The sequence below is a fragment of the Cibotium barometz genome, chromosome 11 (assembly GCF_041138505.1).
Source record: "Cibotium barometz isolate CiBa-2024 chromosome 11, ASM4113850v1, whole genome shotgun sequence".
NCBI lineage: Eukaryota > Viridiplantae > Streptophyta > Polypodiopsida > Cyatheales > Cibotiaceae > Cibotium > Cibotium barometz.
Window position 1 is genome coordinate 50967356 of NC_141056.1, and position 72089 is coordinate 51039444.

The 72089-nt window shown below is 39.9% G+C and overlaps 2 protein-coding genes and 1 long non-coding RNA gene across 3 annotated transcripts; 2 read left to right on the plus strand and 1 right to left on the minus strand.

The window, feature by feature from the left end:
* Positions 1–23109: 23109 nt before the first annotated feature.
* Positions 23110–23957, plus strand: LOC147634300 (major pollen allergen Cor a 1 isoforms 5, 6, 11 and 16-like). Its single transcript, XM_086805441.1, has 2 exons — positions 23110–23414; positions 23547–23957. Exons 1-2 carry the CDS (start codon positions 23210–23212, stop codon positions 23858–23860), a joined length of 519 nt encoding a protein of 172 aa, XP_086661567.1. The 5' UTR covers positions 23110–23209; the 3' UTR covers positions 23861–23957.
* Positions 23958–29001: 5044 nt separating this feature from the next.
* On the plus strand, positions 29002–30328 carry LOC147634301 (uncharacterized). The gene is made up of 2 exons (XR_015266886.1): positions 29002–29118; positions 29224–30328. It is a non-coding gene; the product is annotated as an uncharacterized LOC147634301 (long non-coding RNA).
* Positions 30329–32943: 2615 nt separating this feature from the next.
* On the minus strand, positions 32944–34797 carry LOC147634302 (uncharacterized). The gene is made up of 5 exons (XM_086805659.1): positions 34685–34797; positions 34233–34586; positions 33720–33766; positions 33170–33371; positions 32944–33077 (listed from the first exon to the last, which is right to left on the minus strand). Exons 1-5 carry the CDS (start codon positions 34758–34760, stop codon positions 32944–32946), a joined length of 813 nt encoding a protein of 270 aa, XP_086661785.1. The 5' UTR covers positions 34761–34797.
* Between the last annotated feature and the right edge of the window lie 37292 nt (positions 34798–72089).

Genomic DNA, 72089 nt, shown 5'->3' on the forward strand with positions numbered 1-72089 from the left:
TTGTTCTCCTATCGATCCATGCAAAACATCTATAAGTCCCAGAATACAATCGATGTTTTGCCATGTCTCATACGATGAAGGGTATAAATCTGAAATAAAATAACACAAGAATGTCAATAAGCAAAGAAAGAAAGCTTTGTCTTAAAAATCCATACACCTCATAAAGAACAAAACCACAATAGAAAAATATACAATTAGGCCTGTGTTGCGGAAGATCATTTGGATAGTCTCGCAAGACAAGTTCTTTATGCATGTACACATGCTGAATCAAAACTTCTTTCACCGATATCTTCCCTCTGGTGATTTTAAAATCTCGTACTCTTCCCTTCCATGATGCCAAGAAAATGTTTTTTGTCTGGGGTCTCTTTCTTTTACTAGGTTGCATGAGCACCCATGCTCCTTTCGAAATAGTAAACCTTTCCCAAGTTCCTTCCGTTTTGACTGTACTTGAATTCTCTACCGAAGAAATAGAAGAAGCAGGTCGACGGGGTAAGGATGTGTGGTATAATTCTGCCTTCATAGCATTATCATCCACAGAGCATCTTCCACAAGAACGACCATAGTTTTTATTCACCATGGAGACCTTGTGAATCTGTAACCACAGCAAAGTAATGTAAACAAGATAACAAAGTGAAGTTTCAAGAAAGAGAAAGTGGGCAGACAGATAGTTGACAAGAAACATCTTACTCTAAGCCAAACAGGATCAAGGGAGCAGTTTTGGAAAAGAAGAGGCTGCTGCACAATGAGGCAGTGGTGTAGAATGGTAGACCTTTCGAAGGAAAGGCAGCACAACATTTCAAAGTTCAAAGGAAGGTGGAAGCGGGAAGGCCCTTGTGAGAGAAAATGTCAGACTAGATTCTATCTTCATGTCCAAAGATCTTGTGAGAATAAAAAACCAATCTCCACATTAATGTAGCATGCTTGTACCTACATAAAATATTGTTTCTTTTATCTATTTTCTCTTATTTTTGTGAATTTCCAACGTTACGTTGGCCCTCTGTTCATTGGTTGAGAGCTTATTTTTTCAAACCGTAAAAGGCCCCAAAATGAGTTCTCTTTTTCCCTAATGGTCGTGGAAGATATATATATATATATGTATGATGATGAGAAATTTATTGTAATCTGTTACTGGATCTCGTTGCTGACCTGCTGGTCTCAATGGAGAGTCCAGAGTGATATTGTTTTGTGAGAAACAAGGATTAAATGGAAATTTTGAGTTATGACATCTGTAACCAATAATTGTTTGTCAATGGATTGTTTTATAAATTAAAGTTTAAAGAGGAGTGTGTGCATATCTGTATTCTAAAGCAAAAGTTAAGAAAGGCATTCAATTATGGGTGGGTGAGTACTTGTCTGGTTCTACCAATTCTAGTGGTTGGGCAGTGGCTAACCCATGGGCCGGATGGGGTTAGGTTGGAATCAGTAGAGTTTTAATAATAAAATTGATCAATAGGAATATGCTTAGAACTCGAATACATTAGGAAATTTTTGGACCCAAAAAGGGCCTCCTAAGGATTCCTAATTTTAAGAGATTAGAGCTTAAAAAGCTGGGCTTAAGGGAGACAAAGGCTATGATGACCCCTATTTTTTGCCTTGCCACATCAGTCATACCCCCCCTAGTTTCACTTTTTAAAGGGAATATTCTCACTCTCTCTCTTACTTTTTGACTTTTCTCATACTCTCTCTTACTTTTTGAATTTTTTATCTTCACTCTCTACAAATTGAATCTTTCTTGTTAGTTTGAAATCTCCTTTCTCATTAAATGACATTTTTGATATACAAATATACTAACATGGAGTTTTTCATCAATAAATTACATTTATGAGAATAAATAAAAATAATAATTTTTGGGGTCCCCACAAATTTGGGATCTCATGGATGTAGTGGTTCCTGACAGTTAGTTATGTTTATGGGGTTGTGGGGACCTGACAGTTAGTTATGGATGTACTGGCTCTTGACAGGCTTCTGACGTGACCCTTGAATTACAAGTTTTTTGGAGGGAAAAAATTATTTTCATCATACATATTGGTTGGGTGGTGTTTTTTCCACCTCAAAATGTAAAAAAAATAAAAATAAAAAAAATTCACTTTTTGGTGCCCACCTAAATACGAGAATGTTTTGCTGATGTGTGGAAGGGAGATATGGTAGGACTTAGAAAAACTGATTTATGCAAAGATTTAACAGTTTCTCTCACTCGCTCCCTCTCTCTCTCTCTCTCTCTCTCTCTCTCTCTCTCTCTCTCTCTCTCTCTCTCTCTCTCTCTCTATGAGGATCTCTCTGCTTTTGTGAGGTCCCCGCCCTCTCGCTCTGGGGCTCCTGCTGGTGGCGGAAGCGGCGTCGGCCTCCCGCGCGGGGCGGGGGTCCTGCACACTCGGGGCCTCACTCGCGGATGTCCGAAACAAGAGGCTAGCCCGGGGGACGGGGGCCCGGAAGACTCCCCTCGCTCGAAAAATACGGGCGATTCCGCCAGAAAGGTGAAAAATCTTTTAATTAGGAGATTACTCTAACGAGTCAAGTCTTGACTAAATTAAACTGATCTGACCAAGCCTGAAGTCACATGGTCAGATCAAGAAGAGACTTGCACTTGGTCCATGGAATCACCGCTTTTTTTCTCATTTTCGAGGCACAGCCGATGATCCCTTCCCACAGAACAAGGTCTTCTCAGGATTTAAACTCATTAACGTAACTAATCGTATCTAGTTGTTTCTCAGGAATCCTCCGATCCAGCCTAACCCCATCCAGCCCATGGGTTAGCCAACCACCCGATCACTGAATTGGTGGGATTCCTTTATAAAGATTTGATTGGGTTTTTTCCCGGGTACCGAGGAAAAGAGTTCCCAGGCCCCTTAGCCGACAATTTATACAAAAATCAAATAGGCACAGCACATACATACCCAATATGAAATTGCCATTTATAACATATTTGACTGGCTTTAAGACAATCCTTGAATAAAATCATAATATTTCCGATCATCATTTTCCAAAATTCCAAGTCCATTGTATTACAAAAATGCATCATCTGAACTCTCCGTTGAAGACCAGCTGGCCAACCAACGAGATCCAATATCAAATCTTTGATCCCAAAAACCTTTCCTTTTTGTCCATCAGATATCTTCCTCGACGTACACCTGGGTGTCCTAGCAACCGCGAGCCCATGCATCGCCTGGTCAGAACCCTCTAGGATCCTCCTTAGGTGTCCTAGCACTTCACTCAGGGACCGCTTCGTCGGCCTTCGCCCATCGTACCGGAAGCGCACCATTTTAACCGTACCGAGGCTGGTGAAGACCTCGACAGGCTTTGCCGCGGGCGACGTCCCTTGACGACTCCCTGCAAGTTGTTCCAACGAACCTCCTTTAGAAAAACATAAGCCAAATGCTTCCTCCAACATTCTGGCGTAAAACAGTCCTTTGAATGAAAAACAGAGTTTCCAATGCAAGTGAGATCTAGTTTGAGATTGGTTCCAAAGACCCTTTTTCCAATAATTCCCAGTTTCATAATGAGGATCCTTGATCTCTCATGAGGGTAATCTACTCGGCATTATATCCATTTATCCAACTAGATTCTTGGTAGATTGGTCAGGGAAAAACTAGATTAGTTTCGGTAGTCTATTCTTTGGATTTAGTAACTGGAATTGGTCATGAAGTTTTTGTCTGATTTAGTTCGAGAGAAGGACAATTAGGTTTACTATCCGACCTCACGTAGTCTAACTAAATTCATTCACTTTAGTTCTACCAGGATTCCTTTCAACTAAACATCTAGTTTTTGGGTAAATATCCATTTAGTGATTTTTTCAATTCAATTATCCAAGATTTTCTTTTTCCCACATAAATTCTCAACCTTAATTCATTAGGTAGAATTATGATGGAAATTCATCTTTTGACATTAGAATTTAATTCAAATCCATCTTTTCTCAATTATCATGGAAATTCATCTTTTAACTAAAATATCAATACCTTTTTTTTTAATAAACTTGAAATCCTTCTTTTTCTCATTTCAATGAGTGCAATCCAATTATCATGGGAATTCCTCTTTTTCCTAAATTAAATCTATTAAAATTCTTCTTAAAAATTACATAAAAATAACCATTAATTCCTTTAAGCTAAAAATTCCACTTTTCTCATCTAAACACTTGAATTCCAATATAGTAGGAATTCCTCTTTTATCGTTTAAACTTATCTATGTAAAAAGATAAATTTAATTAAATTTTTCTCTTAAAATTTAACAAAAATCTCCATTAATTACTATGCACTAGGAATTACACTTTCTTCATTTAATTAATTGGATTCCAATATGGTGGGAATTCCTCTTTCATCACATAAAATTTTATCTATACAAAAAGATAAATTTAACCATATTTTCTCTTAAAAATTAAATAAAAATCTTCATTAATTCCTTTGCACTAGGAATTATACTTTCCTTATTTAAATATTTGAATTTTAATATGGTAGAAATTCCTCTTTCATCATAAAAGTTTATCTATACAAAAAGATAAATTTAACTAAAATCTTTCATAAATTATACATTATTTTAGCATTCCAATTTTATTCTCTAAATCATTGGAATACATGGATTTCCAATGTCTTGGGGATTACTCTTTTAACATAAAAATCAATTACCAAAAATTTCTCTTTTTTCTAATTTACTAATTATGCATAATCATAAAAATAAATTTCTTCATGATTACAATGAGAATCATTCAATTAATCTAGGATGATAATTCCTAGAATATGGTAGGAAGTCCTCTTTTCATATTATGAATGAAAATATTTTATGTGTTTATTTTACAGAAATTTTGCCATAGCTCCGCTGCTATTACTGATAATTCTCAATTTAATTGAGAGAATAAAGTTTAATATTATTAATATGATTAGAATGACCACTAATTGGATCATTATCCAATTATGGGTTGATTCATAATTTTTCTATGAAATAAATATCATAAAAGCATTAAAAAGCCATTATTTTGGCCTCCAATTAGACAAGCATAAAAATTACTTTTGGATCAGAGAAATGCTTCATGAGAAGCTTCATTTGGATTGAGAATAGGTCATAGGAATGACCTTTCTTTGGGGGGAGAGAGAGAGAGAGAAATGCTTAAAAACTATTAAAATTAAGCATAAATGGAAATTTATGTGTTTCTTTATTTCAATACATTAAAACATTTCAATAATATTCAAAAGCCATTCAAATTAAAGCTTCTCAAGCTTGAGAGGGGTTGAGAAGAAAGAAACATTTAGAAATTATAGAAAAAAGACCATAATCCACTCTTTACCTCCTAAAATGCTTGATTCTTTAGTCACTGTAGAGGCCCCCAACCAATCAATTGGTTTGGTATGTCGTAGGAGTCACGAAGGAAGATTTAAGAGAGAGAGAAGCTCCAATCTCTTCAATTTTGTAGAGGCTTTTAGAGAATAATAGAAATTAAGCTTAGTTTAGAGTAATACCAGCATAGTTTAGTTCACAGATAATAATACAAAGGAATGAGGGTTTATTTATAGGAGAGGGAGGCAACTAACTGAGTCCAACTGAATTCTAGAATTTTCCAGCTTCAGTTTGGCTGAATTTGGATAAGTTTTGGACTAGTTTGGCTCCCTTTTTGATTTGGTTTGATTTAGGAGAGAGGAGAGATAAAAATATCCTATTATTTTTTAGTTTTAAGCTCAAGCATGTGAAATAGGTGCCTCCTTGAAGGTCTCCCTTTTCCTTACACATGTGTCAAAAATGCATATGCTTAGCTATGGAGCCTTTGCAAGTTGTGTGTGTAGTTGTGTGTGTAGCCCCTTGTGAAGCTAGAAAACGGAAGGTTGACTTATACATTTGTATTCCTGAAGAGTATGGCAACTCTAAAAAAACCCATCCTACTGATGCACAATCTATCCAAGCTCGTAAGATAGCTAAAGAGAAAAATGTAGATCTTTGGGTTGATGGGCATCTCTATCCAGTTGACCCTCCATTAAGAGCAAACCCTCCTTTCCACAATTCATCTTTTATGCAATTTGTTGGTGAAGGAGAGCTTGGCTTGTTAGGATACTACAGAAGATTGACTACAAGTGGAGCTTGGCAAACCCATATTCTCCATGTGGAGTACCCAAGGGATGGAGAAATCACATTATAAAGCAAGAGCGGTTTATTTCAAAAATACAAGACATGGAGGTGGAGCTTTTGCAGGAGGAGCACGTACAAACTATCTATAAGAGATGTTCAATTGGTTTTATCGCACAACCTTTGGAAGGGTATTGGTTAGGGAGCGGGCCCAAAAATCTAAGCTTGCGCAATAGGCATGCAAGGCTGCAAAAAGTCATGCTCGGCTTTAATGGTTGCAGACCAATGCTCCCCATAGGCATGGTGCTTGGCGTGCACGAATGAGGAGACAAGGGGAGGCATTGGGTTGTGCACGCACCAGCATAAATCTAGATGTAATAAGGCTAAGAAAATAAGTTTAGTTAGGTTTTCTTTTTTTACCCTTAAAAAAAACTATTAATAGGTCCTTCTCTCACTTCATTTTCATTTCACTTTTTTAGAGATCTTGAGCTCAAGATCTACGTAGACACCCACGTAAGGATACCAGCACATCACCACGTTAGCATAGTCGTACATGGATATGGCACCCACCAAGAACATTGCACGTGTTACCATGCCTTCACAAAACACAGTGCAAGGCATCCAACGACCACATACTGGTGGCGACACCATGGAAGAGAGTGATCCCTTGGATTCTAGGACACGCCCAATGGGATCACCAGAGTCCAACCCTCCTCCCACAACAACACCAGTGCACACACATGCAGGCCCTTCTAGTGGGAGCAAGCATGTGAAGAAGACCCCACAATGCAGCCACCCTAGAGATCAAGATAGAGAGGCTAATGATGAGCAGTTTGACTGGGTTGGTGAAAATATTCCTACATTGCGTAGCACCATAGGTGGCAAGACCCTACTACCATGACACGGTCCCCTACCTACCTGGGAGGAACTTGATACACTTTTGGGAAAAAATTAAAAATTTTCAATTTTTAGGGTTTTTCATCCGTGCGATTCTAGGTGGGGGGACCTCTAAGTTTGGGCCCAAGAGGTAGGGGGACAAGAGTAGTAATTAGGCCCCATTATTTAGCAAACCAAATCCTAGGCTCCCTAGGGTCAAAAAAGTCAAAAATGTGCACCCACCAACCCTCTTCCTATTGGTCCATTCCTAATCAAAAGTTAATCCAAGAGGCCCTCTTTGGGTCCAAAAAATTCCTAATGAGTTAAATGATAACCTGAAGACTTCTCAAATAAATAGATCAACGGCTATGCCTAATTCAATTAGGAAAAAAGCGTTGATTCCTTCAAGTTAAGTTTGTAATAGTTTCCCTTCTATCTGGTTTATTCAGATGAAGGTTAGTTTAGTATCTTGACCTCATTAGAAAAATTCGTTAAGAAATTCAAAATGGTGGAATCGTCCCGTTTTTCGAGCATGGAAAATTTTCTCGATTTTGGTTTTCGAAATGACCACCAGCTTAGTCGCGTGCTCGGACATTCGAGGGCAAGGCCCCAAGTGGGAAACCCTGCCCCATGCAAGAGGGAGCTGCTCCCGCTTGTAAGCCAGCAATCCGAAATCCGGTGCGCGGAGGGGGCAGTGGGATCCCACAAAATTGGAGCCCCATCATTAATTGTCCACTAAAGAATATTCACTTTTGCACACTTCATGCATTCATGAGAATCTTTGATCGATTGCTTAAGTGCCATATCAATTATGCATTCACAATGCCTACACAGGAAAGTTGCAACCCTTGGTAAATTAGAGCATCTTTTGAATTCTCTGGGCTACCATGGTGGAAACGTGAAAATTGAAGTGAATAAGCAGGCCTCTGGTATGTCATACGAGGTTGATCAAAAGGTCTCCATGACTGGATCAAAGGCAAGGAGATTTTTGGAGAAGTCAGCAAACATAGAGAATTCAAAGAAGACTTGGGGACTCTAGAGAGACCTGTGTGCAATCATCACAAATGTAGATTGTCCAATTCTAGCTCTTGTAAATATGCGCAAACAACTTTGGATAAATTTCAATAACATGGTTCGCATTATGAATCAAAGTAGCACAACTGCCCAAGAACGAGCATCATTCCAACAACATATCATAGAATTCACCAAGTGTGCTAGGTGCTTGGGGAGAGAGTAAAGTAACACACTATATGGTAAGTTGTACAGTAAAAAAATAAACTGGTGTTTTAACCTTGACTTTTTCTAATTAAATTCTATTGTCATGTGTACAGGACATAGTTTATGCGCATAGTGTGTATTTCATGAACAAGTATGGATCGCTCGACATGTAGAGTACCCAAGGGATAGAGAAATCACATTATAAAGCAAGATGGGTTTATTTCAAAAATACAAGACATGGAGGTGGAGCTTCTGCAGGAGGACACGTATAAACTATCTACACAAGAGATGTTCAATTGGTTTTATCGCACAACCTTTGGAAGGGTATTGGTTAGGGAGCGGGCCCAAAAATCTAAGCTTGTGCAAGAGGCACGCAAGGCTGCAAAAAGTCATGCTTGGCTTGAATGGTTACAGACCAATGCTCCCCATAGGCATGGTGCTTGGCGTGCACGAATGAGGAGACAAGGGAGGCGTTGGGTTATGCACGCACCAGCATAGATCTAGATGTAATAAGGCTAAGAAAATAAGTCTAGTTAGGTTTTTTTTTCCCTAAAAAAAAACTAGTAATAGTTCCTTCTCTCACTTCATTTTCATTTCACTTTTTTAGAGAGCTTGAGCTCAAGATCTACGTAGACACCCACGTAAGGACACCAGTACATCACCACGTTAGCATAGTCATACATGGATATGGCATGCACCAAGAACACCACACACGTGTTACGATGCCTTCACAAAACACAGTGCAAGGCACCCAACAACCACATACTAGCAACAGCACGGAAGAGAGTGACCCCTTGGATTCTAGGACACGCCCAATGGGATAACCAGAGTCCAACCCTCCTTCCACAGCAACACCAGCGCACACACATGCAGGCCCTTCTAGTGGGAGCAAGCGTGTGAAGAAGACCCCACAATGCAGCCACCCCAGAGATCAAGACAGAGAGGCTGATGATGAGCAGTTCGACTAGGTTGGTGAAAACATTCCTACATTGCACAGCACCACAGGTGGCAAGACCCTACTACCAGGACACGGTCCCCTACCTACCCGGGAGGAACTTGATGCACAGGTACCACAGCAATAGGAGGAGGAGGATTCAGACTATGAGAGAGACCAAGAGGAGGTTCCTACAAGTGCGCGCAAGCGTAGAAAGGTCAAGCTCTTCAAGCCAAGGAAGTCCCAACCTCGCCAATGCACTAACACAACATAGAGAGCTCCAAGGAGAAGGATGCGCCAAGGGCATAGGGCTCTACAAGAAATCAAGTTTTATCAGAGGAACACTGAGTTGCTGATAAGAAGAGCCCCTTTCGCTTGCACAGTGAAGGAGATTCTCCAACGATATAGAACACTGAGTTGCTGATAAGAAGAGCCCCTTTCGCTCGCACAGTGAAGGAGATTCTCCAACGATATAGAACAGAGTTCCGTGTCGAGGGGATTGCCCTTAAAGCATTGCAAGAAGCCTCTGAGGCTTACCTTGTTGGGCTTTTTAAAGAAACCAATCTCCTTGCAATACATGCAAAGAGGATTACCATAACTGCCAAAAGGACATGCAACTAGCTCTCGGTGCATTCGAGGCGAGCGAGACACGATCTAGAGATCTTAGATGTTAACCTTTTTTTTCAAAGCAACTCTTTTGTTTGAAACCCCCCTTTGTAACAAGCCTATCTGGCTTTCATTTGTAACCTTCTGATAATTAAAATTTTAAGTTTCCCTCACAATGTCTCAGTGTCTCGGTGTCATCATGTTTGTTTAAGTTTCCCTCACAATGTCTCGGTGTCATCATGTTTGTTTAACATGGAGTGTCTATCATGTGCCAGTTTGTCACCCAAGGCATCAGAAATACTCCTAGAGGATTGAGGAGTGTCTATCATGTGCCAGTTTGTCACCCAAGGCATCAGAAATGCTCCTAGAGGACTGAGGAAGCTGTACCGCTAGAACAGTGCGAATTTGGCCTCTTCAACGGCGATGTAGGCTCAAAATTTGCACTGTTCTGACACTTCTCCCCTAGCCACTCAGGATCATTTCTAATGCATTTATAATGAAGTTGAGCACACTGTTTTGTCACTTCTCCCCTAGCCACTCAGGATCATTTCTGATGCATTTATAATGAAGTTGAGCACACTGTTCTGGCACTTCTCCCCTAGCCACTCAGGATCATTTCTGATGCATTTATAATGAAGTTGAGCACACTAATTATGAGAAACAATAGTTTATAAGATAAAAACACCTTTAATCATGTGTAAAAATATAGTGTTTATCATCCAATGCATCAGAATTGCTCCTGGAGGACTGGGGAAGCTATGCCAGAACAGTGCGAATTTAGGCTCTGCACAGCAGTGGCGGCGGTGCGGGCGCAAAATTCACACTTTTCTGGCACTGCTCCCCCAGCCACTCAGGATCATTTCTGATGCATTAATGAAGTTGAGTACACTAATTGTGAGAAACAATAGTTTATAAGATAAAAATAGCTTTAATCATGTGTAAAATTACATTGTTTGTCATCATCCGATGCATCAGAATTGCTCCTAGAGGACTCGGGAAGCTATGCTAGAACGGTGCAAATTTAGGCTCTGCAGAGCGGCGGTGTAGGCTCAAAATTTGCACTGTTCTGGCACTGCTACCCCAGCCACTCAGGATTATTTATGATGCATTTATAATGAAGTTGAGTTTATTAATTATAAAAATAATAATTTATAAAATAAAAATACCTTTAATCATGTATAAAAATACATTATTTATCATCCAATGCATCAGAATTGTTCCTCGAGGGCTGTGGAAGCTATGCTAGAACAGTGTGAATTTGGGCTCTACAACAACGGTGCGGCAGGCTCAAAATTCGCACTGTTCTGGCACTGCTTCCCCAGCCACTCAGAATCATTTTTGATGCATTTATAATTAAGTTGAGTACATTGATTATGAGAAAAAATAATTTACAAGATAAAAATACCTTTAATCATGTGTAAAAATACATTATTTGTCATCCAATGCATCAGAATTGTTCCTGAAGGGCTGGGGAAGCTGTGCCAAAACAGTGAAAATTTAGGCTCTACAACAGCGGTGCAGGCTCAAAATTTGCACTATTCTGGCTCTAATCCCCAGGCTCCCAAGGTCATTTCTGATGCATTCACAAAAAAACATTGATGGTACAAACTAGAAAAAATAATGATATACTTGTTACCATATTATAGTAGTGATGTGTGTGAACACACTTAGGACCGCCGGGGCACTTTTTCCCTCACTAGGAGGTTTTTTCCCCCGTGCATTGTATATACGCCCATTATCTTCTAGGGCTTGTTATCTTTCATTTTTGGCACTCATAATACACTACTGTGTTGTGCTCAAGCTTCCTTATCTTCTTGAAGTTGTGTGTGCATTCCTGCAACCCTAATTCCAACAATTGGTATCAGAGCAGGCTTCCTTCTCCCGGGCAGCATCACCGGCACCTGCCGCTTCATCTCCTCCGATTGCAACGAGGTTTCACGAGCGTCTGCAGGTTAGTATATGCCGTGGGAAAGCCCGTAGGGCTTGGTCGTTTCAGAATTTTGATCTGAAGTCATTTCGCCCTCCGTTTTTGCATTCCAAGTACTGCGCAGGCAAAATCGTCCTACTATGCAGATTTTCTGTCAAGATTAAAATCTGCAGGACAGGTGCCCATTCGTCTGTTTTGGGCTGTGCTATATAGCACAGGTCGATTTTATACAGGTTTACCTCTTGCAGACAGCATTTACATCTAGTAGTACAGTCATTGGCCATGGCTGACAACAATGATGTATTCCGCATGTTGGCTGCTGAGGATAAGTTGGATGGCACCAACTATCCATTGTGGGCATATATGATGCGACATGTATTGGTAGCAAAGGGGTTATGGAATATTGTGCAGGGTATTGATGCACGTCCTATTGTGGCTGGGAATGCTGCAAACACATCAGAAACAGGTACTGTTGATGATGGTGCAGGCACAAGTGCTGTAGCAGCTGTTCGAGAACCACCACTTTCAGCAGAGCAGATTCGTTGGGATGGTAGAGATGCGCAGGCTCATGCCTTGATTGCGCTGTCTGTCAAACGTACCATTATCCCACATATTCGCTCCTGCAGGACTTCTAAGGATGCTTGGGATGTACTTGCCACATTGTATCAGGCAAGAAATGAGGCTCGTGTTGCTTATCTCCGAAAACAGTTGGAGAATGAGCATATGAACGAAGGTGATTCTATGGATAGCTTTTTGACAAAGATCAAGGATTTCAAAGAGCAGCTCATTTCTGCAGATGAAATCCTGTCAGACAGTTCACTTGTGCAGACTGTTTTGAATGGTCTACCAGATTCTTATCAGGGTTTTGCTTCCACTCTTCGCTTGATGATGAAAGGCAATCCCAATGCCTTATCATTTGAGGAGTTAGTTTCTGTTTTGCTGCAAGAAGACCAGTCAAGGCAAAACAGGAATAATATGCGTGTCGCAGATCAAGCTTTCGTTGCTAGTCAGAGAAGCGGGAAAGGTAAAGCTGGCTTTTCTTCTAGTAAGCAGAAATCTGCAAATGCTGCGCAACCAAAGAAGGAAGACAAAGATGAGAAGAAGGGTGACAAACAGAAGACATTTTGCAAGTACTGTAAGGGAAATGATCATGTCATCAAAGCGTGTCCTAAGCTGGCTGCGAAAGAGGCTAAGAAGAAAGAGGCTGGTATGGCTGTTGCAGATGCCTCTCCTTCTAACAATGAATCTGCTAATGTTGTGCTAGATACAGAATGGGCATTCAATGCGCAGTGCAGTTATGACCCATCTTTGCATGACACATGTATGTCTGCAGTAGATTCAGATGTATGGTACTTTGACAGTGGTGCCACTAAGCATATCACCTCGCAGCGCAGTTTATTCACTTTCCTTGAGTCTGCTCCCACAGGGAATACTGTCACTTGTGCCAATAACTCCTCTTATCCCGTTAAAGGAGTTGGACAGATTGTGCTGAATGTTGCAAATGGCAACACCTTTACACTTTTTGATGCATTGTATGTGCCAGGGATCAAAAAGAATCTGCTGTCAGTCTCCGCATTTGCCAAAACAGGTTTGGTTGTAAAATTTGTGGATGACAGATGTACTGTTCATGATCTCTCTTGTGGTGACATCATTGTAGCATCTGGTTCACTATGTCGAGGGCTGTATAAGCTCAATATGGATGGCAAATGTGTAGAGGATTCAGCATGTGCTATTATGGATACGCAGGCTATTTCAAATGCAAAACTGTGGCATGCACGTTTTGGTCATCTGAATTTTGCAAGTTTGCTACGCCTGCAGAAATCTGAAATGGTGTCTTCTTTGCCTAAGCTTGAGGCACCTGTCAAGCATGTTTGTGAGGGCTGCATATTGGGTAAAATGCAGCGTGCTTCCTTTCCCAAAGATGGATCAGTGAGAGCTGAACGCAGATTGCAGCTTGTTCACAGTGATGTTTGTGGACCCATGCAAACTCCATCATTTGGAAACTACCTTTACTTCGTGACTTTCATTGATGATTTTACCAGGCATGCATGGGTATATCCTTTGAAGGCAAAGTCCGAAGTGTTTTTGTGCTTCAAACAGTTTTTGGTTATGGCTGAAAATGTGTCAGAAAGTAAGATGGGCACCCTCCGTTCAGATCGAGGGGGGGAGTATATGTCTTCAGAATTTAATGCATTTCTGGCTGAGCGTGGGATAAAACACCAATGTACAGTGCCGTATACACCACAGCAAAATGGTGTGGCTGAGAGAAAAAACAGGTCTCTCATGGAAATGGCAAGATGTATGGTTAAGAGTCAAAGTCTACCACATGGTTTTTGGCTTGAGGCTGTCATGTGTGCCACTTATGTACTAAACAGGTGTCCCACCAAAGCATTACAGGTTGTCACTCCATATGAGGCTTGGCATGGCCGCAAGCCATCTGTTGGCCATTTACGTGTTTTTGGTTGCCTGGCATATGCATTAGTGCCTGTGCAACATCGCAGAAAATTGGATGACAAAGCTGTCAAATGTATTTTTGTTGGATATAGTGCTGAGAGCAAAGGCTATCGTTTGTATCATCCACAGACAAAGCGCATTTTCGTTAGCCGTGATGTTGTATTTGTGGAAGATGCAGTTCAGCCCTTGGTTTCATGTACTAAGGAGACAGATATCAGCTCACGTGATGTCTATGATACATTGTTGCCTCTTTTCAGTGGTGCACAGTCAAGTGCAATACCTCATGAGGCAGTTTTTCAGCCTATGCAGGTTTTAAATGATGGCACAGATCAGCCTATATCTGATGCAGATGTGCATGATGCACTTGAGGATGAGAGACAAGAGATTGAGGGCTCTAGGAATATGCCTAGATGGCTGGTGCAGACCTTGCGTGACAGCAAGTTGGATGCCCCTTTGTCTAGTCGCACTCGTTCTGGCTCTCATGGTGCCTCTTATGCGTCAGATTGTTATGCATTGGCTGTTTCTAGTATGTGCGATGAAAGTGAGCCTGTTTCATTTGATGAGGCACAAAGTTCAGAAAATTGGATGGCTGCTATGCAAGCAGAATATGATGCTATTATGAAGAATGGTACATGGTCTTTATGTGACTTGCCCCCTGGCAAGAAGGCCATTGGCACTAAGTGGGTATACAAATTGAAGCGTAAGCCTGATGGCACAGTGGATCGCCATAAGGCTAGGCTTGTTGCAAAAGGTTATGCTCAAGAGAAGGGCATTGATTTTGATGAGACTTTTGCTCCCACATGTCGTATGACCACTGTTCGTAGCATCTGTGCATTAGCAGCTCATAATGGTTGGAATGTACATCAGCTGGACATAAAGACTGCGTTCTTAAATGGAGATTTGCATGAGGAGGTGTATGTATCGCAGCCTCGTGGTTTTGTTCAAAGAGGGCAGGAAAACAAAGTGTGCAGGTTAAAAAAGGCTTTATATGGTTTAAAGCAAGCTCCACGAGCTTGGTATGAAAAAATACATGCATATTTGACTGCACATGGGTTTCAGAATAGTCCAACAGAAAGCACTTTGTATGCTAAACGTGTGGATGGTGTACATCTAATCATTGCTCTCTATGTCGATGACATGCTGCTCACAGGACCAAATGAGAGTCATATTGCTGATTTTAAGGCTGATTTGAATGCCTCTTTTGAGATGTCAGATTTGGGGCATTTGCATCATTATTTGGGGATACAATTTAAGCAGTGTGATGGAGGTATTGCTTTGTGTCAGACAAAGTATATTGAAACATTGTTGCGGAGATTTGGCCTTGAAGACTGCAAGCCTATTGCTACTCCAATGGAGACAGGTTTGAAGTTGAGTCTTCATGATGCTGGAGATCACTTTGATGTCACACTCTATCAGACAGCTGTTGGTTGCCTCATTTATGTATGCATTACGAGGCCAGACATTCAGTTTGCAGTCTCACAGGTGAGCAGATTTATGCATAGCCCAGGCATTAAGCATTGGCAGGCAGTGAAGCGTATCTTTCGCTATTTGAGTGGTACTCGGCATCTTGGGTTGTTTTATCCCAAGGGGGGATCATTGCCGCCAGATTTACATGCTTTTTCAGATTCTGACTGGGCTGGTTGTTATGACACACGCGTGTCCACGAGTGGTTTTTGCTTCATGCTTGGAAGCTCATGCATATCATGGTTGAGCAAGAAGCAGCCTACTGTGGCCACTTCTAGTTGTGAAGCTGAGTACAGGGCAGCTTTCACAGCTACGGTTGAGTGTGTGTGGCTCAGACGCCTTATGGCTGATTTGGGTGTTGGGCAGCCATCTGCCACCACCATCTTCACTGACAGTCAGAGCGCATTGGCAGTTGCGCGGAACCCAGTGTTCCATGCTCGTACGAAGCACATTGAGGTGCACTACCATTATGTCAGGGAGAGACTCTCTGCAGGAGAGATCAGTTTGGCTTATGTGCCAACACAGGATAACCTTGCAGACCTTTTCACAAAGGCTCTGCCTCGTGAGAAGTTCGAAGCTTTTCGCAAAGCTTTGGGCTTACTCCCTTTTGTGGATTCGTCCACATAGCTAGACACTTCCCTATACATGAGTGCTAGCTCTTGTTCACCGCATCACTCCAGGGGGGATTTGCTACCATATTATAGTAGTGATGTGTGTGAACACACTTAGGACCGCCGGGGCACTTTTTCCCTCACTAGGAGGTTTTTTCCCCCGTGCATTGTATATACGCCCATTATCTTCTAGGGCTTGTTATCTTTCATTTTTGGCACTCATAATACACTACTGTGTTGTGCTCAAGCTTCCTTATCTTCTTGAAGTTGTGTGTGCATTCCTGCAACCCTAATTCCAACAATACTTGATGAAAATAAGTTTACAAAAATTGTATTGTATTCATAATAAGAAGTGATACATCATCTTTACAAAAGCTTTCTTACAATATTGAGCGTCCTTCTCTTGTTTTTGGGCAGAGTGTGCTCAAGGAGTGATTGGGCTATTTCTTGAGGATCCTCTATGCCTATGCTTTTGGCTATACCTATACAAGTAAGAAGCTTACCCCTAAATCCAGAAACAAAAACATCGAAGGCAAGGGATTTTTTAATCAGAACTATACATTTGGTGCTATGTGCCATAAAGGCTACACAGAGCACCTTAAAGAGGGCTTTCAAAAAGAAGAGAGTGAAGGAAGTTTGAGGGGTGTAGTCCCTATGGATAATGGTGATGCCATCCATAGGAAGTCGACCAAGATAGTGCGCCAACGCAGCATCATGTCCATGGACCTTGGCCTGGTTTTTGCTGTCGCCGCCTCTCCTAGCAAAAGCATCAATTTCAACCACTCTCTGCAATCAAAGGAAAAATCAAAATATTTTTCTATACATAATTACAAATGTTTCTAGGTTGTAAAAGGTTGATTATTACCTCTTGCTCAATGTCTTCTTTTGCCAAAGTGCTAGTGGGGGCGGAGAGGCCAATCGAGGACTTAGCCTCATCCTTTTTTGGTGCTTTGGTCTCCTCCATCACTCCAGCAGCAATGGTATCCTTTTCAGCTTCTAGCTTGTCTTGTAAGGTTGTGAATTCCTCCTCTGGAACTAGGGCTTACTCCGCGGTCTCAACCACAGTTTCCTTGACCAAAGCAATTGTCTGTGCAATAGATTCTCCAAGGGGTAATATAGCACTATCTAGGTGAGGATCGAGGTTGGACATATCAAGGTCCACCTCACATCACATGCATATAATGCCCAAGCATTCATCCATTCTCAAGCCAGCTACCTTTTCAAGGTCATGATGAAGAAATAAGTATTCTTCACCTTCCACCACAATGGTGCTCAAGAGATTGATCTCAAGCTTTGGGAGCACCTTTCTCTCCTCGTGTGGGGAAGATGGCCCCGCATCTTCTACTACAGTGGGCTGTTCAACTGCAGATTGTGCACCCTATGGAAAGTGCTCTGATGCAAGCTGCTCTTCTACACCAGCACTCGTTCCTACTTCCTTCACTTCCTTGTCATCCCTCAAATACCCTGCTAAAAATATTATGCAGGCATCTCTACCTCCTCATCCGAATCCTCATCTCGCTGCTGATGAGGAATGCAAAAGTGGCGAGCCACGAGAGGAACCTAGTTCCTAAATTGCCCTTCCCCAACCTCTTCACCTCCTACTTATTGAAGGTACAGTAAGCTCCTGCGGGGATGTAGATGTTGATGAAGCGTTCAAGGTGCTGGATGTAGGGGCGGGCATATTGTTGAATGTACTTAAGCAGCTGAACAGGCACCCATCGATCATTGGGGCAATGGGAAAAGGAGATGGAATGGGGAGCCAAGTATTGCTCCATGTATGCAATCTGTGTCTCATAATGTTGGGACACAAGGGCAAATGACTTTTCAAAGTCGACTTCATGAGAGAACATGACAAAGAGCTTGCTCTTGCCCGCCCACGGGGTGCTGGAGAGGAACTCACAGAAGTTGTCAAAGTGGGTAGCCATGTGAATGCAAAGAGATAGTGTGAGCTTGTGCTTGGTTTTTATCGCGTGAAAATGAGAAAGAAGGCACCTTTGGCTATTTATAGTTAAAATTTAAAGTTTGGCCTCTTCACACTAGACCGCTAGACAAAAAAATTACAGTTTGTAAAAATATTAAGATTTTAATTAAATAAAGACTGGTTAAAAAAGATCCTGCTAGAAAATTACAAGCATGTCATCTAATGTAAAATTGTTATAATGTCTTCATTTTTTTCCCCTCTTGTGACATTTACTTCATGTTGATCTCCATCTCCTTGATGACTTGAAAGCTTGTCATTGCCTTCACCTCCGATCCTGAAACTCTTGCGCCTCACGTGCATTAAAACAGAGGTATTTTCCCATATACTCAGTTCATCTTCAAGCTCTTCCACATGCCTACTATGTGTTGGTAGGGCTATGCACCTTGTTGCTGAAAATTCAAGGTCCCCCATTTACCATGATTCTGAGACCATGGTTGTCCCCTCCTTACGCTTCCCAATCTATAAAAATATAAAAAGTGGCACAATAACCAAAAAGTGTAAGGGTTAATTCTAGACATGTAGTGGAATCAGATATACCTTTCTTCTCATCAACTTGAAACTTGACTCTTCCACATTGTCAAAGCTCATGATGCTAAAGTGTTAATGCACGTCTGCTAGGTTCCAATGCTTGCTTGTTGCCACTCACTCAATCCATTCATTTTGCATCATCACAGCTACCTCAATACGCATAAGTTCTTCTTCTGAGGCTTGAAGTGGGATCCATGTCCCGTGCTTTTGCATCCATCTTTGGTAGTGCTAATGCATGTACAAAATAGAGCGTGCCTTCAAGAACCTGAAAGACACTGTAGAATCTATTACATTGCACTTGTACACATCACCTTGATGTGACCCCTCTTAACCTCCCAACCCTCTCCTAGTAATCCTTGAATGAGGTCAGACCGTACCTCCTTACAAATATACATTGTTTTTGTTTGGTGCATTGGCATGGAATTGAACATGTGCACAAAAAACATGTAAAGGACAAAACCAATTTAGCCCTACTGACCTAGATGCCTTTGAAAACTTGAGTGATGTCTTGATATCACTTACCATCTTAAACTTTAAGCATAAGATAGTCCAAGCATCAGGTTTGGGCCATTTGGGATTGTTAAGAGGGGGGTTGGGGATCTCTTCTAGCTTGCCAAATAAACCTGGTTTTTTATCTACAAAATATGAGTGAGAAAAGAAAAATATATTATTCTGTACAAGATCACTTGGGCTTTGAGATACAAACATTGCCTCTCCAATGGATGCATGCATAGCATAGAAAACTCCAGTGAGGCTTTGGAGTGGTTGTTCCTCAACATAATTAGAGGGAAAAATATCTGCAGAGAGACATAAGAAAATGGAGAATCACAAGAAAATTTGAAACAAAAAATCCAATGTTAGCATGTTAAAGTTGTGTTTATGTTACATTGACAATTTGAAGGAAACCTTGGTCGTTGGCCTTGAATGTACAGGTCTCCAAGGGTATACACATGTTGCACTATGGCAACCAGTCCTTCCTTCTTAGTATGCTTGAAGCCTTGTAGCCGCCCCTTCCAATGATGTAGCATATTCCCCAGTTGACGCACTCGCTCGATGTGGTTCCTTAGAGCTTGGCTGCATGTAGACCCAAACCCCAACCCTGAATCTTGTTGGAGCCCAAACTCCATTCTCATCTCTTGTGTTAGCAGCACAAGCTCTTCCACCTTCTCCCTAGGTCTTCTCACATAATTGGAAGAGACCATGGTGGTAAGAAAAGAGAAGAAGGGAAAAGAAAAGCTTGTTTTACAACAGAAGAGTAGAGATGAGAGAAAGTTCAGGGTTTTCAGTGCAGCAATAAAAAGCTTAAAAGAGGGTTAGAGTTTGAGAATAGGCTTCCTGAACCTAGAGTAGACTAAAGAGGGATAGAGTTTCTGCAGCAATGGAAAGGGAGGGAGCTTGAGAGAGAGAGAGAGAGGGAGATTGAGAGGGAGGGAGCTTGAGAAGGAGGGAGAGCTTGAGAGGGATGGAGTTTCTGCACAGCAATGGAGAGCTTAGAAAAGGAAGAAAGAGGGAGAGGGAGCTTGAGACTGAGATAGCTTGACAAGGAGGGAGAGCTTGAGAGGTATGGAGTTTTTGCAGCAATGGAGAGCTTAGAAGAGGAAGAAAGAGGTTCAAAATGAGCTTTCCAAACCTAGAGTATGTTGGGGGGAAGTTTGAGAGGGAAAACACACTTTTGGAAAAAAAAAATAAAAATTTTCAATTTTTAGGGTTTTTAATCTGCGTGATTCTAGGTGGGGGGACTTCTAAGTTTGGGCCCAAGAGGTAGGGGATAAGAGTAGTAATTAGGCCCCATTAGCAAACCAAAGCCTAGGCTCCCCTAGGGTCAAAGAAGTCAAAAATGTGCACCCAGCCCTCTTCCTATTGGTCCATTCCTAATCAAAAGTTAATCCAAGAGGTCCTCTTTGGGTCCAAAAAATTCCTAATGGCCAAGGGATCCTTTTTATAGGCACTAATTCCCCTTGTCTCGGATGCCTAGACCCACACAACTAGGCAGCATCCATAATCACATGTCCACCCTCACGAGGTAGAAATCCAATTTCAAGTGGCATAGAAGGGGATTACCCTCAGTCAAAGACTCTAAAAGATAATGATTGGATCTCGGGGGAGAGGGTCACTCATAAATATGTAAGCGTAGCACGTGGGTTCAACCGATGGGATTTTTTTAACCGCTTTTTTACACATTGTTTACATACAGAAGGGTACCATTTAAAGGGGCTATTTACAGATTGAATAGAAAAAGGGTGTATTTTCATGAAAAATTTACAAATAAGGGTTTTTTAAATTAGGCCTTGAACGCACGTAATATAGAGAGTTTACATATAGTGAACCCTCCGAGGATTGGATGAACCAATTATTATGGGAGGGATGGGATGTAAGGAGGAACTCTGTAGAAGATGCCATTCAATGTAAAGTAACAATACCAAATGTTACATTTAGGTGAAATCAAAACATAAAGTTTGTTTATGTTTGTATAAAATTATGTTCGGGTAACATCCATTACTTCTAAGCATTGATTGTTTTGATGACCAGATATTTCATTGGGAGGCAAACATTATGCATGCGATTTCGTTACAAAAGATGACGACTATGGAGAGGTGACTGACAAATCTTGGATTAAGACATGCGTGATGGAGCTCACTCTTCCATCATCGAAATCCAATTACAAGGTCGAGACCCATTAGTGGTCAATCCAGAAAGCCATTGGACATTGGCCTTTCTTAGATAAGAGATCCAATTGATGTGTAGTGATGCACCACCGAGAGATTTCTATTTTAAGTTAGATGGTTGAAAAATCGAAAGCATGAGTGAAGCTTCCAAAACCTGCTCTGTTTGTATCGAACCACATATCCTAGAGGTTGTGGAAACCTTGAGATTGAAACCTTTCCATCTATAATAAAATTTCAAGAGTTATCTTTGGTCTACATGTTGTTGTATAAATGTTACTTCTTTCTTCTTTTTGCATTTTTTTCTTTTTATGGCAACCACATGTCTTGGGCGTCCTTACTCCTCTACCTTGAAAACGTCTAGATTTCGATATTAAGCCATAATAGGCTATTATTTACATACATTACTCAGAATTCTACATATAAGTCCATTTGTTGCATATTAGTGCAATATAGACCTTGTATAGTGTAAGTCAATACAATATTCCCCTCGCCAACGTCCAACGTAAATCGTGTTGTACTAACATGCAATATAGAAGTTCTTTTTAACTCGAATATGGAATCCTATATTCCATATCTCTGTCTCATAGTCGTGTTTGCGAAAATTTTAACAACGCAAACTTAGTACAGTCGGTCACGCACTTTCTCTCTCCTTTGTAAGCAGTCGCTCGACCGCGCACTATGCAAATTGAAGAGAAGTGAAGAGAAAAATGAAAATCCACCTGTACCTGCACTAATCTCGCCGCCATCAAAGCAATTGAATAGTTTTTTTTAAATTACCTTCTTAATAAAAGAAATTACAAACTTAGTATAGCTTGAATTTGGAAACGTGGATAACGAAAGGAAAATTTAATGTAAAGACATTACGGTAAAGCAAGTTCTCTTAGAGATCATCATTGCAACATGGAGATACAGAAATGCCTTGTTAAAATTTGGCATGACAAAATTTTGTACATGTGGAGAGCAGTTAAGACAAAGAATTTACACATTGTCAATATTAATTTACACATTGCATCAAAGGTAAATGGGCTGACGTAGAATATTATCGTTGGGTAGGGGAAGTTTGCTCTTGTTGTGATATCATCCACCTAACGATGCGAGACACAAGGTAACAAAGGAAAGGCAGACAATGACGGAGGGTTGGTAGAAGAGCAATCGTGCTAAGGCGATAGCAACTAGGTGTGAGGCCAGTTGAGCAAGTTACATGATTGGCGAGGTCGCCTCACATGCTCCCACGATGGGAATTGAGTAATTCCTAACCCCACATCTCCTCAGAGACGCTTGCTTCAACCTCGATAGTTAATCATGAGTGCTAATGTCAATATCAACGCAGCATCAAAAGAGTGATGGATTCTTCGTTGGCCGTGTAGTCTTCAAAAGAATCGAATCAACATCATAGCTATGGCACGGCCTATAAAGGAATCAACATCATAGCCATGGCACGGCCTATAAAGGAATCGACATCATAGCGACTATAAAAGGAATCAAAGAAGAATACGTGAAAAACGGAAAGAGGTAAAGAGCATGGATCTGTGTTAGCAACTTAGCATCGAGTCCCGTCCAGCTTTTGTCTCGAAGGCATCTTCTAGACAGTCGAGACGGAGACGTTTCATGTGGGGGAGATCAGGCCGCGTGCGTGCTTGTGATCGCACAAACTGCTAGAGTCATGGCGTGCCATTCTGTCTTTTGCTTTGGAATCATTGGAAAATTTATATCGATTCAAGCAGCAGAGGCATGGACGCGTGTGCTCTCCTGTGAAAGAGACGTCGAAGGTGGAGTCCTGTATAAATTAACGAAGCATGGGTGTGCCGCCTGCAATATCTCGTAGTGACCCAGCCATAATAGAGTCCTCGAGCTTATTTTATAATTAGCTGATCAGCAACCTGCACATTAAAATCAATCGACATGGCAGCTTACGAGGAGTTGAAAGTGGAGCACTTCGAGGTGGTGGTGAAGCACCCAGCAACACGTGTGTGGAAGGCACTGGTGGAGCAGGCCCACGTCAGCATCGTAGCGGCCCTGCCGGAGCATTTGGAAGGCGTGGAGCTGGTGGAAGGAGCAGCGGGTCAAGCAGGCAGCGTTTGGCTGGTGAAGCTAGGCAGCAAATCAAGTAAGTGCCATATATTACTTACTGGAGCTGCATGCATAATACATATTAGAGCTGGTCCGATGCATTTAATTATTATGATACCATTGCGATGTGCGATGATTAATAATAATATTGTGCCGCGATGTTCTGCAGCTCTGGCCCAACTTGGCTTCACGTGGGCTAAGGTGAAGTTGGAGGAAATTGACGACACCGGCCTTGTGGCCAAGCTGAGAGTGGTGGAAGGAGGAGCGCTTGGGAATCTGTGGCACTTGATCACCCACACCATCAAGGTGGTGGCGGACGCCTGTCATCCCCACCACCACGCTGTGGTGCACCACACCTTCCAATTCCAGAGGATCGGAGAGCACCAGCTCCACCAGGCTTACAAAGAGTCCGCCATCCGCACCACCCGCTCCGTGGAAGCCAACCTCACCGCCGACCCCACCTTCGGTTGCGTCGCCAACTAAAACAATCCTAGCAACCATGGCAAAGCAATTAAGGTCACGCGTACTCAATAGTGTGAACCTTATACCTTCAATAAACAATTTCTCGATCACGTTGTAATCATGTGTTTCCATTTCTCGTAGCAAGATGGGACCCTTTGCCATCTCCTAGAGAGAGAGAGAGAAGTGAATCCCAACGTACTAGCGACACTACCCTTTATTATTTCATGTGATAAGTCCATGACGATGAACATGTAGATCTCCAAGTCTATCTCTATGGGCCAGGTCGCATTGTCCTGTGATCCAGCCACACTGCCCACGTATCCCCAGCTCGATGGGCAGGTTTGAAATTTGCACCGCTAATGTAGCGCCAGGTCGCATTGCTATTTCAAAAGCGTATGAGCAAACAAAACTGAGATGTCAAGAGCCACGACAGCATAGATGCAGAACAAAGGAAAAAGCTCTAACGCACAGAAAGGTACATGCTCCACTCTATGTGTATCGCCATGGGTGGTTATTTAGTTCAGGCCGTCGTCAAGGGACCTCCATGGACATATGTGCCTGGATTGGATGCCCTCATTGCACGAAGGAGCCGTGGTTGAGACAGCATCGGTGGCAGCATGTGGTTGTTGTGAGAAAGGATGGGCAGCCCACCACTGTGTGTGAGAGAGAGAGAGAGAGAGAGAGAGAGAGAGAGTAACATGCTCCGCTATGTGTGTGTGTGTGCAGCTCGCCATCCCTCGGATGTCTGCATCGTCCAAGCTCTATGGCCCAGCTAATCAATGTGCCTCTAGTGTGGCTGAGCTCTGGAACCAACTGCTGTAGTGCTTGCTCGTTTGACTGCTCAATCTCTAGTCTAAAGAAGTCTGTGATTTGCCTCTGCAAGTGTCTCTCTCTCTCTCTCTCTGACTGTCTCCCTTAGAACACCCTCTCTATGATGATGTAGCTCAAGAAAGTATAATCCCAAGCATCTCTGGTCCTGATATCTCATGACTCTGACAGTGATCTGAAGCGATACCTAGATGTTTTTGCTAGCTACCTACGAGCTCTTAATGACACCAGACTATTGAAGCACTCTGCATTCTACTCTTGTGTCAATAGTGCTCATATTTTGTGTGGTCCAAAGTATGTGTAGGGTTCTTTCTTCATAAGAGAGTACATTGTTGCTGATGGTTGCTATCCTTTGCTTCCATGGTTGATCAGAGGTTGATCAGACCTTACAGAAGTCCCTCAACTCCAACTGAAAAGCTATTCAATAGTGAATGTTCCTTGCTTGATTTGGATAATGCTTTGCTTGCAAAGTAGATTAATATATTCTATGCTTATGCCTATTTGTGTTGTGTTCATTATATAGGTTGATATCATGGTCTCATTTGATAAATGTGCAATTTCGATGCTACTTTGTATGGTTTCCACAATTTTAGCAGTCTTTCAACACCTCCAGAATCTACATGGCTGGTCCGAGGAGACATGCTTGCGCACTTTACATCTCCGTAGGAGAGTTCGCTACTACAACCAAGCAAGGCAATGTGATCTCTTGATTCCCTTGATTCATGCTTTCATTGGACATTCTTGCATGAAGGCCTTTATTGCACGACGTGCCATCTCGGAGTGGTATGTGAAACCACGAACTCTCCATTAGTGGAATTACTACCTTGGGTTCACTTGTGCTGATGATCAAAGATTCAAGAGCATCTTTAGGCTTCCGTTGCCTCTCTTCCAAAACATTGTGGACCTTTTGAGAGAACAATTACAACAAGGGAATATATCAAAGCCATTTGCACGTATCAAAGGAAGAGTACTCTCTGTTGAAAAACAGGTTGCGATGGGAGTATTTCGGCTTGCAAAACAGGGGCATCCATGCTGGCCATAAGTGAGCTTTTTGGTGTTGGAAAGTCCACGGTTGTGGAAACTATTAATAAGTTTGTCAAGTCCTTGCTAGTGCACCAAAGACAGTTTATTTGCTGGCCAAAAATAGCAAGTGAGATGGAGAAGATTAAGGCAGGCTTCTTTGATAAGCAAGGCTTGCCCAATGTATGTGGAGCTATGGATGCCACACACATTGTAATGGAGAGACCACAAGGTGAGCTGGCCTTAGATTGGTATGATTGGAACAAGAATTACTCAATGCTTGTTCAAGTTGTTGTTGATAGTGAGATGCGCTACCTAGATGTTTTTGCTGGATATCCAGGATTTGTGAATGACACTAGGTTGTTGAAGAACTCTGCATTCTACTCTTGTGCCAATAGTGGTCGTATTTTGTGTGGTCCAAAGTATGTGCAGGGTTCTTTCTCCATAAGAGAGCACATTGTTGCCGATGGTGGCTATCCATTGCTTCCGTGTGGTTGATGACACTACTAGAGCTTGAGGGCATACCGACGTTAAAATACCGATGCAAATGTCGAACGTCGGTATGCTCGTCGTAATGTTGGAGGAGACAAGTCGGGCGGGGTAATTTGAAATTTTCGTATACCGACGCGTATACCGAAGCACATATCGACGCGTATACCGAAGCATATACCGACACATATTTCGAAGCATATAACGACGCATATTCCGAAGCATATACCGACGCTCGTAAGTTTTTTTACAGTCGAGAGCGTATTTTCTCTGTTTTTCGCAGCGTTGCTGCAGAGAAGGTATGCAACGTCTCTTTTCTCTCCTTCTCCTCTTTTCTCCTCTCTCCTCTTTTCTCCTTCTTTCTTCTTTTCTCCTTTTCTCCTTCTCCACTTTTACTAATATGTTCTTGCTTTTGCTTTTTAATTTAGGATATAGGACATTTAGGGTTTTGTGTTTTTTTGGCTCTCTATGCATGTTGAGAGCTCTCTATGTATGTATAGATCTCCTAATGCATGCATAGAGATTTTAGGGTTTTGTATTAGTTCTTATTCTTGTGTTTAATTTACTAATTATTTTGTTTAATATTTTGTTTTGCAGCTCTTTCACCAATCCTCTCCTTCAGCTTCACAAAAAAGAGGTAGATCCTCTTTCGATTTTCCTTGTTTATGCTTTTTTCTACGTATTATTGCGTCCCTGTTTTATGGTTTAGGGTTAGTTTAGGGTTCTTGTAAGCTTATACATAGGATTAATTCAAGATCTATGCATAAAACCTATCATAAGCTTGCAATCTCTATGCATAGCCTTCTTGCAAGCTTTATGCATAAGCTCTATTCATAGAGCTTGCGAGCTTGTGAAATCTCTATGCATAAGCTCTATGCATGCATAGGCTTTATGCATAGAGTTTGCAAGCTTACAAAATCTCTATGCATAGGTTTCTTGAAAGCTTGCATGGACATTGTACATAGAGCTTGCATAGCCTTCTTGTTGAAAGCTCTATGCATAGCCTTCTTGTAAAAGCTCAATGCATATGCTCTATGTATAGGCTTTATACATAGAGGTTGTAAGATTATGAAAGCTCTATACATAGGGCTTGTAAGCTTATGCAAGCTCTATACATAGAGTTTATGCATAGAGCTATATGAATCTAGCTGAATACATGAATTAAGATCGATGCATAAAGCTTAATACATAATGTTTTATGTATAAATCTTATGGATGAGCTTTATGCATAAGGCTTCACATGCGTTATGTTTTTATGCATAAAGCTTTTTTTGATGTAGAGTGCCTTGCATGGATGGAGAGCATAAGCTTTTTGAATGTTTATACTCTCTTATACATATAACATATATTTCTTATGCTCTGTTTTTCTATGCATAAGGTATTCTCTTTATTCATAGAGTTTATATATGTTATCAAGGTAAGATCTCTTATCCATGTAAAACAAGATCATCTTTATTACACCATTGGGTGATGGGATTAAGGGTTAGCATAGTGCATAAGGCTTATAGCATAGAGCTTATGCATAAGACTTATGCATATGGCTTATGCATAGAGCTTATGCATAAGTCTTGCATAGAGCTTATGCATAAGACTTATGCATAGAGCTTATGCATAAGACTTATGCATATGGCTTATGCATAGAGCGCATGCATAAGACTTATGCATAGAGCGTATGCATAAGACTTATGCATATGGCTTATGCATAGAGCTTATGCATAAGACTTATGCATAGAGCTTATGCATAAGACTTATGCAGTTGGCTTATGCATAGAGCTTATGCATAAGTCTTGCAGCCTTATTATGCAAGCTTATACTTAAGGCTTGCAAGCCTTACTATGCATACGATTGCATAAACCTTATTCATAAAGCTTGCATAAGACTTACGTATAGAGCATTACACATAAGCTTATGTATAGATCATTATGCATAGGCTTTATGCGTAAGACTCTATGCGTTCAGCTTTAGGTATAGGCTTCTATGCATAGAGCTCAATGTGTAGGCTCTATTTACAGAATCTATGCATATAGATTTTTGTATAAGGCCTTTATAAATAGCTATTTATGAATAGAGATAGCTTCTCTCTCCATCCTTGTTCTAATTACCTTCTTAATTTTGTATGGAGAGAAGATAAGCTAATGTATAAGTTATTTTTAAAATCTCCCTCAACGTCTGGGAAAAAGAAGCCCGTTTGACGCTTTTTTTAATATTTTTAAAGTCTCTCTCAACGGCTGGGGAAAAGAAGCCCGTTTGATGCTTTAAATGTTATTTTTTAAAATCTCCCTCACGGCTGGGGAAAAGAAGCCCTGTTTTATGGTTTACATAATGCTTTGTGTAATGCATAATGATTTGTATTTAATGAGCTGCGTATACATGTTATCCTGCTAGATGGAGCCTCTCAATCTTGAAGAGAGAATAGCGTGTCCATGCATGCGATGTAAGTATCAAATCTTTCAAAAACGAAGGATTTGCAACCAGCATGTTCATGACGCTGGCATATTTTCAATGGAGCGCTTGCAAAATTTACGGTTTCAATCGTACAACCAAGCAAGTGTGCAGCCGTATCTTGATAACATTGTGCCTGTGAATTCTCATCCCCAACAAAGGATGAGGATATCGCAGGAGGGAGTGACAGATGGAGCTCAATTAACAGCACCCGAGGGAATGAAAGAAGGTCAGGAAATGGAAGAAGGTCCAATGGAAGAAATGTTGGATGCCTTCATCGAGCAACAAGAAGCTCTCTTCGAGGAGCATGAACATGAAGATCATCAACCACGACATTCTCAACAGTCAAATTATGAACTAGAGGAAGAGGCCATGCGTAAACTTGCACGCCTTCCATTATACAATGGTGCCAGCATATCTGTATTGCATGCATCTCTTACGATGCTAAATTTACAGTCAATTTTTGGATGGTCTAATACAAGTGTCATTGAACTATTCAAGTAAGGACTTTTTTTGGAGATTACACCTACTGTTGAAATGATAAATTATCAACTTGTATTTGAGAAAATCTTAATAGTAACGATCAGATATTGCCATACTTGCAGGCTTTTGAAAGACCAGATATTGTCCCCTGGCAACGAGATGCCACCATCTCGTGCAGATGCCAAGAAGTTATTGAAATCCATAGGCATGGATTACAATAATATTCATGCTTGTCGCAATGATTGTTACCTCTTCCGCCATGAATATGAGCATTTGCAAGAATGTCCCCATTGTGGCTCTAACAGATATAGAGAAGATGTTCAGGGGAAGCTGTCCCGGTAAAGGTTCTCAGGTACTTTCCAATCATCCCAAGAATAAAAAGCATGTTCAGGTGCAAATCTATAGCAAGCTTGATGACATGGCATGTCACAACTCGATCCACAGATGAAGTGATGCGTGTGCCTGCTGATTCACCCGCATGGAGACACATTGAAGAGAAATGGCCGGCTTTTAAGGAAGAACCTCGAAACCTCCGTCTTGGCCTAGCAATGGATGGTGTAAACCCTTTTGGTTTAAGGAGCTCTTCATGGAGCACATGGCCTGTTTGCCTTGTGAATTATAATCTTCCGCCATGGTTAGCAATAAAAAAAGGTCATTTGTTGCTCTCATTAATAGTTCGAGGAAAGTACAAGGTGAAGAACATGGATGTATATTTGGCACCACTTATTGATGAGTTACGCACCTTGTGGAACGGAATTGAAGTGAAGGACATGTCAAAGCAGCAGAGTGGCCAAAGACTTACAACTGTGCAAGGTATTCTCATGTGGACAATGCATGATTGGCCTGGCTATGGGGAATGCTCAGGTTTGTCTATATCGGGTTACAATGCATGTCCTGTATGTGGTCCTCGACTTGATTCAAGATACTCAAAAGCATTACGAAAGAATGTCTACCAAGGACATGTTAGGTATCTTCCAGAAAATCATGAATTGCGGGATAGTAATCTAGGAAGACCTCCTCCAAGTGTATTGAAGGCAAGCGATTGGAAGATCAAATGGGAGGAATGTTGCAACTTGGCATGTCCTGGGATGAAGAGGCTCTCTATCTTTCACAACTCCCCTATTGGGGTGATCTCCTTATAAACCATTTGCTTGACTCGATGCATATTTTCAAGAATGTAGCTGACATTCTGTGGAAGACCATGACAGGAAAAAAGGAGACTAAAGGCCAAAGGGATGACTTGGAAGAGATTGGTTGCATGCAAGAGTTGTGGGCTCGCACCAGACCCAATGGAAAGGTGCTACTTCCAAGAGCCCCATGGGTTTTTAGTAAGATGGAGGAACAACAAGTCAAGAGGACAATTTCAGAGTTTCGGACTTCTACAGGTTGTATGCATTGCTTGAAAAGTGCATTTACAAGGGATGATGATCTTAGTGGCCTCAAGAGTCATGATTGGCACAAGTTTCTACATTTTGTGCTACCCATAGCAATAAAAGATTGCCTCACTGAAGACATTAGAGCTACTATCTATAAGATTGGCACATGTATGTATGTATGTGGGCTAAATGTTGATTTCTAACAGTTATAATTGTTAATCGTTTGTGTAGGAGTTGGCCATGAATCGCCCAGCGAGAGGAGAAGTACGCTCACAAACATGGCCTTGTGGCCTTATTTGAGATGCTTGAAGAAGAAGGAGATACCGTCAATTGGGAGGCATTACCATGATGTAAGATGACCTTCAAACTAATGGTATATGATCAAAACATTCTTGAGTATTAATGTTTAATTTAATTTCTTGTTTATCAATTTGGAAAATAAAAAAACGAGCACGGTTGTTTTTGTGCTCTATTTTAGACAGAATGGTGCTGTTTGTTTGCTGTTGTTGATCCTGTTCATTGCAGGCAGCCAGGCAACAGTCAGGCAACACTATTCTGCCCAAAAAAAATTTCTGGTACAGCGTCGGTATATTCCCCGATATGCACACCGGTATATTCATTGGTATATCTGCCGGTACTGGCGTCGGTATAGATGCCGGTGAATGTCGGTATAGGACCCGGTATACACCCCGGTATGCACCCTGGTATACACCCCGGTATACAACCTGGTATAGACGTCGGAATAGCCGTCGGTATTAGCGCCGGTGAGCATCGGTAGACACCGGTATAGGCACCGGTATTGTTACCCGATGCTTATACCGACGTCGTGGTTTCGGTGCGTATACCGGCGTTTATACCGATGACGGGGCTTTTTTAGACCCCATTGAATGACGTCGGTATAAGCACCGGTATTAGGCTAACATGTAGTAGTGTGAGACCTTATAGAACTCCCTCAACTCCAACTGAAAAGCTTTTTAATTATAAGCTTTCATCGACGAGAATTGTGGCAGAACGTGCATTTGGCTACCTTAAAATGAAGTGGAGATATTTGCATGGCAAAGTGAGCAAACCATATCCGTATTACTTGTCAAGGGCCATCATTGTATCATGCATGTTACACAACATGTGTTTGGATTATGCTGAGGAAATGGAAGAGACATCTGGAGGACTTGATGAATGTAATATGCTGATGGATGAGATGGATGAGTTGACAACACTTGAACTAACAATAGATGAACCATTGAAAGATGTAGAAACCATGAGAGATTCCTTAGCAAAGTTTGTGCATCCCTTTTGAAGCTACAAAGGCTATAGATTACGGTGGTCCATGTTTAGTGATGCTTCAAGTGCAATGTATTTATTTTCGAGCATCATGCATGTATACATGTAAGTTTTTTGAGGAGACTAGTCACTTATTTGAGCTGAAAAACTATCCCAAACTCTGATGAGTTCACATATCCATAGCTTTTGCTGGCACAGATTTGTAACTAAATTTCAGGTGTAACAAGTAGGATTCTCGTGATTTTCTGACGTGTTTCTATGTCTATTCCACACTTGGAGGATTCTTCATCCCAACAAAGAAACCATGTGGCTTTGGGAAATGTCTATTGTTTGTGAAATTTAGTTTTCTTTTTCTTGGGTTCTTGACTAGTTACCCAAGCTGGCCCTATTAATCGGATAACTGATCTATCATTTATTAACAACCGATCTCTCATTTCTTTCTGCCATTGCTAACCATATCATTGCTACCGATCTGTCATTGCGAGCCATATCAGATCATGCCCACAACAAGGCCATCATATGCTCCATGTGTGGTAGACAACACATAATGCTTGACTACCTTTGTCAAGCCTAACAGAGCAGTCAGCATCAGACTCAAAAAGACCCTTGGCCCTCATCACAAGTTGTATTCTCTACTCAAAAAGGCCCTTGGACCCTTGGTCCTCATCAGACTAAAAAAGACCCTTGGCCCTCATCCCTTTTCAAGCCAGTTAAGTTTCCAAGGGCATCGGGAAGTGGCCCAAAGAGGTGATTGTGGGTAAAGTTCAGCTTGACCAGGCTAGTAATCATGCCCAGCTCTGAGGGGATTCTATCACTGAGATTGTTGTGACCCAGATTCAGACCTTGCAGTCGGTTGAGTTCTGCGAACCTTGCCGGAATGCTGTCAGATAGAGCATTATTAGACAATTTGCAAGATTTAGCATTAAGGATTATTAAACAAAAAATGCTCTCCCTGGATGAAGCGCTTGAGCAGGTTGCCCACTGCCGATTATGCAACAAGCATTTTACGCAGATAAGGTCATCCATAGCGTGGAGGCAAATGGTTGTACGTGCACAGAAATAGCTCGAGAACATAGCCTCACTCTCAGACCAGCAGGTTCGTTATTGCAACACACGCGAACTAGTAAATACTCACAAAGTTGAAGCCGCTAGTGCGAAGAATGCCTCCTGCTCCCGACGCATAGTTCACTCCTTGCAGCAGTAAAGCCTACCCCTTGTGGTAGGATCGAGGTATGGTGGTGGGAAAGGCAGGTTGATAAGCTCAGCTGCATTAAACACTTCCAAACGGTTTAGTAAAGCCTTCGTTAATTGGGCGCTCTCTGCACCACCCCACACAATGATTTACCCTTCACAAAACAGCGAAACCATACACCAGAACCTCAGAGAAGGGATTGAGTTAACCATGCTATACCGATAACGTCAAGGACCATCTTGCCATTGCAGAATCTCCCAGTTGGTCTTTTGGGGAAATCAATCCCAAAGGGGCGCTGGTTGGCCCGGGCTACAGACACAATGTAGTTGTTGTTGCCAACATCTATGAGGGAGTCCCCAAAGTTGAAGAAGGCAGGGAAAGGCTTAGTAGAAGGGGTCCCGTTCTGCCCTTGCACTCTTGCCTACTGAGAGCAAGCCCACAACTGAGAACAAAACAAAGTTGGTGCTCCAGCAGTCCATTGAGAAAGGGGGAGCCTAACCTAGCACAGCTAAAGTCTGTTTCTCAGAGTGTGCACAGTGCAGTATTAGGCATGTCTATATGGCGGTGGGGAGAGGAGGAGAAGCCAATCACCTACCCTGCTAGCTATATGGCACTACTAAGGAAAATCAGTAGCGTGGAGCCTCTCAGGCAGCTTCTACAGATCATATCTACTCCTCTCATCCTGCTCTCTATTTTTCAGTAACAAATATGACAGCCTCTCCTCCCTTAATTTTTCTTCCTCAGCATGATACTCAGTATGATCAACAACATTTTTGTTGGGATAATCTGCATCGTAGTAGTTATCAGCAACAATAGCTGCATCAATGGGATAAGCGTGCAATATGCTCAGCGGATCAGCATATATATAATCAGCACTATGTAGGGGGCGGATCAGCTGTAGGAGCCCCTTCTAGATGTAGGGCTTTTGAGAGCTGGAGCAGATCATCATTTGCACTTTCATTTAAAGGGAATCAAAAGAAAGCATACAAGACATAAACAAGAAGGTACAAGGGTATGCAGCATAAACTAAACCAGCAAATAGAAAGCACATACACTGCATATATAGTTTAAATATTAAAAATTAGTCATTAAGCCTTAGATATGTAGATACAAATTGTCTGAAATCAAAACATTGCTACTTGGATGATTGCCTATATAGTTTAAAATATCACAAGATCAAGGCCATATGTCGATTTGCACATACAGACTGTTTGTAATTTCAGCTACAAAATGTACCAAAAATATGCCATGTCTAGGAGAGATCGCTACTCCATTTGATTGCCAGCCATGCTTGAGGAAGATACTTGTAGAGCGAAGCATTGAAAAGCATTAGCAATTTGCTTCAAGGATTGATTAGACTCTTCTTCTAAAGCCACGCGCTTGCGGTTGAGAGCCACGATCTCTTCAAACTCTGCTTTTGTCAACTCCATTATGTCATCATCATTCTTTACTCTTTTTGCATCTAGTGCTTCCATGAAAGCAAGAAGCTGCCTTGTCGTGCCTTCCAACTCCCTCTTTAGCACGGACATCTCTCCTCTCCTTTGCTTCTTTCCGGTAGAGCCTTCTTCTTCCATAGCATGTTCATCTTCCTTCTTGCTTGCATTTGTGGCTTTGTTCGGTGAAGACGATCCATCTCCTACAAATTTCATGTAGAGCAAAAATCAATAGTACAAAAATTTTATCTTTGAATGCACATTCACATTTGCTTATAGTGTAAAGTAGATAATTACTTACCCAACAAATCAGCTGAGGTATCATAGACTATGTTTCCCGGATTTATTGACCTTTCATTGCCCATGCGATTTAGCATTGCTGTGTAGACATCTTCGGTAAAGTTACGAGGGAGTTTGAACTCATCTTTTATTTGGATTCATTGTCCAATACCCATCGCAACCGGATGGAATATGCCACTCATAGTCATTAATCTTCTTGAAGGCTGAACTTATTCGATCCCAACGAAACAAACATTGATCAGCCGAGCGTAGTGCTCCATGTTGCACACAATACCGTGATATGAACTCCCATCGTTCATCTTATGTTTTCAATGTGGCAGCAAGATTCCCATCTTTCATATCTTCTATAAGTTTTGCACGTGCATCCATTAATGTGATGGTTTCCTTGAGTGACCAATTCCCACCCCGGAAAAATAATTTTTGTGGTGCAATAGGTTGATCTTTTGAAGGTGTTATCTGCTGGAAATCAATAGTTTCTGAGTGTGGATGTGGAGTAGACTGCATTTGGTCTCGCTTGCAAGCTATTTCATTGGTTAGTTTTATTGATTTTCTAGCCACTGCTGAAGAACTTGATACCTTGGTTCTTTTCCTCCCTACCTTGGGGGTTTTGCCTCTTAAACTAGGCTCATTTTTCATGCAATTGGTGATGCTTTCTAATGGGGTTCGAACTACTCCTGGCATGCACTTAGAGGACAATGGTTCAGAAGGTTTTGGAGACATATGCATACTATCTTGAGCATTCTTGCTAATAGAATGAAAGAGGGGAAGAATCATAAGAGTGCTCAGACATTTGTGTGGAAGGAACATATTCTTCTTCCCACAGCATATTTAAATCTGGAGTGTATATGTTTTCCATTAAACCTATATTAAAATTGGCACACATAAACATCCACATGCTAACTCGGAACAAAAAGAGAAGAAAAAAATCAGCAATTGAGAAACTTATAAAGAATGTAAATTTTAACCTGCAGAAAGAAGCCTCTTGTAATCTTTAAAGTTGGAGAATAGATTTGAAACCTGCACAAATAAAAGAAATGTTTTAGAGTCAATATATGAGGCTGGACTGAGAAATATGAGATTAGATTGGAGTTCCTCTGTGGCTAGATTGTTTACGTACACATAGATGCAATTTGTTAAAGAGAGAGACCACTATTAGTAAAAAAGCTTGTGTGTGTGTGTGTACAAAGAGAAAGAGAGAGAGAGAGAGAGAGAGAGAGAGAGAGAGATTTTTCTAGTTACCTCAAGACTCTTCTTAGCGTGATTCGTGAGAGGGAGAGAGGGAGAGAGAGAGCGAGAGAGAGAGAGACCACTGTTACTAAAAAAGCTTGTGTGATTGTTAGTAAAAAAGCTTGTGTGACTGTTAGTAAAAAAGCTTGTGTGTGTGTGTACAGAGAGAGAGAGAGAGAGAGAGAGAGAGAGAGAGAGCGAACAGATTTTTTTTTAACCTTAAGACTCTTCTCAGCCTGCGTTTGAAGAGTGACGTGTGAGAAGATAGTCCACATTTTAAAGGCTTGGGGAAAGTGGAAAATGCATTTGAGCTGGATCCAGCTAGAAGGGCCCGTCAAAAATCGGAGGACTTATTCGAGCAGGATCCTGCCCATCCCAACACATGATGGCAAGATGGCAGGAAAACAAATGCGACCTTCAGCCGCCCTGCCAAATCCATCGATACGTTCTCTATGGGCAGTTAAGAGGACATAACGCGACCTGGCCCTATGTCTCCCAATGTCAAATAGGTTTGGTTGATGACGCTAAGATAATATCTTGAGAAGATACACTTGCAAGCCTTATTTATGAAGTTCTTGGGATGCCCACTAAAGTACTCTATATAAGAATATAGCTCAAGAATGCAAGAATTGAATGGAAGGGCTTTGAGCTTCTTTTGGAATTGAAAAAATATACAACCTCCACCTATAAAGGGATCGAAGAGCACCAATGGATATCTTAAATCCTAACACCATGGAATAGCAAGCTCAAGTCTACACAACGGTTTCTCAATCATGTGTCTCTCTTTTCTTGTAAACAATTCCCTTTATCATTTTCCTATACCCTCGAATGTATAATGCTCGAACTCCATTAAAAAAAATGGTTTATGAAGCATAGAAGACAACAATCAATCATTTACCATAAGAACACATGTCAAAAAATATACAACCTCCACCTATAAAGGGATCAAAGAGCACCAATGGATATCTTAAATCCTAACACCATGGAATAGCAAGCTCAAGTCTACACAACGGTTTCTCAATCATGTGTCTCTCTTTTCTTGTAAACAATTCCCTTTATCATTTTCCTATACCCTCGAATGTATAATGCTCGACCTCCATTAAAAAAAATGGTTTATGAAGCATAGAAGACAACAATCAATCGTTTACCATAAGAACACATGTCAACCTTGGAAATCCCGTATTCTAGATTCCTTCAAGACAAGGGCTACAGTAACCTAAAATAAATGTAAGATAATACGCATGAGATGCAAATTTGTATGTCGTTTGTGAGTAGGGAAAGTAAACGGTCATTGCTCCCAATACAGAAGCTCTTTAGTTTTTGTAAAAGCCTTATTCAACTCTATCAACTTATGTAATTTTTTTGGAATTTAATATTAGGTCCTAGGGCTTATTTGGTCACTCTAGCTTATAGAGGTCTCCGGCAAGGGGTGAACAGGAAGATCAACAAGAGCATGTACAGAGCATGATGGTTATCTAGAGTAGGATTCCTCTTCACCTACCACAGCACTATCACATTGAGGGACTAGACTGTCAACTTGATTTAGTAATGTCCCAAGATTCCATTCCAATTGAATCACAGGGCTTCATCCTGCAAAAAAAAAAACCCAAATTCATGTCTCGCTTGACATTGTATGAAATTTACTTGTAAAGGATACAATAATATAGTTCTAGATGTATAGGTAGCATGCATACTGTAATGGATTTAGAGTACATATACTCACTTAAACTACATATGAATCTATATATTTTACTTGATAGATTTAGATTTTATATATTCACCCAAATAGGTTGATCAAACTATGAAATTTGTAATGTATCTTTGGAAATGTGCTACACCTTCTTTTATGGGGAAAGGATCTACACAATCAATAGAGTGCACTAGACATGTGAAAGGGAGGGAGAGAGAGCAGGTAGCAGCTTGCTATTGGCTACTGATTTCAAAAAAAAAAGAGGGAGAGAGGGAGATCATAGCCAAAGCACAAGCCTCTGTGTGTATGTGTGTGTGTGTGTGTGCATGTGCGTGTGTGTGTGTGTGTGTAGAGAGAGAGAGAGAGAGAGAGAGAGAGAGAGAGAGAGAGAACATAGCCAATATAATGCCAAGTACCACCTATTTCTTTGAGAGCATGGTGGTTGTATAGAGCAAGATTCCTCGTAAAAGCGACCTCAGCATTGTTGCATTATGGGGTTAAACTGTCCACTTGATAAGTAATGTCATGAGATTCCATTCCAATTGAAGAAAAGGCTCTATCCTACAAAAAAATGTCGACTTGATAAGTAATGTCATGAGATTCCATTCCAATTGAAGAAAAGGGCTCCATCCTACAAAAAAAAAATTTGAATTTCATTTATGAATTTGTCTTACATTGTATTGTATAAAATTTTCTTCTAAAGGATACAACAGTTTAGAAATTGGTTCTAGACGGATAGGTAGCCTGCATACTATAATGGATTTAGAGCACATATATTCACTTAAACCACATATTAATCTATATGATTTACTAGATGGATTTAGATTTCCTATATTCATGCAAATAGGTAGACCAAACTATGAAATTTGTAATGTATCTAGAAATTGTGTTGCACCTTCTTTTGTGGGGAAAGGATCTAGACAATCGACAGATTGTACTTGATAGGTGACAGGGAGGTAGAGAGAGCAAGTAGTAGCCTGCTATTAGCTATTGATGTCAAGATGAAGAGAGGGAGAGAGGGAGGGCATAACCAAAGCATAGACCTCTGTGTGTATGTGTGCACGTGTGCATGTGCTTGTGCGTGCATGCATGCATGTGTGTGTGTGTGTGTATGAGAGAGAGAGAGAGAGAGAGAGAGAGAGAGAGAGAGAGAGAGTGAGTGAGAGAGAGAGAGAGAGAGAGAGAGAGAGAGAGAGAGAGAGGGCGGGCGAGAGAGAGCATAGCCAAAGCATAGACTAATGTGTGTGTATGTGTGAGAGAGAGCAAGAGAGAGCGAGAGAAATACACATCGTATGATCCTCTGACCTAAGGGAATCTGTGAGAGTAAGTGAAAATCAAATTTTCTAACGAAATTTGTGATTTTTTCCTCAATGTGCAAATAGAACTGAATTCTCAACTTAAATTTCATTTAGGTTACCAAAAAATTTCACCTTAACTAACCTCTGTTAATGTGAAAATCTAAAAGAATTAGTAGTTAATGTGTACTTAGTACTACATTTTTCTTTTGCCAAAAGAGTACTTTTTTGGACACCTTTTCATGTTTTCACCAATGTCTGATATAGTATTACACACAAGAAGATTAGACTACCAACAACCATTTTCCTATTACACAAGAAGGCATCATCCACAAGTTCTAAAGTGTCTTCGACAAACAACTTCGAAACCTCCATTCGGGTACCAATTTCCTTTCATTCGATCATGCCAAATGCCTCCAGTATCTCACATGCATATTTCTACCAAGGGATGAAAATATTATCTAATTTCTGCTAGGCTTGAATCCCAAAACAATAATCCATGAGCCTAGGGTTTGTCATCTCAAACTATGCAAATAAACATCTGCTATATTTGTGGGATTCCCTATGAAGATGAGTTCATCTTCATAGAGAACAATGACCATATACTTTCCCTGCTGCTCATAAAAGACATACAAATTTGCATCTACATTGAGAACAATGACCATTTACTTTCCCTGCTCACAAAAGACATACAAATTTGCATCTGACATGTATTACCTTAAATTTATTTTAGGTTACTATAGCCCTTGTCTCTAAGGAATCTAAAATATGGGATTTCGAAGAGGTTGACATGTGTGTGACTTATGGTGGTAAACAATTGATTGTTCACTACAAGGGATCGGGCTCATACCCGCGCTCCTAGCCGCTAAAAATGACTTGTGAAAAAAAGTAGCGGGCCCGTGTATCAGCGCGTGTATAATCGCGGCCACAGACATGCGTGTAAAAGCGCGTGTATAGGACTGTTCAGACGCGCTGATACACGGGAGTATACACGCGTTCTGTCAGTTCCAGCTGCATTTAGACGTGCTGATACAAGCGTCTATACACGCGTTTTGTGAATTTAGATGCGCTTATACACGCGTATTTCTCAGGTTTGACACGTTTATACACGCGTATTTTACAGATTATCCGCGTATATACACGTGACTATTTGCAGTTCTGACGCGTTTATACACGCAAATAGAGAGCAAAAAAAAAATCCAGAGAGTGCTATTTGGTACGTGAATGCTGTTCCAGCATTCCAGCACCCAATAACACTCTCTGGATTTTTTTTTTTTGGTGCATTGAAGAACATATCCATGAGAAAGATTAAGACAAGAACGACATGAATGCATACATTGTCAATACACGATTCAAGACAGACATGAATGCAATACTATCGATTCACGATTTAATATTACTATCAAAATTTCACACATATATACAAGGGAGTCCATATGTCGAAGTAGCCCATGGCTTCAGTTTACAAAAAAATATATACAACCACATCCTCAATATGGAATGTGATACTATAAGTCTGAGTACTACTCAGACCCAGATGATGACTCGGTGCTCCCTCCTCCATGCTCAGATGAGCTCACATTGGTCGGAATGTCCGATGAGTAGTGCTCACGTCCACCCTCTGCAGTGGCGACGGGTGGATCATCAGCAGCTTGTGCCTATTCAAGTAATATATAGTATATAAGTATATATATATGTAATTCAATAAACCAAAATCATTCGTTTAGAGTTTTCAAGTACCTGTCGACCGTATGGTCTCATGGCCATCTCAAACTGCGTGTCCGTAATACGTCCCTCGGCTCTGAAGATGGCCCACGTGTCACGTCTGCTATGCCGGCGAGCATACGCAGTATCGTGGGTTGTGGGCTTCCTCCCCGTAACCCGTCGGCGTATCATAATCAACACAATTTGTAAGATTAAAACAATCATAGAATCAATGAATTAAGTAAACAATCAAATAAAGTGGCAAGATACTTACAAACTCTGCCTCCCATGACTCGACGCCGCCAGATCCAAAATGCGAATATCCAATGGTCTCCATCTGGATCCGTCGTGCCTCCACATGCTGCCTGCTGTTCATGCCACCCTCTGCTCGTTTCTTTGCCTCCTTCCACTCGCGTTTGTGTGTAGTGTGGCAGGTTTCTCGGCAAGATAGCCACCCGCCGCAGCTACATTTAGCCCATCATCGTACGCGAGTTTTTTAAGGTGAGATCTTTTATTACTTAAGATCTCCCTTATTCGCGTCCTTCCCCATACATTCGAGAATGTAGCATGTGGGGGATTGGGGTACCGACTATGTACAGCCTCTATCACCTCCCCAACTAATCGGCTATTTTGATCTTTACATTTAATAAAACAATTTCTATACAAGTTTGATACTACCCCATGCATGTACTCCATTACCTCCCTCCCCCTCGCATCCATCACTATCCCGCCCCTATCCGTCACATCATAGGAGATCACTCCCTCCACCTCTCTCATCTCCTCCTCTTCCGAACTGTCTCCTCTAACTCTTCTCCCTCTATCTCCTCTCTCACCGCGTGCCCTACTACCTCCCCCACCAAAGCACCCACCGCATCCTCCACTCCCACTCTTCCTACTGCTGCGGGTGGAGTCACGACTGGGGGATTGTCTACGTGACGGTGGATGTGAGCCCTGATGTGACGGTGGCTCTGAGGGAGTACGTGATGGTGGCTGTGATCCCTGACGTGACGGTGCTTAGGAGGGTGTGCGTGAGTGTGTCTGGGACGAGGTATGTCTCCTCGGTGGGCGTGGAAGAGGAGAAGCTGCATGCCGTCTCGTCGGACTCGTAGGCATAGACGGCAGTGGAGTGCCCTGGATACTCACGGTAGGGGTATAGACACCAGGCATGGAAGGAGGGGGATGGGCATACATGTACTCTGTAAGCTCAACTGGACCAGGATGGCACCCAAAATGATTTAGCATCTCCATCAGCCAATTGTTGTACGCAAATGGATCGGATGAAGAACCTGGAAATTGGAATATCCATAAAGAATCTGTAAAAATAATCCTCATGTACATCATGGGCTGTCTCTTGACTCACACAAATATCATCATTCAAGTCACCTATCAGCCTGCAAACCATAGAAACAGGAAACATAGTCTCGTGTATGCACCCATCCAGAAACGCGTGTATACATCCAGCCAGAAATGCGTGTATACACCCGTCCAGAAACGCATGTATATCCGCGTGAACAGTCTGTGCAAATAGGATACACGCGTTTATACACACGTTTTTACACGCGACCTGTTCAAAAAAAATTTCAAAAGCGACCGACCTCTAACAATGTGTCCTTATAAAAGACCCACTCTCGCCCCTATCAAAATCGTTCACCGAAAATCGCAACCACAGAAGCAAAAGGACGGAGACAAACCCAAAAAGCAAAGACAAAATAGCATAAACAAATCTGAGAACAAATCTGAGGAAGGAGACAAGGCAAAGGACAAACTGACTCACCTCTGAAAAAGTGAGTCTTCTTTCTTGGTCGGTTTCCTTCACCCGTGTGTGCTCCTTCTCTGCTCCCTCCTTGCGTTATTAGTGTCTGTTGAAAGAGGCGAAAACGAAAGAGGGCAGATATGTTAGTTCAAAATGTTTATTTGGGGAAGGCGGGCTATTTTTAGTTTAAACAGTTCGTCGCGTGTAGAAATGCGTGTATTTTTGCGTGTAAAGTAAATTAGCTGCATTTATACACATAATTTTCAAGAAGTACCCGCGTTTATACACGCGATTTTTAGGAAATAGCCGCGTTAATACACGCAATTTTTGAAAAATAGTCGCATTTATACATGCGTTTTTTTCTCTTTCATTAAAAACATTGGCATGATTTTGTGTTTTCTGGTTTACACATAGGATGTTATCAACCTCCTCAAGCAGTTCTGGGAAAGATGAGATAATGCGTCATCGTAATCGCGATGTGTGGTTGGGACAACGGATCAAATGTATGTGTAATCGATGTCAAGGATGCATTGTACGAGCACGTCAAATTACCTTAAATCATATCTCCATGTATGGAGAATGGAATCAAACAGGTTTAGAGGTGAGTAGATGTAAATTGATGGTATTCAAATGACTCATGGTATCCAAATTAAATTAATAGAGTTATAATATATAAACTCTAATTGAAGCAGGATGCAGTACCACACCCTAACATGGTGCCCTACGTGCGGCGAGAGCACGCAAAGCGTCGACGAGATGATGCTGGAGCTTCGGGATCTATTGTCAGAGATGAGTGGGAAAGGGATGACAATAGCCCTGCACCCCACGAAGTTGTGGAAGAGGAAGTGTTTGATGATATGGTGCGAAATCTTTTTAAGGATGATCCCAAAGGTATGGACGACGATGATATGGAACAAGAGCATCTTTACAAGGCTTCATCGACACCGGTTTTTGAAGGGTGCACATTCTCTATTTTACGTGCTTCACTTGAACTACTCAATATACAAACAGTTTATGGATGGAGCAATGCAAGTCTTGACGCATTATTGAAGTAAGCATTCTAACTTGCAAATTTGAATTAGTGGTTTAAGGTTTAGGATTTAGGACTAATTGATGATATTGGATGCAGGCTATTATCAAACATGCTTCCAAAAGAAAATAGAGTACCCACCTCAAGAGACATAGCGAGGCGCTATGTGACATCTCTTGGAGGATTGGATTATGATCGCATACATGCATGCGTCAATGATTGCATTCTCTTTCGTGGGACGCATAAAGAGGCTCGACATTGTCCCACTTGTGGTGAAGCAAGGTATAGAACAGATGTGAAGAGTTTTGATGTACCTCGTAAAGTCTTGCGACACTTTCCTATAATTCCTCGCATCAAACACATGTTCAAGTGCAAATCCATAGCAGAGCTCATGTCATGGCATTCCTCACATCGATTGGATGATGGCATGTGGAGAATTCTCGCAGACACTCCTGCTTGGAAGCATATTGAAGATGAGTGGCCCAGCTTTAAAACAGAGCCCAGAAACTTGAGACTTGGCCTAGGTATGGATGGAGTGAATCCATTTGGTTTCAAAAGTACCGCATACAGTGTGTGGCCAGTTGTGTTGGTGAATTACAACCTTCCACCATCAATGGCGATCAAGAAGGGACATCTTATGTTATCCCTTCTAATTCCAGGGAAACATAAAGTCAAGCATATGGATGTTTATCTCGAACCGTTGATTGATGAGTTGGAGGAACTATGGAGAGGTGTTGCGGTGGTGGACATTAGTAGGCCTCCCTCCTCTCGACACTTTGACTTAAAAGCAGTGTTGATGTGGACAATGCATGACTTTCCAGGATACAACGATTATTCTGGTAAGAATTCTAATTACCTCCCTACTCTAATACTATTGGCTATATTAATTATAGATATTGACTTTATTATTCTAACTTTTATTTATATTTTAACAGGTTTGGAAACATCGGGTAAACATGCATGTCCTGTTTGTGGCCCTTCGTTAGTACATGAGTATGCTGACGGTTTGTGTAAGACCATATTCGATAATCATCATCGATTTCTCCCCCTCAGATCATCCTAGATATGTTTCTAGTAAGAGTAACATTCCTCCACAAACACTTCGTGCAAAAGATTGGAAGCGTATTTGGGAGTCTACAAATATTCTTCCTCCAGATGGCATGAACAGGTATAGTAATGTTTTTCAATCTTGTTTTGTGTAGTCTCTAATTGGATTAAAGGTCACATAGAGCAATCGCTTGTGTAGGTACTCCATTTTTTTCGGCTACCATATTGGACCCATCTTAAGATCAACCATCTTCTTGATCCCATGCACATCTTCAAGAATGTGGGATCTGGTATTTGGGAACATATTATTGGTAAACGAGACAATGTTAGCATACGTGAGGACTTGCGGGTCGCAGGATGTATGCGTCAAGCTTGGCCCCACGAGAGGAGGGTGGGCACGTTCGTCTTCCGCCTGCACCATGGATTATATCAAAGAAAGAGGAGAAGCAGGTAAAGCAGGCCATCACCACTTTGCGTACTCCCACTGGATGCATGAGATCATTGAAGGGAGCCTTTACAACCACTAAGAAAAGAGGCGTTGAGAAACTATATGGGTTGAAGTCCCACGATTGGCACAAGATGCTCCAAGTAAGTGTTTTCCAAGTCTTGTACGTTGAAATTAAATTTTGTAATGCCATAAACCATACATACATGTGCTCTTATGTGCGCAGTTCATACTACCTACTAGCATCGACCATTGTGCAAATAAGAGTTTGAAAAAATGTATTTATAAGATGGGCGAGCTTGTGAGGTATGTAAAACCCATGTCAGATCACCCTTCATTATACCTTGCAAAATGAACGTGCATGAGGTATAACGTACTATTTTTTTTCCAGATATGTTAGTTCCAAAGCAATTGATCCAGCCACGTTGGATGATGCGCATGTTATGGCAGTGGAGGTGGTTTGTTTGATAGAGGAGACTTTTTCGCAAACCATTCTCACAAGTCAACTACATCTCATTGTGCATTTAGTGGACGAAATGGCTTTATGTGGCACTGTGCATGCACGTTGGATGTTCTTCCTAGAGCGCTTCATGAAGACCTTAAAAGACTTTGTGAGGCAAAGTGCAAGGCCTGAAGGAAGCATGGCGGAGGGTTGGTTGATACAAGAGTCTCTTGTATATATTTCAGAATTTCTTGGTCAGGTGGACAGCTCTTTGCCACGACTATGGAGCAATGAAGAGGACTTGAGGATGACCTCTATTGTGCCTCAAGGAAAAGGACAGAGTAAAGTAATTGATAGAACATTGATTGATGATCTCAATTTCACTTGCATCCTTAATAGTGATGTGATGAGCAGATGGATTACAAGATATGAGGATGCAAAGACAAAAAGGCAAGCAGAAAGAGCTCTCTTTCGGAGGCAACATGGCTCTCGTAAGGCGTACCCTAAGCATCTAGCAACACTTCCGAATGATATCCATGTTGATTGGTTGCATGAGGAAATGGAGAGAGCAGAGAGCGACGAGGGGCTACATATCACGGCGGAAGAATGGGAGTATGCACGAGGATGCATGTTAAAGGTACATAGAACTAATGTTTTGCATTAGCTGTAAGTGATTTGCTTTTAATATTTATTCACATTGCTTACACAAATATTGCTTCTATTTTGGTCCAGTGCACTATGTTCAATGCTATATGGTGTGAAGGCAAGCATTTTCGAACACAAAGAATTGATGAAAAGAGGAATACACAAGATTGCGGTGTCATTAGTAGCTTTGAGGGAGCTAATGGAAAAATGGATGATTATTGTGGCACAATCCAAGATATATTTAGGCTTGACTTTCATCGCTTCTTTGTGTATGTTTTGGATGTCAAATGGCAAATGAACGTGGTGGAAAAAGAGCCTAATGCAACGATAAAACGCCATGCAAGTGGCTATGTAACTATTGACTCTACAAAGTTTTGGCAAACAAAGAAAGATAGGCTCATATTGCCACAAGCAGGTATGCATTTTTTTACTAATGTGTTTCCTGTACATATATATCTAAGCTCGCGTACCCCTTGACTTTTGATATGCTAATTAATTACTGCAGTATGTGTATTTGAGTAGGTTATCTATCTACCAATGGTACATGACATTAAATGGTGGTACGTCATCCCTATTGCACCATGTTCCAAAGTGATGTATAATACATTCACTGATATGGAGCATATGGAGGATGTAACAAGCCGCAATGAAGATGATGTCGAACATGCCAATGAAGATGTTGTGATCGATGATCAAGAAATAAGAGATGATCATGATAATGAGGATGAGCGTGCCATTTCTCATGATCATGAGAATGACCCTACCATTGAGGATGATGGTGATGTTGATGAGGATGATCAGGACATCGATACCATTATCAATGGAGTACAGAATATCGATAGTGGAATAAATTTAATCGTAGCCTTACAAATTGATCAAATGGATATTGATGTTGATCGTTTGGCAAGGATAGATCTTATTGAAGATGAGATCGAACCCTAACCAATCCGTCACTGTATCGTTCTAAATTGATGACATTTCTATTGTATGTGTTGTCTTTTAATTATCATCTCATGATTTATTTTTGAATATATTTCATTGTTGTAAATGCATGTAGTGGGATTGTGTAATGATATATACTGTAATGTACTATGAGATGGTTTAAAGAAAATAGTTTTTAATTTTGTAAAGGAATTCAGTTTTTCTTTACCAAGCGTGTATTGATGCGTGTATTGATGCGTGTATTATTACGTATATTTTCACGTGCTTATACACGCGTTGATAAATGCCAGTATACACGCGAATTTAAACGCCAAAATACACGTGCCCGATTCTATTCAAATACATGCGCGACCATACACGCATCCATAATTTATCGCGTGTATGAAACGCGTGTATGGCAGCATTGTCTTGTAGTGGTTGTCTACTATGCTTCATAAACCATTATTTTTATAGAGGTCAAGCATTGTACATTTGAGGGTATAGGAAAATGATAAAGGGGATTGTATACAAGAAAAAGAAACACATGATTGAGAATTTTTTGCATACACTTGAGATTGCTATTCCATGGTGTTAGGATTCTAGATATCCATTGGTGATCTCCAATCCCTTTATAGGTGGAGGTTGTAGATTTTTTTAATTCCAAAAAAATCTCAAAGCTCTTCCATTCAATTCTTGCATTCTTGAGCTATATTCTTATATATCATACTTCAGTGTGGGCATCCCAAGAACTTTATAAATAAGTCTGCAAGTATATCTTCTCATTATCTTCACCTCATCAACAAAACCTATTTTACATTTGGAGACACAAAGATATACTTGGAGATCTACATGTTCATAGTCATGGACTTATCACATCAAATAATAAAGGATACTATCCGTAATACATTAGAATTGACTACTCTCTCTCTCTCTCTCTCTCTCTCTCTCTCTCTCTCTCTCTTGGGGAGATGACAAAGGGGAATCATGCTATGAGAAATAGAAACCCATGATCACAATATGATCAAGAAATTGTTTATTCAAGTATAAGGTTCACACTATTACCTATGCGTGACCTTAATTCCTTTGCCGCCATGGTGCTAGGATTGTTTTAGTTGGAGACACAACCAAAGTTAGGGCTGATGGTGAGGTTGGCTTCCACTTTGTTGATTTCAGGTTATTATAGCCCTTGTCTCTAAGGAATCTAGAATATGGGATTTCAAAGGTTGACATGGGTACTTATGGGTAAACAATTGATTGTTGTCTACTATGCTTCATAAAACATTTTTTTAATGGAGGTCAAGAATTATACATTCGAGGGTATAGGAAAATGATAAAGGGCATTGTTTACAAGAAAAAGAGACATGACATGATTGAGAAATCATTGTGTACACATGAGCTTTCTATTCCATGGTGTTAATATTTTAGATATCCATTGGTGCTCTCCAATCCCTTTGTAGGTGGAGGTTGTAAAAAGCTTCTGCATTGAGAACAATGACTGATTACTTTTCCTACTCACAAAAGACATACAAATTTGCATCTCACACATATTATCTTACATTTATTTTAGGTTACTATAGCCTTCGTCTCTAAGGAATCTAGAATTTGGGATTTGAAAGGTTGACATGTGTACTTGTGGTAAACAATTGATTGTTGTCTACTTAGATGCTTCATAAACCATTATTTTTATGGAGGTCAAGCATTATACATTTGAGGGTATAGGAAAATAATAAATGGGTTTTATTGGCTTTAAAATTTTGTCACATGCTTTCTTATTCCCGAGAGGACGATATCGATCATGAAGATTTGATTGGGGTGAGTTAAGAGAGTTAGGTAGAGTTTAGAAGGATGGTGAAGAAGGATTACGGTGGGTTGAATGACATAATAATTTAAATAAATAAATAAAGACAATGTATTATCAAACAGGGGATGCTGAGATCATTAACAAATAAGTTATTGCTTATATATGAATAGAAGTACATGAACTCGATGCCTCATGGTTCATTAATACATGAAAAGGAGTCTATCTCTAGATCCATTGGCCCACCCAAGGACATTTCAACGTCAACAAAGAGATTTAATCCACTATTAGTGGTGGACTCTACATTATGATCAATATCATCATCTTGTGCATTTGTGCATGGGACACCTTCACCTACATTGGCACGTGAAAACTCATAATCTACATCGTCCATTTTCTCATCGTTGACATGTTCATCCTCGAATCCCATGTGTAACATAGAATTTGTAGAGAACTACACATTCAAAGTATAGAAGGAATTCCAATCAATGCATTAGCACAATGAACAATGCACCATCATGGTTCACATATGTTATTGGAAGTAGATGGGAGCTCGAGGGGATTAATATGTAAGCGTAGCACGTGGATTCAACAGAAGGGATTTTTAAAATCTATTTTTTACACATTTTTTACATTATAAAAGGGTACCACTTAAAGGAGGTATTCATAGTTTGAATATAAAAAGGGTAAGTTTTATTCATAAAAAATTCACAGATAAGGGATTTTTAAAAGAGGCCTTGAATGCACGTGATATAGAGGGTTTACCTACAGTGAACCCCCCAAGGATGGGAGAGACTAAAAAGTAGGCCATCTTTTACATCTTTGATGACAAGACGCATGACACATTGTTTGTGCACTAGGGTTTTTTGCTCCACAACCAATGGTTGAAGTCAAAAGAAGTGGTTTGGTCAGATGGGGCAACATCACAATTCAAGGCAGCATGCTTGTTTTACATCATTGCAAGGTAAGGCTTTCGATACATCCCAAATTTATAATATTTAATTAACTAAAACAAATTGCGATTCCATTTCCAGATATATGAGGTACATTTTAATTTGTAACAATCTCTTTTTTGGGCATTGTTAGGTACTATTCCTGAATTGGCCTTCGGATGATGTGGAACTAATTTGCTAATGTTCATGGAAAGGGAGAGCATGATGGTATAGGTGCAATCATAAAGCGTGCACTAACTATAGTGCAGTTGGATGTAGATGGAACAAAGCTACAAAATGCACACGATGTTGTGGAGTGGCTAAATTGAAAAATGGGAGATGATGATGTGAAGAGAAGTCATTTTGTGGAGGTGAAGGAGGGCAATGTTGATCGGATAAATTCATGGGCATGCTAGACTAATCAACGAGACTCGTTCCACACATTGTGTCCTGGGTTTTAGTAGTAAAGATCCTACGTAGTATCTATTTATAAGCTTGTCATGCTTTTGTTCATTCTACATGGATGGAGTATGGGATAAGTGTACCACATTATCTCATGCACATTCATGGACTTTGACGAAGCTAGAACCCATCGATAGGAAAAATGATAATGTCCTTAAGCAAGATGATATATTGTACTTAGATACAAATGCACAATTGGCTCTAACATGGTAGATAGAGATGGGTGACCATTTTGCAATTACACTATAACAAAAAGAGGGGGTTAGTAGCAGTTATAGTGTGGATTTTATAAAACAATCTGGAAAAGCATTTGGCGTAAGAGTCCTTACTTTTTCGATGCTATAACCGCCGCTATATCCCACGTTATAATCGACACTATATTCCACGCGCTATAAACACCGCTATATCCCATGCTATTCTCACCGCTTAGCAGCGCTCTCAAAAAACATCAACGTTGCTATTATCGTCGCTCAATGGCATTGATAAAAACATCAACGCGCTATTTTTGCCGCAAAGCGATGATAAAAAAAAATGAACGTCGTTATTTTTGCTGTTTAGTGACGTTGATAAAAAACGTTAGCGTCGCTATTTTTGCTGCTCAACGATGATGCCAAAAAAAAAATTGGGGGCAAATTAGGACACCCCAATTTGGCCCAAAAAGAATTAATTCAATATATTGAAAACAATTCTAATTTGTACAAACAGACATATTGACATATAAAATACATTTGAAACATAGTAACTCCCGAAATCTTAATTGTATTAAATCCCAAATGCCATAAAAGACGAGTTACATCCAAAATGCCATAACAGACGAGCTACATTGAGTATGGAGTTACACAACATTAAACACAATAGGCTAGTCTCTACTCATCCTCCTCCTTCTCCTCATTATCATCATTCTCCTCCTCGTCCTCCTCGCCTATTGCCTCTTCATCATCTTCCTGTATAACATAAGATTAAGCAATGTTAAACACAAACTAGATAAATTTCTAAAATCTTATAAAACCAAAATAATATAAACTTACAGCGGGCATAACTTCATAGTTGAAAGCGACACCTTGTTGTCACAACCATTCAAATGTGGCTGAGATCCCATTGCGATAAGCAAAGTACTCCTCATCACGAGAAGGAGAACGGCCCACCACATTTTCCTATGTTAAACACACATTAAAAAAAGAACAATTTAAATAAGATTCAATTCTTTTGAAACCGAATTTTTGAATACAAAATGTTAAGAGTTCAAATAATTACACTCGATCCAAGATGAGAAGCCTCTCTTTTATGCATGCGTACTTGGAATAGTTCTCTTTGTTTGCTTAAATAGATCACGATTTTCCTAGCGCATCTTTTTGGCCTTCTTCCAATCCTTTTCTAATTCTCCTGGCAGCTTGATGCCGCCACTTGATGGCCTTAGCAATCAATGATTTCCTATGACTCACATCTTGATGCCGCCACTCTTGATGGCCTTAGCAATCAATGATTTCATGTGACTCACATGACCCCGCATATGATCAAGTATCTTAAGGTCATTAAATTGTAAGTCGAGGTGGGACTTAGGAGACTCTGTCTCTTCAATACACTTAGAACGTATTTCTTCTTTGCATTGTCTTGATTTCTCTAGTCAATGCCCCAAATGTTTTTGAACTCAACATTTACAAGATGATGCATGTGTGCTATGACATGCTTCCCCTTGCCATCCTCAATGATCAACCCATATGTCCTCCTCACATGATGAGGAAGCGTTGTTGGGTTATAGGCATTTGGATCCACCACCTCTGTGCTGGCACATCCTCTGTTGATGGGGAATTAGAACAAGATCTATTACTGCCCCCAAAAAAACCCCCGCATCCACCCCCACCAGAACAATGACCCCCACTAGAACGACGAGAAGAGACAGACCTGCTATATATAGATTAAGTTTTATGCATTAAGCTTAATGTGTAGATTAAGCTCTATGTATTAAGCTTAATGCATAGATTAACCTCTATGCATAGAGCTTAATGCGCATTAAACTCTATGCATACAGCTTAATCTAGGCATTAAGCTCTATGCATAGAGCTTAGTTCATAGATTAAGCTCTATGCATAGCGATTAATGCATCCATTAAGCTCTATGCATAGAGCTTAATCTATGCATTAAGCTTAAGCTAGATGCATGCATGCTTAATCCCAAGCTAATCCTTAACCCTGGCACCCAAGGGTGCAATAATAGGTTTATGAAAAGCATACATCATTAGATGTCTTACCTCTTTTTGGTGAAGTTGAAGGAGAGGATTAGAGGACCTACAAAACAAAAGATTGAATAAAGTAATTAGTAGTACAAAGCCCTAAAAGCTTAATGCATAGATACAAAACCTTAAAGATTACAAGAAAAAGAGAGCTTACCATTTTGTCCACTTATAGGAAGCTTTGTCAAACTGCCTATCCACTTATAGGAAGCTTTGTCAAACTACCTGTCCAATGGTTGTCATTATGCATACATGTTCTTTACAAATAGGGGCACAACATATTCTCACAAGCAAAGGCAACACCAGATTTTCTCAACCTCACAATCCCATTGACCAAATATGTCATCAAACTTTAGCTATAGACCCAAAGTGCTAGCTCCAACTTTGGTGGTGCAAGAGAGAATTTAAACAAAATATTTCCATCATATCTAGAGGGCAGCTCCTCCCCACAACAAACACCTCCAATAAATCCATGTGGAGGAAATTCTTGGGGAGTAGGCCTCTAATAATATCAACAACACTATGGCGGTGGAGAGAGTCGCTGGTGGAGAGAGCCATGTGGTGACATGTGTCCATCTCGCACGATGGGAAAGACCACCGCGTTGGTCTTTTCCAGCAACAACAAAGAGCAAGACGAGTGAGGCGCACGGGCTACATAGTGACACGTGTCGAGCTCTATGGTGTTGAGAACATGGAGTTTTGGCAGATTGCGTTTGCGTGATGGCATCGACTGGTGACAAGGACCGTTAAATGCACACGGAGTAAATGCACGTGGTGACATGTGTCAAGGTCTGCAATGTTTAGAGCAGAGTCATTAATATGCTAGTATGCCGGGAAAAAAAACAGCGAGAGCGCCAGCCCACTCTAAATCCAAAATCTCAGCCCCCTGCACGTCGTCGCGCTGTGGACCCAAAAGTGCCCCAAAAATAGTTTCACAAATGGCTACACGCGATCGTGCATTGCCCCACACCAATAATAGGATGTTATCATATGATTTTGATAGATTTTAGTCGTGCTAGGTTTCTCCTTAGTGAAGTATAAACTTTGTATGTCAATTAAACTTTACTCAATATGTTTTTTAATAATCGTTTTAGCATTATATTCTTTTTTTGAATTTAATTGGTTCTAATTTACTTGTGATTTGAAATTGTTCTTGTTGAAAAGTGTTAAAGCACTATTTATTATCTTCAAATGATGATGCATTATAATTGGTTTATTCAATTATAGATTTTGATATATCATTAGTGAGACATCCTAATGATTGCAATATTAATTCTCAGAATATTAAGCTTTACCATATAAAATAATGTAATATTACACAAGCTTTAAAATTTAACTAACTTAAAATTTGATAACTAAATCACTTAATTGTTTTTCAAAGAAACTAATATGTTTTTTTTCTAGCTTGCCTTGTATGTTTAAGTATTTTAAATTTTGCACATGCCACATTATCACACAAACTTTTGTTTCTTTAGAAGCTAATATTTATGATATAATTAAAAAATTAAGCATTGTATAAATATAGCTATTTGATAGATGATTCAAGTACAAAACATTTGATATATTTTGAAGATAGTGCTTTGATTTACTTTTAGTTATTTAAAATGTAAGCAAATTTTAGTCTTTTGTGAGAATCAAATTGTAAATTTTTGTCCAAATACTCAAAAAAGATATATATTTTCAATATTTGGAAGGGAGTCTAGGTCAACTACCTATTTTACTTGCAAATGTGTTAAGGGTGATTAAGGTATGAGTTTACTATTTTATGTGCAAAATTTAAGGGTGATTAAGGTATGATTTTACTATTTTGTGTGAAAATTTTAAGGACGTTTAAGGTATGCGATTAGGCACCTTACTCCTCTAATTTGCAAAAAAAGAGGCCAAGATGTTGAGGAAAACTATAGTTCAGTTATTGAACCAAGATTTATAGAAAATAAGCTTGTGTGTGGAGCATCACATGAAGAGGGCGATAAGGCAAATTTTTGGCTAGATTTGGGGCTTATGAGATGAGTGCCTCAAAGCTTAGATGTAGGAGCTCCAAAGCTTAAAGAGGTTTAGAAATTGTACTAGCTAGTATGTGGGCAAGATAAAGGCACGCCAAAGACCACCAAGGTTTTTCGCAATAAGTGTATAAAAGAAGGCAATAAATAGGCATGGAAATCGGCATGAATGTCCCCCACCGTTCCATGATTTTTCTTTATAAGGCTAAGAAGCATGTACACATGTCAAATGTTGGGTGGGATGAGACCTATTTAGCATGACCATGGGCTTGAGAGAAGGTGTGAAGTCCCCTAATGAGTAAATATATGGGTAGAAAATTACAACATTTGAAACAACCCAAATTCTATATACACAGATATTCTTTTTCCTCCAATTATTTAAAAGTAGTGCATGCTTTAACCAATCATTAAATACTAGAAATTAAGGGAGAAAGAAGAGAGGAGTAAGGTGCCTAATCTCATACCTTAATCACCCTTATTTTTTCACACAAAATAGTAAACTCATACCTTAATCACCCTTGAAATTTACACACAAAATAGTAAACTCATACCTTAATCACCCTTAAAGTTTTCACATAAGATAGTAAACTCATACCTTAATCACCCTTAAATGTTTCACACAAAATAGTAAACTTCTTCCCTCTCTACCTCAAGAATTGGCTTCTTGAATTGCTCCTACAAGCAAAGAATGGAAGGGTGCTTCAGTTGGTGTTTAAGGTCTGCATTCTAAAACAAATAATTCAACTGTGCTTCAATTGGTGTTTAAGCTCCACATTCTCAAGAAAAATTAGAGGTAATCAAGCTTGAATAGGAGGAAGAGTTGAAGAAGGGGAGACTCTCCACAAGCCAAGGTTAAGCTCACCACTATCCTCAAATTCTACAAGGTAAATATTTATCTCTTTTATTATTGATGTAATTATGATTTTTGGAAATTCAATTATCGATTGATTTCGATTCCATTTAGTGTATGGTGAATTAAATTCCATGCAAATTTACTATCCTAGGTTCTTTTGATAATTAATATGTTATGAATAGACTAATTAGCATAAGGAAAAATTAAATTAGGGGAAGATTAACCATGCATATAATGTTGCATAGAGGCATATCTTATGGTTTTAATTGAATAGTGAGATTAGATCTTAATTAGATGGAATCAATTATGCCAAAACAAGAGGCCAAGATGTTGAGGTAAAATAGGCAAGTGATTGAACCAATATTTGTAGAAAATTAGCTTGCGTGTGGAACATCACATGAAGAGGGAGAGAAGGCAGATTTCTGGCTAGAGTTGGGGCTTGTGATGAGAGCTTGAAAGCCTAGATGTGGGAGGTGCAAAGCTTATGGAGGTTGGATAGAGACGTGTGTCTTCATACATCTCAACAAATTTGTGGCTTCTCATAGTGTTGTTGATATTATTAGAGGCCTGTAACTCCCTAAGAATTTCCTCCACGTGGATTTATTGGAGGTGTTTGTTGTCTAGGAGCTACCTTCTAGATATGATGAAAGTATTTTGTTTAAATTCTCTCCTACACCACCAAAGTTGGAGCTAGGACTTTGGGTCTATAGCTAAAGTTTGATGGACATATTTGGTCAATGGGATTGTGAGGTTAAGAAAATCTGATGGTGCCTTTGCTTGTGAGAATATGTTGTGCCCCCCCTATTTGGAAATAACATGTATGCATAATGACAACCATTGGAAAGGCAGTTTGACAAAGCTTCCTATAAGTGGACAAAATGGTAAGCTCTCCTTTGCTTGTAATCTTTACGGTTTTGTATCTATGCATTAAACTTTTAGGGATTTGTACTACTAATTACTTTGTTTAATATTTTATTTTGTAGGTCCTCTAATCCTCTCCTTCAACTTCACCAAAAAGAGGTAAGACATCTAATCATGTACTACTAATTACCAATTACTTTGTTCAATATTTTATTTTGTAGGTCCTCTAATCCTCTCCTTCAACTTCACCAAAAAGAGGTATGAAATCTAATCATGTGTACTACTACTTACTAATTACTAATTACTTTGTTCAATATTTTATTTTGTAGGTCCTCTAATCCTCTCCTTCAACTTCACCAAAAAGAGGTAAGACATCTAATCGTGTATGCTTTTCATCTACCTATTATTGCACCCTAATTCTTTGTTTAATGTAGATTGAACGCTTGATGACGTCGATGGTTTCCTTGGACATGGAGGTGCTTCCCGTGCAAGAGTTGGCCAAGATGCTTGTACTTCAAATGCCCCAAGCCACCATATCTCTCTCTCAGATTGGACACTAAAAGAGGGAAACTTGACTTGCAAACCCTCTCCCTATTGCTCATCTGATTGTCTGGGTTTTCATTTAGAACATTCCAAAGGTAACTCAGTCTCCCCAGTCATGTTGATCTCACTCTTTACATATGCCATTGCCTCATTCATAAGTGTGATACTCATTCGTTCTAACCTCTTTCCTTTCAAAATCTAACACTCATCCACTTTCAACATAAAACTTACCTTGTCACCTTGCATGACAAACAAAAGTAGATAAGTTTTAGTATTTAAAACATTTTTCTATTAGCTCGCAAAAAATGTAAAAAATTACATACATTGTTTAGGTAGTCCATTGAATAAGATCATGGCTCTCTAAAGACGTTGTAGATCAACAAATATATTGTTGAACTCATTGTAGGGATACATGATCTTACCATTTGTGCCTCATTTTTTTCTCCAAGCTCGAATGGTTAATGTATCGATGTGATGCAATAGTATTCTCCAATTTTACGTTGCACATTATCATTGCATGTCCTCTTTGCTAATCTTATCTTTCTGGGGACCGGAAAAATATTCCTTGTAATGCCTTGTTTGCAGAGTGTATCTTTTAGTAATTGATGAAGGGCTTGATATCCTTTTGTGCTAATGCCCACCTCATCGCATGCATTTTGAACCTCCTCAATGCTTAGAAGATTGGTAATGTCATCCATTATCTCATTTGCGATGAGTACGTGACGTATCTTCTTGTGGCGTGGGTCTCGAATGATGGAAAGAATTTCATGCCTCCTCACACAACTATGTAATATTTCTCCAAAATCTTGAGGACCATTATCACCACATGATTCTTTCAAAAAGTTCATGTCACAAACCAATAAAGATTACCAAAAACACCTTAATCTATTGCTTATAACAAACACAACAACCAAAAATACCTTAATCAAAATTACTTGCAACAATAATAGCCAAAGAACAAAACATAAACCTTGCTGCATGGATTCTTTGCTTGTGACCACCACCACAAACTCGAGTTTTTGAATGTTATTGATTGTCCTCTTTCGCTCTCTTCTTGCTCCCACAGGGGTGCTCTTCATACGAGAGATTGTGTCGTGTAACTTCATAATGCGAGCCTCTTTCTCTTTGTCTCTTTTTTCTAGCTCTACAATATTATTTTGTGCATCTTGTAGTGCATGTTGCGCACTACTCAAAGTGCTCTCTCCAACAAACTCAATAAATGAAGGGAGATCAGTGAAGGGTGGAGGACAATGTGAAGAAGGATCATTAGCATATAAATATCCATCAACACAAAGATCCACATTAGTCTGACCTTGTTGTCTTCTTGCATTCTTCTCATGTGCATTCAAGCGTTCTTTCTTGAGATTGGTGCATATTCATTCAATATGCAAATATGCAAGTCCACCTCCGCACTCTTGTTAAATCTGAAATTTTTGCCATTCGAAAAATGGAAGAGACTATTCTAAAGTGACTCATGGTGGCTGTCCTATTGTATTCACAATAGGATTATTCTATTGTGAAGAGGGAGATAGAGAGAGAGAGAGAGAGAGAGAGAGAGAGAGAGAGAATCTTATTACAGAGGCTGGTAGGAAACGTGATAAGTAATAGTAATGATTGAAGGAAATGGAATGTGGGGGGAATTTCAAATATTACTATTAAAGTGGAGTAAATAAGATTGAAAGCATATAGATATTAGTGATCCTAGTAGGGGGTTTTAATAGCTAGAAAGAGAATCCTAGAGAGAATCCTAGTTCAAAAATTAAAGAGATCCCCTACTTTTAGTCCCAAAAGTAGGCGTCATTATGAGCTTTGTCTCCTTAAGCCTTAATAAAATTAATCTTAATTCCTTAAAATTAGGGATCTTAACAGGACCCTTTTTATGCTCAAATGCCCCCTAATGGTGAGAAGTGGTAGAATGTAGATTACATCAGTGGAAGAATTAATGTCTTCCATATAGAGATAAGAAAATTTCTATATGATAACCTACCCAGCCATTTAGAAACACAAGGAATCTTCTTTTATAATTCCATGTATGTTTTGGCTAATTTTACCATATTGGAGAATTTGGAAAAATCCCAAGACTTTGGGAATTTTCTTTTCAATCTAGTTTGTGGTGTATCTTAAGCATACAAACTTGAAAGTTATTGGAGAATGTGCATTTAGAACCGACTCTTTAAGCTCTTTCCAATGATATGTCACATGAGGGATTTTTGACAAAATCTTAAAAAAGTTAACCATGGTCCCTTTTTTACAATCTTGCAAAATGGGAATTGAGATTTTTTCAAATTCTCTAATATGGTGTTTAATGCAAACGATAATATTGGTAGACTAGAGTCTATCCCACTGCCACCATTGTCTAGCCAAGAAGGGGTTTGTTCTTGCACAGACATCATTGCAACATACAAGAATAAGATAAGAACAGATATGCATGCAACAATGAAACCATCAACAAGTTCTAAGGACGTCCATTTGAGTTGGTTTATACCATTTAGCACCTTTGCACAGATGTTTGCACCATGTGAGGATGTCAAAAAAACAAAGTTAACATATCAAGTGAGGTCCCTTTGATAATGATTGGATGAACTAATTATTGGGGGAGGGATGGGATGTAAAGAGGACCTCTATAGAAGATGCCATTGAATGTAAAGTAACAATACCAGATGTTACATTCAAGTGAAATCAAAATATAAAGTTTGTTTATGTTTGTAGAGAGTTCTGTTTGGTGACATCCATTACTTTTAAGCATTGATCTTTTTTATGACCAAATATTTCATTGGGAGGCAAACATTATGCATGCGATTTCATTACAGAAGATGAAGACTATGGAGAGAGAGGACTGGCAAAGTTTGGATCAAGACATGTGTGATGGAGCTCACTCTTCCATCATCGATGTTATAATCCAATTACAAGGTCGAGACCTGTTAGTGGTCAATCTAGAAAGCCATTAGACATTGGCCTTTCTTAGACAAGAGATCCAATTGATATATAGTGATGCACCGAGGGATTTTTATTTTAAGTTAGATTGTAGAAAAATCGAAAGCAAGAGTGAAGCTTCCAAACCTACCTGTATCGAACCACATATCCTAGAGGTTGTGGAAACCTTGAGATTGTAACCTTTCCATCTATAATAAAATTTCGAGAGTTATCTTTGGTCTACATGTTGTATAAATGTTACTAGGAGATGACACTAAGCATGCCAATGTACCCATCAAATCAATGCATGGAAAGAGTCAGACACTTGGAGATGTCATGTATGTTCCAAGCATTACAAAAAATCTTGTGTCACTTGTGGCTAAATGACCGAATGTGACTTGGAAGTCCACTTCAATAAGCATGGGTGTACGGTATTGGATATGCGCCATAACATGCACATATTGGCACAAGGACAAAAGGCTACAAGGATGTTAAAGTTAAATGCAGTTATTCCAGGTATAAAGGCAGACAAATTTTCTTCTGTGCATGTTGAAATTTCACACCTAGAAATGTGGCGGCATATGAACTATCAACAGATTGAGTCATTGCCCGACATCAAGGGTTGTCACCGCGGAGTGCCAAAATTATGTGTAGTTGAGCCGTAATGTGTGTGTAGTGCATGTCATTTTGCGAAGCAACTGCAAAAACCCTCTCGGGTGTTGAAAGTCAAATAGCTCGCCAAATACTTGAGTTGGAGTATTCAGATGTATGGGTCCAACGTCTCAGCCAAGCATGGGTGGGCTGAAATATTATGTGTCTTCCATTGATGATATCTCGAGAAAGACATGGGTCTATCTCCCACGAGTGAGAAGACTGAAGTGTTCAGCAAATTTCAGCAGTTTAATGCAATGGTAAAGCGTGAAACCAGTTAATACATTGGTACCATCCATTCAGATGGAGGGGGAGAATACATGTCAAGAGAAATCATTGCAAGAGCATGCCTTGGTAACTAGCAATAACCGAGGGAGAGGCTGAGGCAATGTACAAGGCCGTGTGCCGTGGTGGATGAGGTGTAGGCCATGGAAATCAGCACCAAAATCAATGTTTTCAAGGTGGTAATGCAAGAGGCTGTGTGGTCGCCACCAGCAACAAGCTAGGAAGCCGATATTGTGCACTTACTATGGTATTTCTGGTCACTATGTGTATGAGTGTCTCAAGAAACAAGAAGAAATATGGTCTGGAAAGTTACCTCAAGGAAATTATGCTACGAATAATGAGTCTCATGCTAGTGAATTGCTTGCAATGGAACATGAAATGGGTACAGTACATACTATAGGTGAAGAGTGATATGTTGATTCCGGTGCAGAAAATCATATGACACTGCGACACCGCATGTGGAATGGTTCAAAGACTTTAAGCCAATCAAGCATGCTTTGTATGTATACATAGGAGATGACACTAAGCATGCCAATGTACCCATCAAATCAATGCATGAAAAGAGTTAGACACTTGGAGATGTCATGTATGTTCCAAGCATTACGAAAAATCTTGTTCTAGTTGGCCAAATGACCGAACGTGACTTGGAAGTCCACTTCAATAAGCATGGGTGTACGGTATTGGATATGCGCCATACCATGCACATAGTGGCACAAGGACAAAAAAGGTTACAAGGATGTTTAAGTTGAATGTAGTTATGCTAGGTATAAAGGTAGACAAATATTCTTATGTGCATGTTGAAATTTCACACCTAGAAATGTGGCATAAATGGATTGGGCATATGAGCTATCAACCCCTTAAGTCATTGCCCGACATCATGGGTTGTCACCGAAGTGCCAAAATTCCGTGTAGTTGAGTCGTAATGTGTGTAGTGCATGTCGTTTTGCGAAGCAATCCCACAAAACCTTTCGGGTTGAAAGTCAAATAGCTCGCCAAATACTTGAGTTGGAGCATTGAGATGTATGGGTCCAACGTCTCAGCCGAGCATGAGTGGTGGGCTGAAATATTATGTGTCTTTCGTTGATGATTTCTCGAGAAAGACATAGGTCTATCTCCAACGCGTGAAGTCTGAAGTGTTCATCGAATTTCAATAGTTTAAGGCAATGGTAGAGTGTGAAACTAGTTAATACATTGGTACCATCCATTCAAATGGAGGGGGGGAATACATATCAAGAGAGTTCACTGCATACTTGAATGCACATGGCATAATGAGACAGGTCTCATGTGATTACACACTGCAACAAAATGGTGTTGCAAACAGGAAGAACATGAGTATAGTGGAGGCTACACAAGCCTTGTTGAATGAAAAATGCATGCCTAGATACTATTGGGCAAAGGCCATACAATGCATGCCTAGATACTATTGGGCAAAGGCCATATAATGCACAATCTATATTATGAATCGGATGCCTACTGTGGCAGTCTCGCGGGCGGGCAGTGCATGATAAGTCGCCTGAGGAGGTTTCTATGGGAAATAAACCAAATGTCTCTCACTTTAAGGTGTTGGGTTGCATATTCCAGATCAGAAACGGAAGAGGCTAGACCCCAAGGCGGAGAAATGTATATTTGTCGTGTATGCATTGGAATCAAAAGGCTACAGGTGTTACAATCCAACAACAAGAGAGCTACACATTAGCTACGATGTAGTCTTTGATGAGCTTAGTACCTGGTACAAGCCGAAGCATGTAATATTGGGACATGGATGTTAATAATACGGCTCACAGACAAGTTTATGGACAGCCACATTCATGGAATCTCCATGGAAGATCAGCAAGATCAACCAACACATCCATATAAAAGAGCCATGGACTCATCCGTTGAGGACCAGCAAGGTCAATCAACCAGATCCATGCCCGGTTTTAGAAAACAACTCTTACTCCTTATTCCAATATCTTCCACGACGCACGTGTGGGTATCTTCGGCGATCCAGAGCCCCAGCACCATATGGTCAGCACCCTCTAGGATCCTTCGCAGGTCACCTAGCGCTTCACTCATAGGCCGCTTCCATGATCCCTCATCCAGAAGCTCACCATTTAAATCGAACAGAGGTTGGTCAAGACCTCGGCTGACCTTGCTACGCAAGACGTCCTCCAGTGACTCTCGGTCAGCAGTTGCAACTTTATCAGTTAGCTCTCCACGACCTTAATCACAAGACAGTCAAAATGCTTCCCCAGCATTCATGACATAAAACAGCCATTTACAAACAGGTCACAAATACAGTTTCTATATTGAATTCTCGTCTTTCCACATTGTTCCACATCAATCCACATTTTCCATCCCATCACATCAGATTCATTCACTTCACATACATCCATTCCTAACTTTCTTAAATTACATTACGTCTCATCATATCCATTTCTCATTACATCTCATTCATTCACATCTTATATCATTCATTCATTCACATACATATTCGCAGTCATTATTCCACATACACATTCACATTCGTACATCCATCTCCAGTGTCCACATCCATATTCATACATCCACATCCTCATCCACATCCATACATCCACATCCACATCTACATCATACATACACATCCATACATCCATTTTCACATCCACATTCATACATCCGGATTCACATCCACATCCATACGTCCATTCCACATCCACATTCATACGTCCACATCTACATTCATACATCCACATTCACATACATATTCACATCCATACATCTATATCATACATTTACAACCGTGTTCACATTCATACATCCATATCCACATTCACAGATCCACATTCACATTCACATACATCCACATCCTTACATCCATATCCATATTTACACATCCACATTCACATTCACATACATCCACATTCTTACATCCATAGCCACATTCTCACATCCACATTCACATTCACATACATCTACATTCTTACATCCACATTCACATTCACATACATCTACATCCTCACATCCACATTCACATTCACATACATCTACATTCTTACATCCATTCTTTCACATACATACATCTCCATCTATTCCTCGTTCATTTTCATCTATCTGATTCATTTCACATCCTCATATCTATTTATAGAATACAAGAGAATTCTTATTTTTGATATAAGATTTCTTTACACATCTATTTATGCATAAATTCCATTTTAAGGAGAATAACACTTTCGAAATAAAAATCAATCTTTTATGCATCTTCTTATGCATAAATTCATTTTAAATGAAAAATGACACTTTGGAATTAAAAATCAATCTTTTATGCATCTTCCTATGCATAAAATCAAAATTGATGAGAATAACTATTTTGAACTAAAAATAGATTTCTTTATGCATCTTTCTATGCATAAAATTAAAATTGATGAAAATAACTCTTTTGAATTAAAAATAGATTTCTTTATGCATCTTTCTATGCATAAAATCAAGATTGATGAGAATAACACTTTTAGATTAAAATAAATTCTTTATGCATCTTTCCGTACATAAATCCAATTTAGTAGGAATTACACTTTTAGAATAAAAGAAATTTTCTTATGCATCCTATTTATGCATAAAATCACTTATGATGAAAATCACACTTTTAATATATATATAAAAATATCTTTTATGCATATGTTTATGCATACAATCATTTATGATGATGAAAATCACTCTTTTAATATAAAAATATCTTTTATGCATACGATTATGCATATAATCGTTTGGATGAAAATCAAATATGATAAAAGTAACACTTTTATAATAAAAAATAATCTTTTATGCATACCTCTATGCATGAAATTCAAATATGATAAAAGTAACACTTTTACAATAAAATAATAATCTTTTATGCATACCTCTATGCATGAAATTCAAATATGATAAAAGTAACACTTTTACAATAAAATAATAATCTTTTATGCATACCTCTATGCATGAAATTCAAATATGATAAAAGTAACACTTTTATAATAAAAACATAATCTTTTATGCATACCTCTCTGCATGAAATTGAAATATGATAAAAGTAACACTTCTATAATAAAATAATAATCTTTTATGCATACTTCTATGCATGAAATTCAAATATGATAAAAGTAACACTTTTATAATAAAAACATAATCTTTTATGCCTAAAAATCCATTTTGATGAAAGTAACACTTTCATAAGAAAATTATTCCTTTATGCATAAAAATCTATTTTGATGAAAGTAACACTTTCATAATAAAAGAAAATTATTCCTTTATGCATAAAAGTAATAATAATCAATATGCATCTTCTATGCATGAAAATGACACTTTTAGAGTATAGAATTGATAGGAATTACTCTTTTAGCATAATAAAAGATAATTCTTATTTCCAAAAATTTTGCCATAACCTCCTTTGTGTATGGCTAGTCATTTTTTGAATTTTTCTACCTAATTTTGTCTTAAAAATTAACTCTAATTGATTTAAAGTAATCTATACTAATCAAAATTCACTTATAAAAGAGAAAACATTATAAAAAGTTTAATTCTAACAATCTTCACTTAACTAGGGTAAAGAAGGGTTGATTCTAAGAAGAGAGAGGGGAAAAGCCTTTCAATCAAGGCATAACATCCATTTATCACTTCGTTTCAGGGGAACTTATTTTAATAAGATGAGGTATTTTTCTATCCAAAAATATTTAAAATCTGAGTATTATCTCTCTAGGCCAAAACAAGTAGAAACAAGATCTCCTATATTTCTAAAGAGGGAAATGATTACAGGGGAAGATACTAGACATCTTGAGAGGCTGGGGGAGGAATCTTACATTTTACCCCACTTAAAAAACGCGAGATGTCCTCATCTCGCAGGTGGAGTATGATCTCTTTCATCTTCTTCTTCTTCTTCTTCAATCACTTCTAGCGTTACTGCCTTGGAAGTGGACGACCGATTTGGGAACAACTCTCTTTGACTTTCCCTATTCTGAGTTGGAGGTCTTGCATTACTTTGGGTTGAAACTGCAGGTTGGATAGAGGGTCTACCTCTGGGATTTCCCTGATTTTGGCAGATAGAACCATGATTACTCTGGACGAAAGGGGTTGGAGTCTGGAATCTTGATCTCTAATTTTCCTGCCCTGAAAATCTTGATCCAAAAGGAGTTGGGCAATCCATACTGCGATGTCCAAATCCTTGACAATTATAACATTTCACTCTCTTGTTCAAGGGTGGAACTTCTGAAGTTGAATTCCAGGGGATTGAGTTTCGGGAAACGGACATTTCTTCCATTTTGGAACTTTCCATATCCGGGGTTTGACCTTGATATCTCTTAGGCGGAGGAAGGTTGGAATCACTTTCTGGGAATAAAAACCTTTTGAAAGGTGATGGTGCTTGCTTTGGCGGGACTTTAACATCAAAGGCTTTGGCGAAATCCTTCGCCATCCGAACTGCTTCGGCCATGGAAATAGGTTTGGCATTCTTGACTAAAGTATCTAATGGCTCGTTCATTCCCCAAATGAACCTAGCCCCATCAGCTGCTCTTCATCCAATTGAGGGGAATATTTAAGAACAAGGGCAAAAGCCTGATGGTACTCTTCAATTGTCCGATTTTCTTGCTTTAGTTCCAAGAACTCATTCATCTTAACTTCAAGAAAGCCTGGGGGACAAAACCTCTTTCTGATGTAAGCCTTGAGATCGGTCCAGGTTTGGGTATTTCGGTCGAGATGGTTTGTCTCGCAGTGGTTTCTCCACGCCACTCTATGTTGAAATTTGAGCATTGTGATGAACTATGGTGGATCAAACACTAGAATCAACATCATTAACAAAGTGATTAGCAAATAATTAAGACATAATTAGTGGGTGATTAACAAATAGATTAATGTAGGCATGGATACTCAAAAACCAGCAAAATTTCATTAGGGCAATGCCTCAATTTCTAGAGTTTACATCAAGCATCAAATCCCACTTATTTCTCCTTGATTCACTCCACCTCTTTTCCCTGGTTCACTCCACCTCTTCACTTTTCCCAGAATATCTCCACACTTCCCAGAATATCTCCACACTTCCTAAATCTTCTCATGCTACCCTTTATTCTCTCCCAGTAGAGTCTTCTCACCTTTTCACAGGTTCTTTCACATTTACTCATTCTCTTTTACAGCCTCTAACCAAGGGCTTGTTCCCGCACACACCCTATTCACTTGTATTTTCAACACCTCCTCTCAAGTGAATACTCCTAGTACACCTAGACCCTATACCAAGTTTGCCTCCCCTTACTTGATAGCCCGCCACTAGTGTCTACACCTCCCCTCAAGTTATCTTAGCACACCTGGACCCTGTATCAAGTTTCTTTCTTACTTGACAGTCCGCGACCAGTGCCTCAAGTCCCTAAACTCCATAGTCCTTGACACTCTCTCTCTCTATGTGTCCAAGGCTACTATAAGTGCCCACGACCTTGACTAAAGTGCTCACACATACATCTACCATGTGGCCTACATCATCGGTGGCTCAGAGGTGGTTTTACTTTGTTGGGGCAGGTTACATTGGGTTGTGGGGTCTCTCTCTCTCAGAGATTTTCACATGGCTCCTCACTCTTTGGAGCCTCACATCTTCTCTTTTCTTCAGTCTTCTTGTCATGGCAGCTTCTCTCCACGCGTCCATCTCTTCTTTCAGTCTTCTTGGGGCAGCTTCTCTTCTCGTGTCCATGTCTTCCTTTAGATCTTCTTGGTGTGGATCTTCCTCTTGGAAAGAGATATTCTTCTTCTTTCATGGCTGGGGGGCCATGAGCTCGTCCGTCAGGTCTTCTTGCTCCATGTGAGCAATATGTTTCAATGTTTTGCTGACAGTTTCTTTGGGATTTTGATGTTCATCTTTTGTCATTATGCAATGCAAACCCAAATTTATGCGGGAGGTCTTACCTCTTGCCTTATTCTGGACAAGGGCAGTGTCTGATCCCATATTTACACTGATGTAATGTGCCCAATACATAACGCGTATAGCATCCATTCTCATGCACATTCCCAAATGCAACTCTGGCTGTGAATAATCTTGATTTTGAGTGAGATTTACAGGCATTAACCAAGGGTTAAATGCAAAATGATGATTATCACAAATTTATCAGCACAATTTTTTCAGAAATTACATTAAATCAAGGGTAACCAATTTGTATGGGATGGTTGTAGTATCAAACCAACTCCGAATTGCAATCTGAAGTTATAGGGATCTGTATCAGATACCTAATGGTTAATTTGAATGCTCAATTGCACCAAAATATAGTGATTAGCACTGATTAATCATTGATTAGCAAATTAATTCACTATTTTGTGTGCAAAAAACAGAGTGTGCGGGGAGTCCAGATCTGGTGCCTTAGACTTCAAATGAGCTCAAATGCTTTCAAAGCCATCAATAGCAATGAGTCTAGTAGAGGATTAAGCCAAGAAACATAAGATTTGACCTAATATTGAAAGCTTAATCTCTGTTTTACCAAAGTCACCTGCAGATTTGATGAAGAGCTTGGATATCACTGTAGACTTGATGAAAATGAATTCTGTCTTCACCATCTTGTAGAGCATGCTTGAAAACCCCTAGGGCTAAGAGGAATTAGACTGATTTGACTTGTGGAAGAGAAGATCTCAAATTCCCCTCAGAAAATCAGCGCCTGCAAATTTGCAAAATTCGAGAGCTAGCGTGGGCGGTTTGTGCTTTTGATTGCATAGGCTGGAGCCCCTTTGGGTTAGCTACCTTGGGCTAGAAGGGTTTGCCCAATGATTGAGTATGCAAGGAGCTAGAGCTTCTCCACCAGCTGGGGGTACAGAGGTGAGTTGAAAAAAAGAGAAAAAATTATAATTGTCTACTAATCCTAATTAGCAAAATAATTAGCAAGATAATGGGCTCACAAATTTGCATGGCTCTGATACCATGTTGAAATTTGAGCATTGTGATGAGCTATGGTGGATCAAACACTAGAATCAACATCATTAACAAAGTGATTAGAAAATAATTAAGATATAATGGGTAGGTTAATGTAGGCATGGATACTCAAAAACCAGCAAAATTTCATTAGGGCAATGCCTCAATTTATAGAGTTTACATCAAGCATCAAATCGCACTGATTTCTCCTTGATTCACTCTACCTCTTTTCCCTGATTCTCTCCACCTCTTCACTTTTCCACCAGAATATCTCCCAGAATATCTCCACACTTCCCAGAATATCTCCACACTTCCTAAATCTTCTCATGCTACCCTTTATTCTCTCCCAGTAGATTCTTCTCACCTTTTCACAGGTTCTTTCACATTTACTCATTCTCTTTTACAGCCTCTAACCAAGGGCTTGTTCCCGCACACACCCTATTCACTTGTATTTTCAACACTCTAGCCGTCTCCACTATCTTCAGCCTTGCAAGAGCCATTTTTCTCTTCTCATTGTACCCGGTGACATCGAAGTATTCTTCCATTGATTCGATCCACTTCTCCACAGTCTCGCCCAAGTTTTCCCCTTCACCCTTGAAAGGTCCAGGTTGCAAACTATGAAGAGTTTTACAAACATCCAGGTCGAGCTCTTCTTCATCGAGTTGGGGGTTAACATTTCTACCACGACGACCTCAGTCCATGTTCCTATCAATACGAAAATTCTTGTTAAGTCTCTTTATTTATGATTCAATCTGATTTTTTATTCAACTGATTCTGGGGTTCTTTAAATAGGTCGACTCCCCACAGAATCAAGGGATAAAGATACTCATATAGAACGCATTATCAAATAACAATAATTCATTCAGAATATCTTATTCATATCTTTAACACAATAATAGTCCATTAGACTGAATTTTTCCATCTGAACAGACCTCCAACAGTCCTCCATGGGGATTTCAATTTTTCAGATTTTTAAGTTATCATCCCTTAACTTGATCCACTGGACAAAACTTAACAGTAGCAATCTGCCAGCACAATCCACTAATCTCATAGTGATTGGCTGAAGTCATTAATGTCATTCCAGTTAAGAACATCACCACAGGGCTTCGTCCCATTCATCCTCATTACGGTTTCGCTTAGCTTATTACATTTCATCCAAATTTTAGGGATCATCATTTTTCAATCAGAATTCAAATCAACTCATCAGTTCTCAACCAGAATTTAAAAATCATATCAACCACATTCGAATTCATCATCTGGATAGCATTAATGCTTATAATTTCAAGTCTAAGATTTACTCATATATACTGCCAGTAAAGAGCTGCAATTATACCCTCGTCGGTATATACAGGTAGTCATGGTTCTTGGAACTATAAGGTAAATACCATCATGTCTAGCCCTCAAGCAAGTCAGGGATTCCATACAATTGCGGTACTTCCATCTGAAGACCCAATTACCGATTTATGAATTTCAGTTTGAATATCAAATTGTATGAATTTTATCACACAATTACAACCTTTTAGTGCCTCTAGATAAATTTTTGACATTTTTGGCTTCTCAGTTGATCCTCATTAGCCAAATAGCTCTGATACCAACTGTGAGATCCCTGTTCCCACCGCGCAACGGATTCGGGGTGCTGGCAGCGGCGGAAGTAGCACATCTTGCATGGGGCAGGGTCCCACACTCGGGGCCTCGCCCACCCACGGCCGGATATCTGGACAGGTGACTAATTCCTCGATTCTTCCAAACCGAACTTGGAAAAACTTCTCTTGCTCGAAAAGAACAGGCGATTCCACCAGGATAGCTTTTCCCTAACATAGTCAAAAGCCTTACTTAACTGAACCGATCTGACCAAACTCGTAAGTTCCATAGTCAGATTCAAGGGACAGATTGCACTTGGATCATAGAGACCAACGCTTTTTTCCTCATCGTCGAGAGGCACAGCCGTTGATCCTTTTTCCATAGAACAATTTTTGTCCGGGATTTACTTCATCTATCGAACTAAACAGAAATTGAGTCTCGATTTACGGATCCATTAGTCCAGCCTAACCCTATCCAGTCCCATGGGTTACCCAACCGCCCAACCACTGTAGTGATGGGATCCAATTAGGAATTTGGTTAGGTTTTGTCCCAGGTACCAAGGAAAAGAGTTCCCAGGCCCCCTAACCAAAAGTTCATGCAAACATAAAACTAGTCACACCACTTACACACCCGATATGAAATTGCCTTTTTCTCAGTATCAGCTAACTTTAAAACAATCCTTTAATAACCATTATGTCATTGATCACTATCCTCAAAATCTCTGGTTGAATCTATATTTCTAATCATTCATTCATCGGTGTACTTATGGCATCATTGGCAACCAGATTGCTTACCACTCAGGGGCAATAGTTCCTAGCTCATAGTAACCGGCAATATATTCACATAACAAAATGGAATCTCTGTGGAAGATCAACAAGATCAACCAACAGATCCATATAAAAGAGCCATGGACTCATCCATTGAGGACCAGCAAGGTCAATCAACCAGATCCATGCCCGATTTCAGAAAATAACTCTTACTCCTTATTCCAATATCTTCCACGACGCACGTGTGGGTATCTTCGGCGATCTAGAGCCCGAGCACCGTATGGTCAACACCCTCTAGGATCCTTCGCATGTCACCTAGTGCTTCACTCAGCAGTTGCAACTTTATCAGTTAGGTCTCCACGACCTTAATCACAAGACGGTCAAAATGCTTCCCCAGCATTCATGACATAAAACAGCCATTTACAAATAGGTCACAAAATACAGTTTCTATATTGAATTCTCATCTTTCCACATCAATCCACATTTTCCATCCCATCACATCAGATTCATTCACTTCACATACATCCATTCCTAACTTTCTTAAATTACATTACGTCTCATCATATCCATTTCTCATTACATCTCATTCATTCACATCTTATATCATTCATTCATTCACATACATATTCGCATTCATTATTCCACATACACATTCACATTCATACATCCATCTCCACATCCATATTCATACATCCACATCCATACATCCACATCCACATCTACATCATACATACACATCCATACATCCATTTCCACATCCACATTCATACATCCGGATTCACATCCACATCCATACGTCCATTTCCACATCCACATTCATACGCCCACATCTACATTCATACATCCACATCCACATTCATACGCCCACATCTATATTCATACATCCACATTCACATACATATTCACATCCATACATCTATATCATACATTCACAACTGCGTTCACATTCATACATCCACATCCATACATCCACATCCATACATCCATATCCACATTCACATATCCACATTCAATTTCACATACATCCAATCCTTACATCCATATCCACATCCATATCCATATTTACACATCCACATTCACATTCACGTACATCCACATTCTTACATCCATAGCCACATTCTCACATCCACATTCACATACATCTACATTCTTACATCCATTCTTTCACATACATACACATTCTCACATCCACATTCACATACATCTACATTCTTACATCCATTCTTTCACATACATACATCTCCATCTATTCCTCGTTCATTTTCATCTATCTGATTCGTTTCACATCCTCATATCTATATGTTTTTTAATTATCTTTTTAGCATTATATTCTTTTTTTGAATTTAATTGGTTCTAATTTACTTTTTATTTGAAATTGTTGTTGTTGAAAAGTGTTAAAGCACTATTTATTATCTTCAAATGATGATGTGTTGTAATTGGTTTATTCAATTATAGATTTTGATA

Excerpts from the sequence above, each read along its gene's own strand:
- LOC147634300 (XM_086805441.1), top strand. The coding sequence starts at position 23,210 with ATGGCAGCTTACGAGGAGTTGAAAGTGGAGCACTTCGAGGTGGTGGTG. Across the intron at positions 23,415-23,546 it reads GAAGCTAGGCAGCAAATCAA|CTCTGGCCCAACTTGGCTTC; the intron begins GTAAGTGCCATA and ends GATGTTCTGCAG.
- LOC147634302 (XM_086805659.1), bottom strand. The coding sequence starts at position 34,760 with ATGCTAAATCGCATGGGCAATGAAAGGTCAATAAATCCGGGAAACATA. Across the intron at positions 34,587-34,684 it reads TACCTCAGCTGATTTGTTGG|GAGATGGATCGTCTTCACCG; the intron begins GTAAGTAATTAT and ends TGAAATTTGTAG. Across the intron at positions 33,767-34,232 it reads ATCTTCCTCAAGCATGGCTG|CTATTGTTGCTGATAACTAC; the intron begins GCAATCAAATGG and ends CCATTGATGCAG.